This window comes from Passer domesticus, chromosome 8 (assembly GCF_036417665.1).
Source record: "Passer domesticus isolate bPasDom1 chromosome 8, bPasDom1.hap1, whole genome shotgun sequence".
NCBI lineage: Eukaryota > Metazoa > Chordata > Aves > Passeriformes > Passeridae > Passer > Passer domesticus.
This window is the reverse complement of record NC_087481.1, coordinates 31,006,867-31,078,955: the sequence shown is the minus strand read 5'-3', so window position 1 is coordinate 31,078,955 and position 72,089 is coordinate 31,006,867. Positions and strand designations below refer to the sequence as shown.

Below are 72,089 nucleotides of genomic sequence, written 5' to 3'. Positions count from 1 at the left end.
ACCTTATGATTTGCTGCTAAAACTCCAGAAGCTGTGCAATGGAGAGAACTCCAGCTGTGGTGCTGGTGCTGTGGAGATGGGGTGGACGGGGATGGGAAATGCGCCGGGAGTTTTGCCAGTGGAGTTCAAGGTAAGCTGTGAACTCCACTGGTTATGGAGACCCTGGAGAGGCTGGGCCAGTGCCACTGAAATCAGCAGGAAATGTCGATTTGGCCACAGTTATTTCAGAAACTTGTACAGAGTGAGTATCAGTGTAAACCCAGCATGGGCGGAATCAAAACAAAATGTGTGTGCAGCAGGGTGATCAATAAATGTGCTACAACAGGGCTTGACAGCTTCATTGGTAATTTTCTGGCTTCCTACTTTTGAGATTTTTTTGGGAAAAAAACCCACAAATACGTCCTTTCCCAAACTGAAAGTAGATTCAACCTTCTAGTAAAAAAAACGTGCTATTTCAACCATGTGAGCTTTCAAACAGCTTCAGGTTATGAATTTACCTTGTTCATTGCATTGCATTGCAAAATCACCTATGAGTGCTTTTGTTGTGTACTTCATGCTAAAGCAGTTGTTTAATGTGGCCGTGCAGTTGTACAGCCAAGCATTATCCAGTGAGCTAGGGTATGTCAAATAAATGCCATTTATTGCCAGCTCTTGTCATGAGCACAGGTGTGGTGTGAGTTATAAGTGCTGTCCCCAGAAATCAATCACAGGCTGTCATTAGCCTGAGACCTCCAGAAGCCATAAACCACCCCCCAGCTGTGCTTTACTCTCTTGCATCCTATATTTGCAGGGTTAAACAGACCTCACCGTGCTTTGTAGGGTGGGACTTCCTCTCAGTGGGGAGAGAGCAGAGAAGAGAATGGTTGTATCCTCAGACTGAAACTTGACACAATCCCTTCAACTTTCAACTTCTAAAGGTCATTTCTGTTCATTCCTGTTGTGAAAGCACAATTGAGCCTTTTAGAAACACTGTTTTTATAAAAAAAAAGCATTGTTATTGGAACAGTAATACTTGAAAATAAAATCTATCCACTTAATCAGAAATCAAAAGAACTTCTGAAATGTTGACATGTGCATGTAGACATCTGAAAATACTGTGCTTCTCTTTTCTGCTGCCTTCTTAGATAAAACTAAATAGTGGAAAGGAACCCAATATGCTGTTTGCTAAAGGAGAAGAATTATATTTTTTCTGATATAGATAAAAGCTACTGTGCTGATGGATTTTTTTTTTACTGCTGCTTCTGATCCAGAAAACAACATATAAAACACATGGGAGAGCTTTAGCACCTGCCAGTTTTTACCCCAGGGTTATTTGCAATAACCCTTCCTTCACCTCCCAAATTTGTCCCAGACAGGTTTTCATTTAACCAGAAATTCTAGATAAAGTCAAGCAGTAAAGGTTACACTGGAAAGAACCCAAATCACTTTTTGCAGTTTAGAAAGGTATTGTAAAGCAATGAATTAACTAGAATTTGCATAACTTGCAAACTTTCTCATAGCTGCTCAAGATGGTATTTTTCTATCTATTTTTAATTGAATGGTTTTCTGTCTTTTTTTTTTTTCCAGAAAATTCAATGAGGGGAATGCAATGAATTCAATCATCTTTGACTTTTTTGTTTGGTTGTTTTTTCTTTTTGATTTCCCATTTCATTATGTCTAAACTGGCTTGTACCATGCATTTATTGATCTAATTAATTCTCATGTTTCCCTCCTTTCCTATGTCTTTCCGAGCCACAGCTTACCTTCCCAAGCCATCCATCTTCCATTACTCTGAAGTTAAATCATTAAACAAAGATCATAAAGAATAAAAGTAACTCCCTTGATTCCCTCATTAAGAGTGCCCTCTCTCTTCCCCAAATAACTCGGTGAGGCAGGAGTGAGCCAGCACTGGAGCTCAGCCTTTCCCCAAGCCCTGGGGAAATGTATGGGGAAGGAATCCCATTCCTGGCATCTCCACACAAGCTGTGCTTTGAGCCTTCACCTCTTAGCTCAGCAGAAGGGATGGCATTCACATTCTCTGAAAAAATCCCTTCACCCAGGATTTTTCTCCTGGGAAGCTGAGAGGCCTCAGAAAAAGGAAAACAATTCTTATCTCATTTGCTTCTCCTGTGTTGTGCCCATGTGGAATGTGTTTGAAGATTGTTTACCCAAAGGTAGATTGCCCCACTGGACTCTGGTGTGAGTTGTTTTGACTCTTTGGCCAATTGGAGCCAAGCTGTGTCCAGACTCTGGAGAGAGTCACGACTTTTCATTATTATCTTTTTAGCATTAAGTACATATCTTTTCTGTATTCTTTAGTATAGTGTTCTTTAATATAATATAGTATTATAAAGTAACAAATTAGCCTTCTGAGAACATGGAGTCAGCTGCATCGTTCCTGCCTTCATTGGGTCATTCCAGCAAATACAATAGACACGTGTAAAAAAATCCCAAATAAGTTTAGCAGCAGCCCAATGGTGGTGATCACTGTCCCCTGCACAGTGAACCCTTGATGAGCACAGAAGCAACCTAATTATTGCTGCTGCTGTGGGCCCTGGAATTCAACAGGAAAACATCCTCTGGAAGTGATTTGCACAGCCTGGTGAGGTGCTATTAGAGAGAAACTCTGGCTTCAGTCCTAATCTTGCATGAAGCCTCTGTGCGTAGCACGATGTGACCAAGATATTTCCAGGAGGCTGAGCAGAGAGCAGAGTCAGATTAATTTTCAAGACCAAGGAGGGAAAAATTTCAGATCTGTATGCCCTTGATGGGTGAACTCAACTCTGTGTGGTTTGAATTTTGAGTTCTCTCTTGGTGAGGCCAGAAGTAATTTTCTTTTAGAGTACCACATGAAAATGGGATTGATGAGTAAGAGCCCACCTCCATCTCTGGCCCCTGAGCTCTGAGGAGTGCACCTGTGGTTCAGCACAGCTCCTCCTGACCTCGAGCTCCTGACCTGAACTACCCTGAGCACCCCTCCTTAGGGAAACTCCAGCAGGGAACCACTTCTGCTTTGTCCCTGGATGATAGGCTTCTAGGAAAACTGGGGTGAAAAACTTGTGCACCTCTGCAAATTTTCTCCCCAGCAGCCCAGCCTGGCTGCAGCAGCTTCTCCCTGCACAGAGGAAAGTTGCAGGATTTATCTGTGTGGTTTCTCTGTGTCCCATTGTTCTTCCCACGTACAACAGAATAATTACAACCTCCTACAAAGATTGAACAGACCAGAGCTTTTGTCCTTATCTCCTCCTGCCTCCCTCTTGTTTTTCTTCCTATTCTGTTGTGTTTGAAAAAGGGTCTTCCTTTAAACATTTCAAAAGCCTCCCCATCTTCTCCCCTCATTTTTAATCTTTTTTTTTTTTTGTTAAACATTATTTTATGAGGATCACCATAAATTAATGGGGTTTTTTTACCCCCAGAAAGATATTCAGACTCAAAAAGAGAGTCCATTCTGGAAAAAGGAAAAAATGAAATCCTCTAGTGTTTGAAATTCCTGTTCAGATTTGCTTTTGGTGCCTGCAGTTCTCTCCCAAGTCAGGACAACATTTACCCCTGAAGCAGCAATTAAAGATGGAAACCTTAAGTGGAATTCCACTTAGTTCCCAGGGAAAGTCTGACTCTCTTTGAGTAATTCCCCATACTATGGGACAAGGGATTTCACAAATGCCATTATTCTGGATTTTTGTTCACAGTGATTGTGTGGCTTTTTGTTAAAGGCACGACAGTGTAGCTCATTCAACATTCATTGGTATGGGTTTTTTTCTCTCTAAGAACCACTTTTCTCTGTCAAACATCCAGTCATTGCAGTGAGGAGGTTGGGGAATGTTTTACTGTGTGCTGTGCAAAGCAGGATGGAAACCCATCTCCAAAAAGGATCTTTCTAGCAGATGATCTGAAAGCACTTCTGGTGTCTCAGTCACTTTATAACAGAAAAATGAGTTCACTGTTGTTGTGGTTTAACCCCAGGCAGCAACCAAGTACCACGTAGCCTTTTCTGTCACATACTCCCACCAAAAGTGTCATCAGGTGTTGGGCACTGCACACTGTATGTGTGCATTAATGTATTCCTTCTTAAAGCTTACTCTAAAATTATAAGGACACAGTTTTTACAAAGAACATTGCTGTTCTGAGCTTTGTTATGTTCTTTTTCATCACTGCACTTCTTTAAATTGTGTATGCACTAAATAGAAATGTCATCTTCTAGGCTTCAAGCAGAAACAAAGCTTAGTGCAGAATATTTGGGCTTGCTTTCAGTTGAGTGGGCTAAATGAAAAGCAATCAGCATCTATATCTGACTACTGCTCCTAACCAAAAGCAAGCCTTTCAGGGGCTTCAGAGTTGTTAGGTAAAAGTCAAGAGGTGTTCTGTGGTTCTGCACACATCTAAGTTTTCTGAAACAGAAATATCAAAATTCCTTCCATGAATTCTCACCTGTGTAAAATCAGCAGCCTGAGGTTCAGCTGCTGGACAGACTGTGACACAATTTGTCTGCACACACACAGCTCTCTGCTTTCCAGAGACAAGGAGCCTGTGTGAGCTCAATAACTATCCAGAGTTTTAGATGTTTATTCAGAAAGAAGCCTTTGAAATTCATCAGCTGCTATTTGGGATATGAGAGAGACTCCTGCTCTGTAAATTATGATGCCATACAGTCAGACTTAAAAGCTTTCTTAAAAAGCAAATGCCAGAAACTTAGAAACTCCATGAGGGAAAAAGGAAACCTAGGTGGAAGTATTTTTTACATCTTTAATTGCATCCCCTGCAAGAATTTGTTCCCATAATTAAAGGGCACAGGATAATTAGCATGAAGAGCCAAACTACAAATGAAAAGTCAATGGAGTTGTGTTAAAGGGGCATATAAGTTTTTTTCAGATGCAGTTGGAAAGTCCTTTTTTGAAGCATTTATTACAGAGTTGTAAAAAATTATCCATAAAAGAATGCAATTTTTCCAGGAAAATTATGTCTTAAAAACTGTTTATCACTTTACAGTCCAATGCTTTTCTTTTGTCATGATAAAAATGCTCAGCATCTTTTGGGGTCCGTACTTATTTATCCCTTCCAATACTTAGGAAATGTCAGTAGTACTCAGAAGGAGATGGAAATGTCAGCAGTGCCATTCTCAGCAGTGATTACACATTTGAGTAAGTAATGATTTTTGGTACCTCATCATAGAGACAAACTGGTATGTAAGCCCCTGCAAATAACGTGGGGGAGATTTTTACAGTCACCAATACCAAAGTTCACACACAAATAAAATGTCTCAATTTTTGACCACTACATATAATTGAAGTCAGCCTTTTCCTTTTTTCCAAACAGATGGGAAAACACCAAAATATTAAGTACCTTCATCTTCACCACAGGGTTCTTTCAAAGGCACTAAACTTTTGGATGGCAGCCAGATTTCAGTAGGGTTTTTCTCCTTGTATTCAGGCCGTGCAGCTCTGAAGGCACGAGAAAGGAGTTCCATGCAGCTCCCCTGCCTGCTGTCTCTGCTCTTGCTTAGCAAACTTTGCTCAAAGTAGGTTAATGTTCCGATGCACAGCAGGCTTAAAAACCAAAGCTTGATTTTGACTTTTTTTTTTTGAAGGCTGTCAGCACTCATTCATCCAAGGACCTATTCCATCTCTTTGTTTACCCACCACAGGACATTTTAAAATCAAAGTCCCAGGCACTGTTTTTAGAATTCAGAGGAGTTACTTCAATCAACCATTTTGTTTTCCTGCAGTGACAATTGGGATTTATCTAATTGCTAAATAAGGCTTTGCTCGTGCGAATTTGCATGGGGAGTCATCCAAGAAAAACAGGAGGCAGTGGGACTTGCATCAGAAGGCAGGTGTATTTTTGGGTCGTTCTCCTTTAGCATCTCGCCCTCACCATTACACTTGTCTGAACTCTTCAGGCTCTGAAGGCTTTGGACTGAGCTCTGGATCAAGCCTTCTGTGAGGGAAGTGAAGGAGGGCAGGGGTCTGTTGGTGGCAAGGAGAGAGGGGAACACAGTGTGGAGGAGGCTGTTGGTGTGTTCATATAAGATGGATATGTATATATATATATGTGTGTGTGTGTGCATAAGGGTGTGTATACAGCCTTCTTGCCTCTGAAGTCAGAGATAATTAATGTCCCCTTTCCCTCCCATGTGTAAATGTGATTCAGTGCAGGCAGGTTCCCTGGCATCCTGTTGGAATCACAGAATGGAATCCTGAAATCACAGAATATCCTGGCTTGCAAGGGACCTTAAAATTACCTAGCCCCCACCCCCAGATCTGTGTAGGTTTCATTGCGTGTGTTTTCTGTTACTCACCAAAGCCACCTGGGTCCCAGAAAGTATTTGTGATGTTTAGTGGTCTCTGAGAAGTATGTATAGAAGCTAATAACTGGATTTTGGAAAGGCAGGACTGTGTCTCAGACTTATCTTTGAGGGGTGGGCTCATTTGTCAAGAAAGGGAGGAAATAACCAGTGCAAAGTGCTCTCCTCAGTGTGTCAGGAGTTAGAAATGGAAAACTATTAACGCAACTGTGTGGCCTGGAGGAATAAATATATTATATGAGCTCCTAAAGTATGATTTAAACTTTAACTTTTAACTTGGAAGTGGAAGAAGGGAGTTTATATTGCTTATGTTGCTTCAAGGTATTTGTCTGATAATGATAAGTATTTCTCTTTCTGTGTCATTGTAGTGAAGAATCACAGGAAGTTTCTTCACCTGGGATAAGAAGGGACTTGATACTTCACATTTTAATATCTCTGCACTTATGAAATATGTTACAACTTGGGATGCTTCCCTAGAAAGCAGCAGGATTGGTTTCAAAGGCAGGACGAAAGTCAAAAGTACCAGTGTTAAAATAGCAATCTGTGTAAGCTGTTTTACAGCTTCAGAGTTATGCAAAGCTGTAACTTTCCCTGGCCTCACGCCCCAGACTGCCTGTCCATAAAGCACTGCAGCCATGCCTTGACACATTTTATGGCACACTTCAGCATGCAGGGGAATCAACGAGTTGTTAAAATGCTCCTGCAATCCTGTGGTCTGTGGACAGACAGAGGGCTGGGCTGTCCTGGGAGTGCACAGTGAGAGGTCCTGAGAGCTTGCTGGGGCTGCACCATGAGGGAGAGGCACCCAACATTAGGTTGGATAGTAGGGAAAGGTTTTTCGTGTAAACAGTGATAAAATTCTGGAATGGTCTTCCCAGGGGATGTGGTGGAGTCACCATCCCTGGATGTGTTTAAAAAAAGCCTGGATGTGGCACTCAGTGCCGTGGTTTAGTTGAGGTGTCAGGGCTGGGTTGGATTCCATGATCTCGAAGGTCTCTTCCAACCTTGTGATTCTGTGAATTCAGTTGTGGTGATGTGTACACACACAGTGACCTACTGTGTCCCTCTGTGTCCCTACATCTCTGCCTGTGATGTAGCTGCCCAGGTCATTGCACGAATTTTCTGGAACTGCTGCACTGCCTGGCACATTTTCTAATCATAGCTAGCAATAGTTTTATCATAACAATGGTACCTTCAGCTTGGAAGGGGTGCTTGTTTAAAAGGAGATAATCAGTTTTAGAAGGCAAAAATGGGATCTAAATCCTATTTAGATCTCTTGTTAGGATTTTGTTTTAACAATGAATAGCTGATGCTCCACATGCTCTGTAGTTTGCAGTATCTTAATTTTGAGCCTAGACCAGGACTCATTCACACATCTGTAATTTGATGTGTACAAAAACCACCCAGGAGAACCCAGGGGTGCGGAACCCTGAAGCTGTGCAGGAGACAGGCAGCAAACCATGCTGAGTGTGATCATGTGCAGGCACTTCCCTGGGGACACCTTGTCCTGCCCACCATCCCCAGGGGTCTGCAGGTGGGAACCTCCCACTGCACTTCTGAGCTTTTATGTCTGATCCCAGATGGATCCCACATTACATGAGGAGGAGGAGGGAAAATGGAAATCTGATGAGCAGAGGGTCTCAAAAGCAAACTGCTTTTTATCTCTAAAGGGCTTGATCCACATTGCACCGACATGTTTCTTGCAATGCAAAGGAGGAGCTGATGTGTGAATTAGAGCAATTTATGCACATTTAAAGAATTTTATGGTGCTGTAATTAGATGGGCATCTCTACAGAAAGCACATGTCAGCAGCCTAAATAGAAGATATGAGAAAACTGTTGTATTTTATGTTGTTCCCTCTGTGTGCCTTTTAGGTCCAGTGCACTGTCCAGATAAATGTTTCTTGAGATTTTGCCCCTGCAAGAGGTTCTTCATCCCAGCAAGACACCTTTTTACTTTTATTTTGAGGTGTTTGTGTGCACTGGAATAATGCCTCTCTATATATAGAATGCTTTTTGCTTTGATTTAAAAATAATTTTATGCTTTTAATGAAATAGTTTTAAAATAGTTTCTTGCTTTCAAAAGAGCAAAATACAGCTGCTACTAGAATCTGATTAATGCTTGTTATTTCATGATAACTGTAATTAAATTCAGCTAATTACTGCAATATTTATGGAAAACAAGGAACAAAAAGCTGTAGTTCAACACTTACGCTGCAGAGTATTGGGGCACAGGAGTGATATAAGAAAAGCTGTGGGGCAGAGTGGTGACTCTGGGGAGACCTCAGGGAGCCCAGACCTTCCCTTTGCATCCCACTGGGTGACGTGGAGCCAGCAGAGGCACACCCTCCCTCAAAACATCTTCTTCTTCCATTTCTCTTCTCTGCTGTGAAGGATGTGTCAGCAGAGCAAACCAGTCTTGGGGCTGGGGGACAGCAAGGATTGCTCTGAGCTGTGCCTCAGCCTGCAGCTCTGTGGAGATGTCCCTCTGACTGGGCAGCACCAGGGGGATTTACAGCCACCTTTGTCTGCCTTCAGCTTAATATTTAAGGGAAGAGCAAAGAAACATCATTTCCCTGGAAACTCCTCTCTGGTGACAGCTTCTGAAACACGGAGCTCTGACAGATGGATGTGGTGGCAGTTCATGGATGTGTTAGTGGTTACAGCAGGGCCATTGCTCTCAGCTCATCACACAGACCTAAAGCAATGACAAAAATGTCTCCAAAACTGATTGAGGAGCTTTTTTGTTTGGTTTTCTTTTTTTTTTTTTTTTTTTTTTTGTTCCAATGTTGCTGTGCCTGTGCAAAATGACCACAGGAATCGCTGCAACCAGCTTAACCAGCTTTCCAAGTCATTGCCTAAACCTACCTATCTGTCCTCACAGACAACTGCTCTGCTAAAAGCAAGTTTTATATGCCTCCCAAACGGTGGCATGGTCTGCACAATGGCAGACAGGCAACCCACAGCTAATGTGGCTGGAGGAGCACAGCCCAGGAGAGGCTGACAGCAGGCAGAGGACAAAAGTGCTTGGACATCACACCTGACTGACCCTGGTTCTGCTGACAGTGCTTGTTGGACAGTGCTTTGTTGAACACCAAACACAAAGCTGGCTACCTTGAACAACAAGTCTGCTCTCTGTTGCTCAGAGAACTAATATTGCAACTATTAGGGCAGAAAACAGAGCAGTAACTTTGCAATTTGGATAAATTTAAACAGGGTCCTCTGTCCCACTGAGAGCAGCTGTGCTCAAACACCACTAATAGATTTCCCAAGCTCAGAGCTCCAGGGTTTGATTTGTGAGCAAGCCTTTGACCTGGTCTCACCCAAAATACAATTTTTATCTGTTCCATGAGTGGTGGATGGATGCTTGGCATGAAGTGGGGAAGGAAGCACATACAGCTTGAGGCACAAGCCAGAGAGCTGCTTATCCTAAAATCAAGGGTGTGCTCATAGGCACACTGAGGAGCAGCACATCCTGCTGGTTACATGCTGGGGGAATACCTTGTCCTGCATCAGCAGAGATGCCAGGGAGAGTGGTACTTGCGTTTCAGTGAGAGGGGACAGAGGACACGCAGTGTGAAGAGATGCTGAAGCAGTCTGAATTGTCGACATCTGCCAGCCACCAGCTCTTTCTCAGTGGTTCAAATGCAGCCTCAGCCTTGGAACATCTTGGATAACTTTCAGTCTTGTAGTAGATATGTGGTACCAGCTGTCCTGGTTGGTGTAGCAGTTGGTGTAGTGTGGGGATTAAATATTAAGAACATTTCACTAGGCTATTTCCTCATTGACAGAAACATCCTTTCTGGAGGAGAAAAAATAACCCTACCACCAAATATTTTTGATAAATGTGACAGGATTAGAATAGAATATTTCAATTTTTAGTTTCAGTACAAGATGCTTTTTTTCAGTGCCCTACTTTCTTAGCCTTTTTTTCTGATGTTATTTTGTGTGGCTAAGAGACAAGAGCTTTCTTGTCTTCCTCAAGTTATTTAGAGCTTTTCATTGACTAATGCCTTTTGTCACAAGTGACAGTGAAGAACCTGTTTGGTAATAGAGATCAATGGAGAGGAAGGTGACATTTCAGAGCAGAGTTTTAAACTAATGCATTGGTATTTATCTGGCCAGGGCACCCAGGAACACTGGCTCTCAGTCTAAGAGCACCACAGCACTCACTGAAACTTCTGTTCCTGCCCTCCTCCTAAAAATGCACATTTCCTCTATCTGCCTCTCTTCTCCAACCCAGATATTTTCATATTTCTTGCCTGTTTTAGAAAACTCTTTGTCAGTCTCTGGTCCCATGAAATTTTAATCAGCAGACTTCTCACTCTCTCGGTACCTGTTGGCTGAAGTGGGGCTTTGTCAGAAGTGATGGGTGACCTGTTTCCCCTGGGGAGCTGCACCCCGTGGTTTCTGCAGGGACAGAGCCTTTAGTGCTGGGCAGGTCCAAGGGCATGAAGGGTGTTACTTCCTTCTTATTCCCTCCTGAGAAAAGTGTGGTGTTGGCACTGAGCAAGTTAAGGAAGCGTGATTTCATGCTTCAGCTCTCTCTCCAATTCCAAATGCACTAAAGATGCTTGTGAGAAGTGCTAAAGTGATAGACAGTGAGGAACTTAAAGCCCCTTTTTGCTTGGAGAAGAGGTACAGTAGGAGCTAATGGTCATCCTACATTATCTACTGGAGCAATCAGCTTTGTGTGCTCAGTTCAATTCCCAAACTCATTTAGGATTTAATCCTCACTTTCTTTGCTAAGAAACCCGGGAATGGTGACAGCTTTCAATCCTGCAGTGATCTGAGATCACCATACACCCAAAGTTTCAAAGCAGTGGTCACATGAAAGCCCTACCAGTGTTGACTGGCTTTCAGTAAATAATTACTACTTTGATTCCAGCTACTCCTCTCTCCCTGCCTGTGAGCTTTGCCATCTACTGTAGCCAGAAATACTGGCTTTGGTGGCCTGTTTGCTTGACATCCTCCCACTTAAGGCTAGAATAAGAAGGTCAATTTAGATGAAGCCTAATGCAATTACGTCTCAAACACAATCTCAGTAACTTCTGTACATAAATGAAATGAAAACACATTAATAACCTCACATACATCCTGCCTGGCTGTCTCACCCACTGTCATGGCAATGCATTTAGTACAGACCAAGCAAGAGAAAGACAGATTGCTTTCCCAGAATTCGCCCAGTTAATGGAGAAAAATCCACCCTGATCTAAGCTGGCTCCAGCAGTTTCTCAGAAATATTAATGTCTCAAGCTCTCATGACCTTAATAAAGTAAAATATAATGTATTTCAATGGAAAACAAATTCCCTATTTCTTTTCTCCTGGCACTTGGTGCAGCTGATAGCTACAGTGTTGGTTTCAAGCAGAGCATGCTGAGCTAATTATATTTCTTCTAAACATTGTTGATTTCTTGATTGCTAATGTGGTATTTGAGAGTCAGTGATTCTTAAATGTCAGCTTAAGAATCCATCTTTACCAGTCTGATAACCCTAAATGCAGATCTTGTTTTACCAATATTCCCAGTAAAGAATTACTGAACTGCTTGTCTGGCAAGTGAGACAAATAAAAATTTCCAAAGGCTGTATGTTTTTTTTTGTGCACCACATTTAATTGGTGGGAGCATGGAGACACAGAAACATTTTCATTAATGCTTCATTATTAATCAGTAAAAGATGGATGCAACACTTGAGGGAAGCACTGAATGGTGAATTCCCTAATCAATTTACTGTAGCTTCCTTTGCCCTATTAGTGTGAATGTTACAACATCACACTGTGAATGTGCTCTTCCCTTAATGTGCTCTTTATGAAAAAGGAAAAAAATCCCTGTAACTGGATAAATCTAAACTGTTTGGTAAACAAACACAAATGATATTATTTTTCTTGATTTTTCCAGGGTTCTGGTAGGCACAGCATTCATACAGTTTTGGGATGATGAGTCACATAAATATTGCTTCCATATTTTTGGTAAGTTTCTCTTTTTGCTTATTTTGCTTGCATAATATTTTCTATGTTATTTCCTTTTACATGTATTGCAACATAACAGTAACTAAGCCTGGGTTTTGAATGGGGTGCAGATATATTCAGATGTCCTGCAGTGAGGGTTTCCCAGGTGAATCCTCCTGGGAGGGGAGCTTTCCTCACTGCTGTTCAGCACAGCAGTGCCTCTGTTCCCAAACTGGCACCAGGCAGGCAGCTGAGCAGAGTGCAAGGTCTCGAGCACAGTAGCTGGGACTGTAAGGTACAAAGCCATATTTCTGTGGGAAAAGGGAAAGTCCCTAATGGCTGGCATCAAAGTACTTAAAAATGTTTTGAAATCTGGCTATGCAAATTCTTATCCAGTCCTTGCTCGAAATCTGCTTATCTGGGAGTATCTCAAGATTGGCCATGGGAGCAATACATGAACTCCATTGCTCTTGTGTGCAGAACTCTTGATCTTTTGGAAACTTTTTAGAAAATAGCCTAATAATATAAAGAAGTCCTTTCCTACCAGTAGTAATGCAAAGACTAAGGAACCGTGGCTTTCTTCTCTACTGCTTTTATTGAATCAAGACCTCTAGGCAATAACACACTGATGGGATGTGATGGATGGAGCTGTCTCCATACAGTAAACCGTGGGGGTGTTACTCCTTGGGATCCTGAGGTGTCCCAAATCCTGCTGCTCTTCCCTCAGTTTCCCAGCAGCAGCCTGGGATCAGCCACAGTTTACTGGGGCCAAGCAGGCTGAGCTCTGCCTTGTCAGGAGGCCATGGCAGGGCTAGGGCTCTCCTGGAATCACCAGTGACCAAAGCAGCTCTCCAGCATCTGGCACACATTACTGAGCACAGAAGAATCTGCTCTTCAGTCTGAGTGTATCTCCATCCAGTGTGCTGAAACCTTTAACTTGTCAGCAGCTTGAGATAAACCTCTCAAACACTGCTGTCTTCCTGATGTGCTTGGTGCTGCACCTCCTCCCGTGCATCCCTGCTTGGGTGCTGTCCAACTTGCTCTGTTTTTTCTCAGCTGATGCTTGTGAGCTAATTGGTTTCCTTGTTCATTCCAACACATGGGGGAAGTATCCCATTATCCTGGTGCTGAGACAAATAATATTCAGGCATGGCACTGCAGACTTGTAGCCACTTTTAGGACCTTGGATAAAGATATCTGGGAGCAGAGAAACTAAATAAGGCAGTTAAATTGAAGATATGATACAGTATATTCTCATCCAAAATGGAGTAACATCAACTGAATGAAAAGAAAGTAACACATCTTTTTTGCTTAGCTTTCTCTCTAGTAAGATTCACTTTCTCAGCAATGCAAATCAAATCAGATACATCCATGAGATTATTTACTGCTTCCAACCAAAACTGGAAGGGCAGCAGGTAACAACTGGAATATTTATTTTCTGTTTAACCCTTAGGAGCACATTACAAATCTGGGACCTATCATGACTGAAAAAACAAGAAATTAGAAAATGACACAGAAATCAATTTTATTAAAACATCTGTGATAACATGTGCATAGTTACCAGCATTCTAATAGACCATGAGGCTAACTCCCTACACTTTAATTTGGTCACAGGAAAACCTCGAGCATTTTCAGCATTATTTCAAAAATACTTTAAACACACCCCATTACAGGGCAAGAGCTTTTGGAGAGAGATGATATTTTGCTTTGGCATAAAAGGAAATGTTTAATAAAACACTTATTGTGATGTAAAACACAAGCACAGTTTCAAGCTACCATGTCTGAGTTCTTTTTGGTTTCAGCCTTCCCCTCCCTCTCCCTCTTCACCATCGTGCCAGGCCACCAGCTCTTTTCTTTCACTCCAGTTCCTCTACTGCATTTTATTCTTTTCCACTGGCTAAAGAGGCATCAAGCCTTTGTGTTGTTATTTTGATGCTTCACCAGACATTACCCTTGCAGGTTTCTTAGTCAGCAAAGTCCCAGGCCACTGACCTTGAGCACCCTCCCATTCCTGTATCCCACGGGGTCCTGGTCTCTGGGACTGTGCTGATGTTAGCAAAGGAGTGCAGCCCAAAGGGGCAGGTCTGAAGATGACAGGACTGGCATGCAGCTGGTGGTTGAAATCCACCCTGTGCACATTTTAGGAGATTTTTCTTTGGGCAGCTTCTAGGCTGATCCTGTGGGGAGCAAGCAGAGCCCCCCTTTCAGTTTAACTTCATCTGAAAGGGGCCCAGTTTGTGTCCTGCTCACTGCTGGAAACCAGAACACAGGGATTTGCAATAGTACAAGGGCAGTGAGAGTTGTAATGTTAACGCAGCTTTCCTCTTTCCTGGCTTTGCATTTCACTCTCTGTACTTTCCATCATCCCTTTGTCTGGTCAAGGAACACTTTCTGTATCTCCCAGGATCCATTTGAACCCCATGAGTGTCTCTGTTCCCGACATGAACTTTCCTGTCTTGCCCTTCCTTCTCCTCACTGCTCAAACTCCAGGAGAAGGAGGAGAAGAGAAGATGCTCTCCCAGCCTGGCACCAGCCAGGGAAGTCCCACAGACCCAGCTCTGGAGCACTTGCCAGCATGTAGGTAATATTTTCCCAGGCACAAATCTAGGCACAGGACTGTATTGCTATTCCTTCTTCAAAATCATGACGTGTATCAAATCTCTTGATAAAGCAGTTCTTAAAAAAACAAACAAACAAAAACAGTTACAAGGAATAAGTTTATTTCCTTGATCTTAAATTTCGCCAGATTTTTAAACATTTTTTTTTTCAATATAGCCTAAAAAAGGGAAAGTTAATCTTTGTCTCTAGGAGTTCAGCCATAGAATGAGCCCTGGATGTACAATCTTGTGATAGGAAATAACAAATGTCCCCACAATTAAGTATCACTACTCTTTTCCTTGTGCTATTGCACCCTAGGAGTTCTGCAAGTGTCATAGTTTGAGATTTATTAACATTATTAAATCATTAATTTAAATTAATTTAAAATCAAACATTAATTTAAATCATTAATTTAAATCAAAAATTAAATAAATATTATTTATATTTATGCAGCAATATAAATACATGGGTTTGTTTGGCGTTTTTTATCCGCCACCAAGTCAACACATACAAATTTTCTCAGTTGTAAATCTGCCAAAAGTCCTCAGGAGACCTGGACTCACGAGGCTCTGAATCAAAGGTGCTTACAGTAAAATCTTCTTCATGAACACAACTTGAGTGACCTGCTCTCCTGATGTCCGTGAAATTAAGTGTACAAAGGGGAATACTGGAATGATTTCACACATTGGCAATCACTGTGGGCCTCTGGATAAAGCACCTTTTCTGTTAGCTTCCTTTTCTTGCAGGCCTTCCTGTGAGGGCATTCTTCTAGCACCAATCCAAAAGGATCTTTTACATATATAAAATCTCAGGTACCCATTTGAGATGTAAGCAGCAAGAGATGAAGGGTGTCATAGCTACATAAAAAATACAGAAAAAGGCATAAAACATTTACATGGGACAAAAAGAGTAAAGGATCTTTGGGAATTGCATCTTACGTGGAAGTTTACAGCATCATCATTCTTTGTGGGTGATAGTCATATTCAATTATTTTTCTTTTTGGAAGAGCTGTTGACATCTTTTGATGTATACCATGTAAAAATTCTCTTTTATATTCTTTTTCTAGTCTCATATTTTGACTTTTGTTTCCTGGGCACATATTGTACATGTGGACTGTACAGTGAAACAAAGCTCTCAAACCTTGAAAAAAAACTTCCTTTTCTTTCAATTCTTTCTTTCAATTGTGTGAATGGAAGATTTGTATGCATTGCACATTGCCTGAACAGCCATTGAATAAAATTCACCAAGTGGCACCACTATGTAAAACCTGAAAGTATTCTGTTCAATTGGCTTGCCCACATCCAAAGAAAATGAAGGGACAAATAAAGGGCAAAAACTTTAGCTAGGATCTCCTATCTAAAGAATGATTTTGCCATGAGAAAGAATTTTCTGAATCATCACTTTCCAACAGAGATGCAGCCATGAAATGGGGTGCAAACCATTGAGTTAAATAGCTTCTAACTCTCTGTGTAAACAAGAAACCAATTAGAAATATTACAATAATCAAACAAAGCCTTAAAAAAACCCACCAAAATCATTTGTTGCTCTACATACTTCTCCATTATAAATGCTGTCTCTTATCAATTCTCCTGGACAAAACCTGTGCCTCCGTACTTTAGTGAAAGACTCTTAGGAATATGTGGAATAAATATGGAAAGTTACAGGTGTCCAAGCTGCCCATTCCCTTGGTATCCCTGCTGGGCCCAGGCTCTCTGCCTCTCCACTGATATTTTCCTCTGCACACTCATATAGAAAATCAAGCAGAAGTTGGGTCTAAAGTACCTTTATTAGTGTTAAATTGGATTATTTAAACTGTTAGCCTAACATACTTAATTTGGCATTTGTGTTTTCCTAAGAGCATGGGTTTGGTTTAATTTGTTTCATTTCCTCCTGTACCCAGCTGTCTGTAATTTTACTCTCAATTTCTATACTTTTATGGTGACTTAGATAAATATTGCTAAATTATGGAGATTTTATAAAAGCCAAACAGGTAATGCCATTAACCTCAACAGTCAAAAATAATTCTATTAAATTTCCAGTCAAATTGCCTCGTAATGAATGTGCAGTGAAACTCACAAAAATTAACCATTTCACTGCAGGTCAGTAAAGCATGTACTGAATATTTTTCTTCACTCGTGGCAGTCACAGCCTATAACCAGAGCTGTCAGCAGCCAGTGGACGGTGATACAGGGATCTTCTGAGGGCTACCTTGAGCACACTGGTTTTTTTAACACCAGAACCTGTGTAAATACACAGTCACATCCTCACTGCTTGTCTCTGGCCACAGGAATGGCTTTTCCAAAAGCCTTGAAGGCCAGTGAAATACGATTTATTTTTGGCTTTTTTAGTAGGCTCAATGGACAAATGTCTTTCTATTTGCATCTTTTCTGTTCTGAAAAAATGCAAGTTTTTTGATCAAGATACACCTGCTTTTCTCAAGGCTCTGTAACGCTATAGGATTAGGAAATAGAATCAGCACAAATAATTTCCATGGGGAGATTTCTATTAATAGCCCTGCATTTTTATTAAAACAGGATAACTCTTAAAGCCTCAGGGATATTGATGGGTTGAAGGGCTGAGGGAGAAGTTGGTTGACAATTTCTGCTTTGCAGGGGTTTTTTAGGGGCTGAGCTCTGGCAGATTAACCCTGCCTGATGGCTGATCCAACTGATGCCTGTCAGAGCCTCTTGATACAATCCCCTACAATCTGGCAAGCTTTGCTCTTCAGGTCTCTCTTAGGGCTTAACATCCCTTAGCATAACTGGGAAGAACCACAGCTGATGCTCATAATGGGCATTTGTCACTCCAAAGCCCCCAGGCCCCTGGATGATAGCTCAGTGCATCAAATGACCTTCATTTCTGGATGCAAAATGTGAAATAATTAGCCTGAAGAGCAGCGCATCTGAAAAAATGTTCCAAATGCTCCAAATTCCCAAACCTGGCAATGACTGCCTGCTTGTACCAGGAGACCACTCCTGGAAAGTTCACAGTTTGTGTCTGTGGAAAGCTTTTGGATCTGGTCTGGGCCTCAGAGTGAGCTTCTCACATTCTTCCCCCTTGCCCAGTGAGTTCTCCACTCCTCCTCACCCTGGGCACTCTCCTCAGAAACAGCTGATCAGGAGCAGGTGAGAGGCTCACAATCCAGGCAGCTGTTCCTGCTCTCTTTTTTTCACCCTGTTCCTCACAAGGAACACCTCAGTCCAGAGCTTTGCAGCACTGTCTAAATCTCCAGCACCTCTGAAAAAAAGCCAAGACAGAGGAAAATACCTGGAAAAATAAATACATTGGGAATGGGAGTAAGAGAACTGCCAACAAGAAAATTAATGTACAAGAGAGGAGATGGAGAAAGAGGAATGAGAGAAGATAAAAACAGATATAAAGAATAAAGAAAGAATTAGAGGGGGGGAAAACCCACAAGTCAAGACAAACAAAAAAAAAAAAAAAGGAGAAATGGAAACATGCTGAGGTGAGGTATGAGCCACCCAGGAATTTCTTATCACTCTACTAAGGGAATTGAGCAGAGAGACAAACATGGCAAATTCTGACTCAGGACTCTCTCCTCCTCTAAGCTGTTTGTGCCACAGATAATCAATGCCCAGATTGTTTATTGCAATCTTTTCTAGCCAATACACTCTTCTTTTGCCTGAATTATACCTCAATTTAACATACCTTCTATTATTATTCTTGTGGTAAGTACTGTTAGTTGAAGACAGTGCTGTGCTCTCCTGGAGAGTGGTTTTTGTCTCTGATCCCTATTCAATATTCCAAACTGTAGCTGCTGTTACTGGTGGAGAAATGTGGGTTTTGGTTAACTGCTGGAAGCAAAGCAACAAAGTCTGCCTGACAGTTGTGTGTGCAGAATGAACACACAAAACATCTCTTTAGAAGGGAGCTACAAGGGAGAGAGCATAGTTTCAATCTATTTAAGTAGATATTACTTTCAAGGTACAATGTTATCCATTTAAAGAATACCCTCCAGCCTATTAAATAAATCCTTTCTTTTAGTACACAGGGTAAAATGTACAAAACCCCATAAAACTTTATTTTCACAACCTACAAATCATGTGCAGTATCTCTGCGTTCTACAGCTTCCATCATGCCCACAATACATACACAGCCTCTGTGTAATCATTATCCAGCACCCATCTTATCTTCACCATGATGCAAAAAATAAATCCAGAATTTATTTTATCCACAGAGGAATGAGCAGCTCCATGAAATGTCACTCTTCCTAGAAATCTTCCTGTACTTAACATGCACAGCTCTTCAGTTTTTTGAGGGCTGTATAAACATGACTGAATGAGGAACTGATGAACCTCTGCACCTAAGAAATACATTTGTTCATACCATGCAAATATAATGGAGAGGAGACACAAAGTGCTAAATGGTCAGCTGGCAAAAATCCCCATCTTTTCACTGCCTTCTGGTTTTCTATAGAAGTTCAAATTAAGTTTCACAAAGTTTCATAGGTTCCATAAAAGAATCTTACCTTTGGGTTTAGACAGAAGCATTTTGATTTAATGATTTTTCTGTTTCAGTTATTTGGCCTTAACAAACTCATTGGCCATTGCATTCCTCACCGCATGCACAGAATTGTGTACTTACTTCTCACAGATTTATGAGTATTTTGAAACTCACACATTTAGACAAGAAAATAAAATCTGTCTGTTATCTAATGCCCTGGGAACTGTCAGTGCCATGATTAAATCTTAGTTCTGATACAACTCTGCAATAATGTAAGGTCCTGGTTCCTTGTAGGAGCTCTCTGCAGCTGAGATCTGACCCAGGGAAGTGTCCAGCACAAGAAAGGGACAGCTCAACACAGTGTTCACTGGAGCTGGCCTCAGCTCAGGCACTGCCTGCTTTTTGTGCTGTTTTGCTTTCAGTACAGCTGCCAGGGTCCCTGCCTGACCTGAGGCTTCCCCTTGCTCCAAGCCCCAAGCAAACCTCCAGGCATACGTGCCTAATCTAAAGAGACAAGCTTGGGAAGGATTGCTACTACACACTTGGAAATACAAGGCAGGGGAAAGTAAATCTGCTGCTTAAGGTATTATTTGACTCTCTAGTTTTACCTGAGGTGATATATGAAGTCTAGGGCAGAGGAGAGAGATGAACCTTAACCTTCCATTCAAGTGCATTTAACCATAAAACTGTCATTTGTCATGGCATGCATGATGAATGCACAAACACAACTGCTTTCCACATTGTTCCTCGTGGAGGATTTTACAGCCATGACACTACACAGGAATCAACTGGCTTGATTTAATTCCCTACATCTGCTGTACAGCCTCCTCAGCACTGCGAGGAACCAGCCCTGAAGGCTGACATGCCTCTTCTGAGACACCATAAAAACGCATGTTTGGGTTTGGAAAGCTTTGTGGTGGGAGGATGCCAGCTCTACTGAGATAGATAAAGACCTTTAAACAGCTTTCTCAAAGCTGCATCTGTAAAGTCTTTCTTTGCAGTATTCTTAAGAGGGCATCAACACTGGCTGAAATTAAGAAATTAAATTAAAGCGTGTGCAATAGTAAAAAGTAAAGCCCAAAAAGGAAACAGATGCCCCATAAGGGAGCTGTGCCTCTAAGCTTTGTGAGTTTTAGACAGACTGGATATCACTCATACCAAAGGTTCAAAATACTTGCTGCCTCAAGCGATTAGTAGACTTCTGTCAGTAACTGTGTCACATAACTCCTGTGACACCTACAACCTTCCTGCCTTTATCCCAATACTGATGTGAATTTCTGAACTTCCTGGAGACAAAAATCTTTCACTTCCCTCACTGGGTCAGTAGCTGGTTCCTGGTGCCTATCCTCACTTGTCTTCCATGTCTACTATGTAAGGGCAGGGTGCTCCAGAGTGGGTTCTTTGAAGGATGCTGCCCATGCTGTGCAGCTGAAGCCCTGCAGCATCCCTCCTGGCTGCACCTGAGGAAGGAGGGACATGTGTCACTGTCCTGTGCCTGGCCAGCCTGGCCTTGGGCTGGGCCAGCAGTGAGGGGAACAGACCTGGTGGCTCAGGAGCATGGCCAGGAGAAAGCAGGTCTTGGATTAGCAGCTCTGGAAGGGTTGCTTTTTTCTTTGTTTTTTGGGGTTTTTTTTAGGACATAGATAGGAACCAGGATCACTGTATTAAAATGTTAAAACTTTCCAAGAAACCATAATTAAAAGAGAAAACACCATTCTACTCTTCCCTTTAGACTGGTACCACATGGTCATTTTGGATTTAATCCTGCTGGTTTATTTTGCTCTAGGGTCCTATCTCTTTTACACCCAACAGTATTTTTCTTTCAGATGCTGTAGTTTAACACCTTACCACTTCACATTATATGGTATTCAAAGCTTTTTACATTATCTTATTGTAACCTCAAAAAAGGCAAGTTATTCAGTATGTCAAAGGAAATAGCTTCCATCCACTGCTGGGGCTGAAGGCAAAGGTTTGTAATCTGTCCTCGACTTTATTAAAAAACATAAGGCATCAGCCTTCATGTAGCTCAAAAGCATTTCCTTGCGTGGTGACAAACCATGTCTGATACCGTAGAACGAACTTGATATGAATTTCTATTCAGTGCACTCAGCCTCCTGAATACTATTTAATTCTCCAGTGCTGTGTGATTGAACACACTGATCATGGAATCAGAATGCTTGCTCTGCCTTGTGCTGCTTTGCTTTGCTCTCTCTTGGGGTGTTTTGTCACGGTGTTTTTCCCTTCCCGTGTCTGGGGGTTGAACCTTACCTTCCAGAAGAGAGAAGAATTTAACTCTCAGACCTGCCCTTGCTCCCAGGATTGCACAGCCCTGCCTGGGCAATAGCTCAGCAAATGTCTCAGCAGCCATCCCATGCTCTCATAAATAGAAATATAGGAAAGCTGGAAGTCTTAATGCAGCTGAGAGCTCTGTTTTGGACTGTCTCCAGGGGCCTTCTGTGGCAGTGGCAGGAGGGCTCTTGTGTCGCTGCTTAGTCCAGGCTCTCAGTGACACCCGTGACTCAATGACACCCAAGTTCCATCCCTTGGCTCTCAGGGGTATTCACCTTGCTGGTCTTGGTATCATTAAGTTTTGACTTTGGACACGTGCATCAAGATTTAGAGCAGATACTAAAAAAAATTAAGAAAATCAGATGATTTTATGAAATTGGGGCAGATGCTGGAGAAGTATAGAGGTTAATAAGGGAAAGAGGTTTGCTCTTCAAGCACAAGGCTGTTATTCTCAAGTGAATCCAAGCTATCAGCTTTTCTACAGCAAATCTCCAGCTATGTGCATCTATTTCTGAGCTACCTGTGCCTGGTAGGTTTGGTGTTAGCAGTTACAGCTGGCCTAGGAATGTGGGACATGGGCAATTTACTGGGTATCAGCACCTCTTTCAGCTGCTGGGATTGGGGAAGCGTTTTATGTCACAGAGGATACAATTCCTGCATTCACTGCCATGCCTGGTGCAGATTAAAGGAAAGATAACCTGCCCAATCATCATTATATGCTCAAAAGCATAACTGGAAAAATCCGTGCCTATCGGTTCCGTCAGGCTCAAGGAGATCTGCAGAGGAAACAAATGACCCACAGCAAAAATGGATAATACTTCACAAAATTGGTACCTGGGAGCCATGTGGCTAAACTAGCAGTAAAAATGACCCATTCTTTTCAACATGAAATTACTTCTCTCTGGAAGTATAGAAAAGAGATTTTTATGCTGTTTTACCACCTGCTCCTCATCCCTGGGATCTGTGTATTCAGTTTTGATTTATGAGGGAAAGTGGGGGGAATCAGATGAATTTTAACTGGCATATATCAAGATCATAGTGGTTTGGGTTTTTTTTTTCTCCCAGGCTATATATTTTTTTAATCTATTTTTGTAAAATAGCACCATTTTTACTTCTTGTAAAGCCAGAGAATTTTTGGTTACTTCTCTTCTAATATTTTATCCACTGCTCCTCTGTCAAGCATCACTTTTGCTAAGGAATAAAAACAAGTTTTTTGATATATGGTGGGACTTGCCAGCAGATAATTTGATCATAGGTCAACTCAACTGTTACAATAATTTCTTTCTTATTTATGTTGGTAACTTGTATGAATGTGTACAACTGTACCCATGGGTGTATTCAATATTTCCAAAAAATGTTAATTTAACTGCTCTGGCATCAGACAGCAGTGGAGTCATTTTGCCATTACTCTTCAATGTGTGAAAGAGAGTATGCTGGACCCATTATAAGGTCATTAAAAATAGAAATGCTGGTTAAAAAAAATAAATAAAAGCAGTCTCACCCTCATGGAAAGCCATCAGCCTCGGTGTGCAATTTGCCCTCAAAAATTAACACTTAACTAACTTAGGTGAATGAACTGCACACTTCAGTCGCTGTGGAAGAATGGCATCAAAGCCTATTTGTTAATCCCTACCAGAAGGAAAAGGTAGGAGGGTTTTGGAGCCAAGGTGTTGCAAATGAGGTCCAAATTCCTCATACAGAGCAGAAAAAAATGCAGTTCTGTGTACTGTGAGTATATTTTCCTGTTTAGAAGTGAGAAATTACATGTAGAGTTTTTAGAGAGAGTCCTTACCCTTTTTGGACCCAAACTGCTGGTTAAGAGGGATAAAAATGGAGGTGGAAAAGGCAGAAGAAATAAATAGAAAACCCTGTTTCTGTGGATGTAATCAGGTTAGCTGACATCGAGTTTAATGACTGATATTTTTAGGCAATCTGGAAAATTTGAATATAATTGACATAAAGACTCAATCAGTGGTTAACACTACTGGTCTTTGGAGATAAAATTTGGTGCAGGTTCATTACAGAAAACTTTGTGAAAAAATACTATTGAAAATTCTGCTGAAATGTTTTACTTCTTCAATAATTCTTATTGTAAAGACTTTTTTTTGTTTTATAAACTCTCTGTTTATTACTGAAGCTTTCCTGTACTGTAATCTTAATTTAAAGCTTGTATTTTGAATTTTCAACTCAAATTGTATGTCAGGAGTAATTATCATTTTTAGGTCTTGTGAATAGAGATGTCTAATGAATTAGAAGAACAGAGCCTTTATAAAGACTTAGTTTTAAATACAATATAACTATGTGTTTTTCAAAAAAACCCCAATTTTTCTCACAGTAATGATGTTTTTAATGTTTCTCATTAAAAACATCCCGATGGGGAGAAATTACTCTCCCAATCAAGAGGTCAGAAAACAGAGAGAAGCAATGAAGAGTTCCTGCCCTGGAGATTCCTCTGTAGATATTAAAAATACAGCAGTCCACTGGGGTATTTTGTGACTAATATCTGCTTTTAACCTTCTTGCTGAAAGTCTTGTGTAACTCCAAACTAAATTTGTTTTGAAACTGTAACAAAGAAACTATTTTTAACAAATGTTTTTCCTCCTGTTTTTCCATATCAAGAGAATGTGGACTGCATGACAGAAATGGATGTCCAGGGTAGAAAATACATAAAATTTATAGAACAATCTTTTTAGGAGAATTGCCCCTTTTGTGTTACTCTTTTTTTTTCTTTTTTTATCTTTTTTTTTTCTTTTTGGTGAAAATTGTGATATAGACAAAGTATTTAAACAAGCACGTCAGCTGGAGAGTACTAATATCATGGATTTTTGTCTTTAAAAAGAGAAAAGCTTTAAAATGATCCAATTTCAAAATTCTACCTGTGAACAAGCTTAGTAGTCTTCCCTCTTTTATTTTTCTTTTTAATATACATGACACCTATATATATGCTATTCCTTGTAACTCTCTACAGTAAACATGATATTTTTGACATTAATCATAAATCAAAATCATTCTGGACACAGAACTTTGCACTGTTCCTCATATACACCTGAAATTACTGTTCTTTAATTATTGTAGAGAGATATTTTACTTGAAAAATGGCTAAATACAAGAGCATTAAGCTACACTAAAAATAATAAATTCCATTTAGCCTGTTTGTTTACACAGCTATGCTTCTGAATGGTTTCTTACCATGGGTCGGAGACTTCCCAAGGCATGATTTACTGCTCAGGAGGTGTGGATTTTGATCCACAGTTCTGGATGTGCTCCAAATGGTACTGTTTGATCAGAGGAACCAGCTATTATTTATAAGGGGGAGCTGAGTGTAGACAAGTTTCAGGATGAATGAAATATACTCATTTATTTCAGGGGTGTGTAGTTCTTGAGTAGCATGTGAAAAAAAAAAAAGAGTTTAAAAATAATAAATAAATAATTAAAAAAAAATAAATAACAACAACAAAAAAAAAACCCAGAACAATTTGTATTTTCACAGTTACAGCAAAGGACTCTTCCACAGTCTTTGAACAAGCAGTTGGGTTTAGCCCTGGTTGTTGGCTTGCAGAGATCTTGTCCTTGGGAGATCATTCCACACTTCAGCATCTCTTCCAGCTGGTCCTGGTCCCCCAGTCCCTGTGGTCCATCTGCATTTCTGCTTTTCCAGAGGATCCAGTGCACATTTTTTCCTGTGTACTGGATTTGTGGCTAAGAAACAGGGCAAGACGTGCAGCTGGTGTCCTTGGTTTGACTTGGAGATCCTTGTTCACACAAACCCCTGTCCTGACTTCCTCAGGCTGGCTGGAATTAGCTAAATAAGACCAAAGTCCCACAGATTCATTGCAGGACCTAATTCAAGTCTAATTTTCTCCTTTATTGATCTGTATTTGGTGTGGTTATCTTTAAGAGTCAGGTCCCTATTTTGGATATAAAAATCTCATCTTTCATAGTTTTTCTATCTTTTCTCCTGCTTCTTTACCACCATTTATCTTTATCAGTTTCTGTAGCATTATGTCCAGAATAGAGCACAACAGAGGAGCAAATCCAGGCTCTGATGAAAGAGTGAATTCCACCACACACAGATGCAAAAATTTACAACATCATTTGTCCACTCTCAGCATTTTTCACTTTTAATGCTATATTTTTAAAGCTATTGTGTTAAATCTTTATTCTAGCTTCCAGAAACAGTGTTTGCTCTATTTTGTCTCTTGGTTTTTTTTAATACAAGATGTAATGTACAAGATCCATACTGTACTTATGAGAAGAATGGTAATGCACACAGAAGGAGTTATCAATCTAAAAGCAGGATTTTTTTGTTTGCTCTGTCCAATCACCATTAACATTATGCTGTTTTAAGTGCTAATGAACAAGAACTGAAATTTCTAATTGTGATGAGAATTTCTGTAAGAGGATAGGTAAGTAGTGAATATTTAAGGGACATACAACTGAGAGGAAATGTTATGTTGCACCTGAAGTCTCCTAAGGGACTGGTTACTATCATAATTGGACATGTTATTAGACATCATCATTTATCCAGCCACATATTCTCTTTTTCTCAAATGAAAGTAAACCACCTCCTTCAATATAGGAAGAAAAGTCCCATAGGGCACCTGCTCCTCTCCTAATGCTCTTGCTGTGGGTTAAAATCAACTTCTGTGCTTCGGGGCCTCAACCAGCTGTGGCTGATGACCAGGGTAGAGTAAAGCCCCTACAACAGCTGACAAGGTTGGAGATTAATTGCAGTCCTTAAAGGAAAATTGTGACTCCTAAGTGTCCTGCAAAAGATCCTTCAAGAATTCTCACTTTTAACTCTCTCTTCTGCTTTTCTTTATCTCAGGAGATTGTTGTGGGGTTTGGTGGTTGTATTTTGGTGGAGTGACATTTTTCTCAATCCCTTTGGATCTTGAATCAGTCATGAGTCTGCTGCAGAATCCAGATTATCCCTTGAACAAATAAGCACCAAACTTGATAACATCAGGATAAAGAAACACAGCTTAGCAGGAATTTATGCATGATAATTTTCCATGGAAATCCAGGATAGTCAAACAGACTTGAAATTGAATTTTAGAGTACCCAGAAATTAGGTGCCTTGACTCTTTACTATTAATAGATCTATCAGACTTTGAAATATTCAGATGAAGGACCAGTTCTAATTGATAGCTATGTGCTGAAAGAGCAAGTATTTATTACAGCTCCTCCACTGGAGACTTTGGCAGCCTTCGAGAGAAAAAGGAAAAGTTCTATTTTTAAGGGTGGGATTGTGATGGAAGGTGGTGCATGTCCAACACAGAGGGACCCGGGCTGTGCATAGCTAATGGGAAGCTGGGACAAAGGTTCAAGCAAGAAGCCTGGGGACAGCTCAGGCTGCATTTTGGGGATTAAGACAGGAGCTGGTGTTGTGGATTAGGCAGCAAATAGCCAGGTTAACTACCAGGGCAAGAAAACAGGCTTGGTGCTGGGGCTGAAAGGGGGAGATGCTCATGGAGCTCAGGGCACAGCAGCATGTGTGGTGGCAGATCTGAGCCCCTGCTCAGGAGCACAGTGACAAAGCCAGGGCACAGCACAGCCAGCCCTTCTGCAGCCGCCCTCCCTCGTTACGCTTGCAGCTTCTAATCAACAGCCAAAGGTCCCAAAAGACAAATACCATCACTGTAATGTACATCAGCTGGCAAATTCCCCAATAACCTCCTTCACCACAGCTGAGAGGACAGAAGAGTGGATTTCAGGGGTGTTTATTTGGTGTATTCATACTTTCTTCTCCTAGGGTAGTCAATACATTTAGAAAAAAATCAGTACTCACACATCAGAAAGGCTTTTTGATGCAAAGCAGCTGTGGTAGTATGAACTAAGCATTCACTTTTTTTTTTTTTCCCCTCACAGTTTAAGCTAGAAGTCAAATATTTAAGGTCCAGAATGTTGTGTTTGTAATTGTGCAGCCCAGCTGGATGTTTCTACCAGCATAGTACACTGGCTACCAAAACCTCATGTGAAGAGACATCCAGACATCAGAATGAATTACCACCTGTGCTCACTGAGCTGATACCTGCCAGAAATGCTGCTGTCTGTAGAGGTATTCCTTGTCATTTTGTGGAAATTAAGTCTCAAGAGCAGGAGCTCAAAGCTCCTGTGTTAGTATCTCCCTTTTGAAGGGTATTGAAGAAAAACTAAAAGGGAAAAAAAAAAATCTCCTCTTATTCATGAGGGATCCAAGAAATTGAAAGAGTTTAATGGCTGGATCTGCTGTCCTTGAAATTGCTGGAACATCTCATTGTTGGTCCCACTGAGCAGGAGTCAGGTCCTGTGTGACTCATGCAGGATAATGAATGGGCCCAGTATTGCCTAAAATTGATTCTTGCACTCCTTCTTCCCTTTGCTGCTGGGGTAAAGGGATGGTTCATTTCTGACGAAATTGCCCTACTTCACAGCCTGCTCCCAACCATCCCTGGAAGCCCTGCTTCCCTTGGTGTGCTGCCATGAGCTGCACATCTAATGATTTGCAGCACTAAAAATTACAGCCTCCATGATTCACGTTCCTGGCACTCTTATATTAGTCTAATCACCGATACACACTTTACAAAAAGTTGACAAATATGTCAGGTTATTGAGGTTCATTTTAGCTTCGGCTATGGATGATTTAATACAGAAGGAAATCAGGTTAGGGAAAGCTCTGAATATGTATTTTCCAGAGGGAACAAAATAAAAAAGTTTTTCTCGCCTCCTCTCACTGCTTCTCAGTCATCAAGAGAGAAAGAAATGATGAAAATGACACATGAGCTGCTGCAAAGCCTAAAAATAAGACAGCTTTTATTTTATATTTGGAAAGGGAGATTAGTTTGTTCTGTGGCTATTTTTCTTTTTTTTTTTTTTAAATCTTTAAACAAGGTGGCATTTAAAGTAGACAATCACCACATCAAAAGAGGCAAACAAATTGATTGCATTTTATTGCTGGTGAGGTGGATAATGGGAAAAGATGTGAAAAGTGAGGGAGAGTGTGGGAAGTGGGGGCACTTACAGGGAAATGCATTTGTGTGGGTTGGGTTTAGCAGTTTGAGACAGAGAAGTACTTAGACAAATTGCTTTGCATTTACACTCAGAAATGAAGAATAGCCTTTCTCTTAAAAGGAATTACATATGAGCCATTCTTGAAGCTGGTATTAGGTAGGCAGGACCCAGGATGCTGCTGGCAGGAGACTTAATGTGCAAGTGCTAATTAAGGCCAGACCAAATGGGTAACCTTCCAGGTCAGTAATAGTGAAGGTCCTGATGTTAAAAAAAGAAGACAACTGACTTCTAAGAGAATTTATTTTTTTTCTAAACTGAAAAAACTAAGTCGTGGTCCTTACAAAGAGTTTTGACATTGGCCTCAGACACAAACTGCAGAAATAAAAAAATAAAAGCCACCGAGTTCATGCTTTGAAGTTCACTAGGATTAGCCACACAAGAGCAAATTCCAGGAAGAGAAGGTAATCAAAATGCAGGCAAGCAATTAGATCTGCATATTAAGTATGAAAATACACAGCGCTGGGTTGCATATTAAGTAAGTGCAGTAACCTTGTGCTTCTGGAGCTGCTCAATGAGGTTACTGTGCAAAGGAGCTCAGAGGACTCACCTCCTGAGGGGAAAATTGCTTTTCTTTGACTATAACCGTGGACATGGTGCTGAAAATGCATTTTGTGCTAGATCTTGTCACAGAGGGGCTGGGACAGTGGGCAGCAGGGAGCCCTGCCCAGCCTGGAGAAAGCCAGCCATGTGTGGTGGGCACCTGTGGGGCTGGGGCAGGGCCAGGAGAGGCTCAGGGGCTCAGGCCTGGGGGCTGTCAGCCAGCCAGAGAGATTCCTGAGCCAGGGCCTTGCAGGAGGTTGCAGGGCAGAAGCTCACACCACGCTTGACTCTCACACTGCTCTGAGCAGCAGGCAGAGAATTGTCAAATTTCTATTACTGTAGTGGGCTTTTGGAGTAGAAGGAGCCCATTCTAATTCTGAAAACCTTCCTGAACAAACTTCATTCAATCAAGTAATTATTATTAGGTTTTTTTCTTTCTCTCTAAAACTGAGGACTGAGATTTCCAAGAGCATGTGCATTGCATTGGGCCCTCCCTGCTGCTCCTCCCTGGGCTGGGAAAAGATCTGACCCAGCTGTTTGCTGTTCAGCACTGCCAGCACAATTCATGGGTGCCCAAGGTTGCAGTTTCTTCAATCACAAGGTTTCAGCATGGAGCTGCTGCCCTGTGCCCACCTCCTGCCCCTGGAGGTCTCTCTGTGCCCCCTCAGTAAAAGCCAGATGGGGATAACCCCCATAGGAGAGGCTTAGATCGTCTGAGGTTTCTAAATGCCTCTGCTGGGTAGGACTCAAAGGCAAGCCATCAACACCTGGCTTTGTTTCTAAAATCCTTTGGACTTCCAAGGGAGATTTTTCCTCACCTTCTCAAGGAAGTTCATTGGCCTGTAGTGAGAAAGATGAGCACAACACAAGTCTGAGGTCACCTGACAGTTTATGTGACATGGCACACATAGAATAAAATAAATGTCTGTCCTTAATTTTTATGTGTGCCTCTAATCCTTCCATTGATAAAAGTCTCTTGAAGATGAGGCAACTCATTCAAAGTGGTGAGTTTTCTTTGTTTCTTTCTTCAAGGAGCTTCATATAGTGGGAGGGCAATAAAGTAATAAGCAGATGGGGAGAATTATCACCTCCAAGGCAAGAAAATTAATATTTCAGGGGCCAGGCAAAATCATTTTGGATGAGCATCAAACATACAACACAGCCAAGATATTTTATTGTTCTCTTTCCCCCCATCTAAAATAGCACGTTTGAGAAACTGTCCCTTTAAAACTACTCTTAAGTGTCCCACTTCACCAAGCTGGAATTTGCAGTGTTTATCAGCCCTGTGTGTTGGTGTGGGTGTCAGAAATATGCAGGTGATGTCATTTTCCATTCCCTCACCCAGGGTTTAATTGACAATATCATTCCACACCCCTCCTCCCACCCTTCTTCCACCTCTTCAGTTTAAACCTTGTTCTCCCAGGCCTTTTGGGCCAACACTCTTCAAAAATGTGTTACCTTCATCATTTCAAGTTTTCTCTAAGGCAGGGAATTTTCATGACTTCATTTCTACATCGTTCCTGGTATGGAGATGAAAGAAATGTCCAATATGCATTTACCGTAGTAATCCTATCCAGCAATAACTTCTTTGGCACACAAAATAAGGAGAGAGCTCATTATTGATCATAGCATGTGGCCATTAGTATACTTTGAATTATGAAGATTTGTTGCCTTCATTTTATTATCTTTTTAATAAACAAAACATATGCCTTCTGAATTATCTCTTCTGCATAGAATTTGGTGTTGGAATATCTATTTTTATATAGCCATATTAAATAAATCATAGCAATAGGTCCTTGGGTGAAGTATTTTATGATACCTTTAATCAATTCAGCAAAGATTCCAAAGTAAACAGCAAAGGTTTTCCCTTTCTTCCCCACAGTGGGATAAATCATTACTAGAAGAAGTGCAAGTTTAGAAAAGAAGTGGTTGGAAGACATGGAAAAAAAAGGCAAGAACTTAATTGCATTGAGAGAGAAAAGGTCTCAGTGGTCTGGCTCCTCTCTTTTCAAAGGATCCTTCTGCTCCTGGCATCCGAGGAGCTCTTTGGGACAAAAGCCCCAGGAGCAGCAATGACCCATGGACTCCACATGGACAAGTGTCCTTGGGACTGTGCTGGGAACCAAAAGTCAAGCTGTGAGGCAAAGCTCTTCCTCTGCCTTCTCCTCCCGCACAGGAATGGGAACATTGATGCATTCAGCACTTGCTTCTTGTCCCCAGCTTCCTCTGACTCATACATGGGCATGCAAACAAAACCACCTCCACACTCCAGTGGAGCTGTGCCTGGGAGGGAACAGGTAATACCCAAGGCACTGGAGCAACTCGAGGCCATAAGCCTGCCCTTTCAAAAGCCAGGCTTTCAGGCTCCTGAAGCTGCCAGGCAAAGCCACAGCCCAGCCTGTTGTCCCACATCTTAGTACCTCCCTCATTATGGTTACAGGTATGTCTTGTATTACTTACTGAGTCAATTAACGAGCTAAAGTAAAAGTGTGAGTGAGAGTGTAATTCAGAGGGTGAAAGGCTATATTGAAAGACATCTGGTGATAATTAAGTTTAACTGTACAATTTTATCTGGCCAAACATAATTACTTACAACTAAATGTATGTCAGTGCAGCTGATTGACACATACACTGTATAACCATGGCAGGCAGAGGACAAGGCTTAGGTCAATTGCAGGAAAAAGTAACAAAAAGCATCCTTACAGGAAAGGAGGGAAAAGAAAAAAAAAGAAAAATTGGCAATTAACTTCACACAGAGTTTAAGACCCATTTTTCAGAAAAGGTATATCCCAACCTAGAGCTAGATTTTCCTTTATTTTCTTCTGAACTGATTCTTTTGTCAGATTAAATGCAGGTGTAATACACAGTTGTAGTGATTACAGTACAGTCCTTTATTGTGGTTAAGGCTATAAGTGGAAAGAGTTACTGAAAGAAGGCAAGAAAATGGTGGGTTCAGTGTGAGCATGACAGGAATTAATAGACGTGTCTGATGGAATCCACAGGAGCTGGTGATTTGCCAGTGTTAAACAAATGCTGAAGCTGGCTAGATTTTGTCTAGAAGTGCTACCTATATGTCCTGCTTCACAAGAAAAGTCTCCAAACAACCAAAAAACAAATCTCCTTGAAATATCATTTGAATAGACACTGAGATAAGCTCAACTGGTTTGAGCCTGGTGCTAATAATGCCAAGGTTATGGATTCAACCCCTCTATGGGACACGCACTTTAGAGCTGGACTTGCAGGTCCTTATGGGTCTCTTGCAGCTCAGAATATTCAGTGATTTTGTGAAAAATGTTTGTAACCACTGCTACTTTCATCGTCTTATTACTCCCTGTATGTACTGCTGTACTGATCTATTTCTCCAGGATGGTTTGCAGCTGTGCAGCCCTGTGTTTGTGGGTGTCTGGCACAAAGAAACCTGAAGACTTGCTCCAGAATTCATCAGGTATTGAAGAAAGGAAATTCTTAACTGAAAATTGCTTTTCACTTCATTTTTCCTTGCCAGGAAAGGCTGACTTCCCACAGGCGCCGTAATTCACCACAGGCCCTACAAGGACGCCAGTTTTACTGAAAATTCAATCTCTTTACTACAATAGAAGGCCAGCTGAGCTGCCATCCACAAGAGCATTCAACTAACCCACTGCCAATAGTGTGTGATTCATTGATTATTATCAAATGAACTTTCACTTTTAACTTCAGAAAAGAATTAGACAGAGATGAAACTCACTGTAAGGGCAGCTGAGCAGACTTAGTTGTAACGATGAAAAGGAATGATTACAACTCTCAGCTGCACCAAGAAACACTTGGGCCTGTGCTGCTTTTACTTAAATATTATTTAGGCTTCTGCAATTTTGTTTACAACATATCTCAGCATAAGGTGCCATATGGCAGTAGAGGAGTGGGTGCTAATAAGAGCACATGGGAGACAACTGTGTCTCTGTGTACCCCCTTCCCAGCCATCCCAGGAGCACTCTGAGTTGAGACTTCAGCCTGGAGGCAACTGAAGTTTGCTCAAGACTTTTCCTGGTTTCCACTCAGGTGTTTGTGTGGCCATCTGACACATTAATAAATTAATGAGCATTAAGATTATTCCCAGCCTGTGTTTTTCAGGAAGATGCATCACCAGGATGCTTTGTGGTACCGTTGATCACTGCAGAGCACCTGGAGGATTTGGGATTGTAAGGCAAGGAGGTAAGGAGGCCTGCCTACACTCAGCTCCTCAGCCCTGTTTAGGTGACACAGCCACGAAAATGGGCTGCTGGAAGTGCACCTTGGCAAGGCAGCTGAGCATGGGAAAGGCTGGGACACACTCCTGTCCCTCCCTGCAGCACAGCAGCAGCTGGGCTGACACTGCCAGCACTGGCCTTTGCTGCTGTTTGATTTCCCATTTCAGTCAGCTTAGTGCCTGTGCCCAAGCTTTGCTTTCTACTCCTCAGATCCTGCCAGGTACTGCTCACCTGTGTGTACCTGAAATACTCCACACATGAGCCAAAGGTGAGCTCTGTGATCTCTGTGTTTGCCATGGCTTGAAACCATCCATTAAAAATGTCGATCCTGCTGGAGGCTTAACTGGGTGTCTTCCACACACACACAAATGATGAAAATATTTCACCATTTTTCAAGGAAGGAAGAGTTCAAAATGGAGATAAATCAACATCCAATGGAAGGGATATTGATTCATTTCCTCACCTTTGGAATGAATACCTCCCCCCCAGCAAAAAGCTATGAAAGGGAAGACATGGTTCCTCTGAAACAAACAAGGCTCAATAAATCTTAATCCTGCTTAAAGACAGTTCTGAGAAGAGACCAGAAAAATACAGCTTAGCATTCCTGCAACCAAACATGACATTACCTTTCTCTTTTACCATTGAATTTACTACTTGGGCTATGTTTCTAGTGAAAAATTACTTAAATGTGGAACAAAATTCTCATTTCAATAGCAAAACCGTATTCATATTGTTCCATTTGTTCTATTTAACCAGGGGAGTTCCACATTAGTCTCACTGAATATCTGGCTGTGACCTATGGCAGTACCAGAAGTCAGGGAGTGCTTTAAGAGCTTCCTGCAGAGTATCTCTGGCCCAAGCAGTCTGGAAGGGCTGTAAACCACAAAGTACTGAACTTGTTCTGCTGAAGACCAAGGCCTGTCTCAGGTGCTTAGTGCTGAGGGAATGTGTCAGTAACTCCCAGGTTTGGGCCTCTAGTTCATGCTGGACATATTTCCTCTGAATATTTCATGCAGCCCTTTTAAAATGTATTCACTTTGCACAAATTCCTCTTGTATTTGCTTCCCATGAATATTTATGGAGGTGGCAGCGCTGCTGTGCAGAATCTGCATGGGAGGTATTTTAAATGACTCTCTGGGCCAGTCACACTGGCACTACACTGTCCCTCACTCCCCATCAGACCAGGGCATGAGGGGCCTGTGGGAGCACCACAGCTCGTGGGGGAGCTGGGAGCCTCCTTGGGCAGCAGAAGTTTCTTGTCAAATGCACATAAATGTTCTTAACAACTCCACGTGCCCTGGCAGACAGCACCAAGCCTGACCTTCTGCAACATCAGCATGGAATGACAAAGGAATGGCATCCAGAACCATTGCAATCAGACCTGAGCTGGGGCTGGGTGTGTTGGGAGCTGCCCCAACAAGAGCCTTAGAAGCTTTCTTCTGTAACTGCTTTAAGACAATGGCAATGCAAAACTATCTCAACACAGAAAAAGTGGTGTTCAGTAACCCACAGTAATTATCTTCTTGCTGCTACTCAGTCCATCTCATCCAGGAAACCTCCTTCCAAATGGGCAATTATGGAATGACCTGTGTGGGAAAAATTGCTTTTTATATCAAGCCAAATATCTGTAGAATATGATGGCATCTATTTTTCTATATATGTCATATATGTAAATATCTATGTGTGCGTAGGATTTGTATATTTTATAAATACAAAAATAACATGCTTTATTTGTGCATCTATTTTTGAAATATGCATTTTAGACATATAGTTCAACATCTACACTCTATAAAAATATACACACATAAAATCATATTGAGATTACATAATTTTAGCTAATATACCTATGGAGTTTCTTCTCCTTCACCTCAAATTCCTTTCTTTTTTTTCTCTCCTATATCTTTGTTACCTGTGACCAGAAAGAAGTTTGGTGTTAATTTATTAAGTCTGCATTTGATTACATTACATTAAAATTTTGTTTTATATATACAAATACATCAGAATATTCTGTGACATATGCTACATAACATATATTACAAGTAGGATTCTGTAAATTGTTATGTTATAGTGTGTAACATGTGACCTGTAATATGCATCATATAATGTGATGTTCATAATGTATAATCAGTGCAAGCTTCACAACTTCTGTTACCTACCATAATTAAATCATGTTTTATTTTTTAAAATCTTGCTAAAGAAGACCTTTCTGAGAACAAGTATGCCATTAATTACTTTGTTCAACAGGAGCTTGTTCTGTCTGATTAATCTCATCCATGACAGATACAATCATTTCACATTCTCTCCTTATGAAAGTTTTCCTACAGAACCAATCATTTTATTTCCATTTCTGCTCTTCATATTTTTGAGATGCAGCCAGCAGGACACACTATCAAGGGTGAAGGACCACTGATTTCTGAAATGACACTCTGAACTTTTTCTATTAATCTGTATTCCCTGTTTTAGCTGTTATTGCTCTGGTTGCTGTCCCACCACCCTTGTGCACTGAGTAAAATTGTTTATGACTCCAGGCTCACTTCCTCAGTGGTCACAGATAATTGAGATACAAACAGGAGATGGCCACAGAAGTGTTTCCTGGCTGGTGTTGCTCAGGATGAAGCACTGAATATCTGATTGCCCAATACACTGGGGTTATATTTTTTTATTGTTCATTTCAGCCTGCTTAAGTGGCAATTGATTTGAAATAAAGAGGGTTGGGGTTTTTTTTTTTGTGCTGCATATTTCATAAGCTTTTGTGTGATATGCTGTTTCCAAATTTGATCAAACACCAGTAACCTCAATAAGATACTTCTGCCCCTCTCTGTGGATTCCATCAAGGTTTAGGTGAAAATTCCATCTTGTTCCTCCCATCCAGTGAGGTGCCAAGACCACCAAGGTCTCAGGTGGGAGGGACAGACCCTGTGTGCCTCTGGCACAGAGGCACTGAGAGGTTTCTCTCCCCAGCTCCCAGGCAGAGGCCAAGGGACCTGACAGCACTTGAAATTTCCTATTACTGGCACACAGGGGGCAAAGGAAGCAATGGCAACAGCTCCAAAGCTGCATTTGCTGACCACAATGGCGCAATGAAGCCACTGCTTCTTAGTGAGGTTAGTGCTGAAGTAACAATATTCAAGTAAGGGACCTCAGCATTTACCTTCCCTGCAACTGATGCCAAAAACCGTGTTTAGCAGTGCCAGGGACAGGCTTTACCCATCTTGCTCATAAATGGACCTACAGAGTGTTTTCATGAAGGAAATCTGCTCATTTGGTTCAGTTGCCCACTTCAGTCTCACAGCACCTCACTTTGGCTGTATGACTCAAGGACCCATCCCTCTGTGTTGTGGGGGTTATTTCTCTGCAAATGGGGTGTTGTGTATAAATCTATATGCTGCAAAGAGAGAAAAAATCAAATAATGGTTAAAAAGCAAAAAACAAGGAAAAAGACCCCTCAGTCAATCAATCAAGTGCTAGACTTATTTACATTCCTCAGTGATGCCTAGCAGGGAAGTTGTCTGTGGTTTGAAACTAAAAGATCTTTCAAAAAATCACAGGCACATTGTAAGGCCTTGATTCCAGCCCCGTTCTTAGCTTTTTAAGGTACAGCAAATGTTTTGGTATTCAGTGCTGAGGAGGAGCTAAGGCACCCCTTCAGTCAGGGTGAGTATTCTAAATAAACCACTGCGTCTTTACACAGCTCCATCCTGCTGGCCACCTGCTGGGGGCCACAGGTGGCAAAAAACAAACTTCCATTTTCTGCACTTCAGGCTGGCACACTTTATGTTATTGTTCATTTTAGAGAGGCCATTTTTATTGTGGGTGTGTGTTTCTTTGGGGTTTTTTTTTGGTTTTGGTTTTTGGGTTTTTCTTTTTGTTGACCTTTACATTACTGTCAGTTGGAATACTAATGGACATGAACATAAACATCATCTCCAGGGCTGTTCAATGAAACTAAGGCAGATTGTCTTGAAATTAGCTTGAGTCATATCTGAAAATTGCCAGTGATTAGCTGATTATGGTTTGAATTGAAGTCAGATTGCTACAAAAAGCCACAAAAAGTCATCCGCAGATATAGTCTAGTAAATGATGCCTCGGATGCCTCAGTTGTTGCCAGTGCTTGCATTAGGGATGAAGGTCTATTACTACATCACATTTATGGTAGTCATTTTAAAATGTGGATTCTGCCTGAGGAGAATCAGTCTCCTGGGGAAAATTCTGTCTTTTTACTTTTTAACCTACTCACTAAGAATAATAAAAAAATAAAAAAGAAAAAATTAAAAAAAGGAGATGTCACAAACAGCAGAACAAATTAAAATATTCTCCCTATGAGAGAAGCTTGTTCCTCTGTAAATACAATTATTATAATTATAGAGTGATTCAATCCTGGTGTCTTACTAGAAATCATTTCTTCTGTACTGAGAGTATGTGACATTTAAAATAATTTTCAATAAATCAAAGGCCTAGTGTTAACAATGCTGATAGATGCCAGGTTTATTAAGGAAAACAGAAGGTATTATTTTGCCATAATTATGAAGTTCAATGAGCACTTCTGGTTTGATTAAATTCTCCACGTTTTAGGACTTTGATGCAAAAAAGATCGGACCTTGTCAGTTTTCCTGTCCAAAACTACTAAGATATTAATTTATCACATATGTGTCCGCAGTCCTCAGATTTGAAATAAATACAATTCCCTTTCATGAAAATAAGCAAGTCCTTTATTTCAAAAGTTTTGAGCTGTGTCTCTGCATGGTTTATAGGCTGTTCTGCCCTTCAGCACCTCATATTTTTTTAGTTCCCAGAGAAAATTCCCTTACAATCTTTACCTGTGAAAATATATTTGAGCTCCAGTCCGTGTTGCATTACCAAGCATATTGCACAGGGAAATACTCAAATAGTATCTACAAGGCAGGAGTCATATTTAATTCCCATAAAAGTGGGCAACGGGATACTGCTGTGCCATTTCTAGCAGGTTTTTGATTTAAAATACTCAAAATCGGTTCTCATTTCTTTTTAGTGCATATTTGACTTCCCACCAGAAAAATAAATTCTTACTTGGTATCTCTGATGATGTGCGAGAATGATAATGAGGTTCTGTGCTGGAAGCACTAACCTGGGGTGGGGATTGGGGAAATAACAAAGACAGTGTCACAGCTGTCAGTGGTGGAAGCCATGGTGGGACCAACAGCTGCACGCCAATGGCTCCGATCCAGAGGAAAAGGGAAAGAGCCTCAGCAGCCAGCCCTGCCCCAAACCCTGCCCTGTGCCTGGCAGCACTGGGGACACAGCAGGTGGCTCAGTGGCTGTCACCCACCGCAGCAGCGGGGTGTCTGCACACCTGCCATGTGCACAGCTGACACTGCCCAGGAAACAGAAACTGGAATGTCCCAAACTGGAAAATGCCAGGCTCCGTGTCAGGCTGAACTCTTACCAGTTCCAGGCCAGATCGTGAAGAACAGGCTCAAAGGGAGGGGGTGACAACTGCTCGTGTCACTAAATGCTGTTCTCAAAGGGCAGGGGCGCATGTTCAGGACCACAGAGAGAACCACAGACTTGGTGACTCCTAAACAATTAAAAGACAATTATTTTTCAAATATAAAAGAGAATGGCTGAGGAAACTCAGTGGCAGAAACGAACATGGGAAATTCTTAACCTAAGCCCCCAGACATCTTTTCCCATGAAAAGGCTGCCTCTGTAACCTCTGTAATGACCAGGAAAAGCCATACCTTGGAGCCAGCTTTAGGGCAGCTTCAGCACAGGGCTAAGAGTCAAACAACAACAGAATAAAGGAAAACTGACATGAGCAATCCTGTGCTGAGCACAGAGCACAAAGACAAGCAATCATTAGGAAATACATAAATCTCTGCTTCACTTACATTAAGATTGCCACTTGCTGCGCTGCTTTTCTCCTTCTTTACCATCTCACAAAAGGGTGTAAAGAAGCAAAACATGGTTCAAAGGATGAGCAGTTATCAACCAGCTTCTCCTTGATGGACTGAGTTAACAAGACCACTCGTGGCTGAACAGGACTTGGAACAGGATGATAAAATCTGGGCCTTGGGCAAGGTGTGTGTCAGGATCAGTCATCCCTATCTCTAGAGCAGTGGTTAAGAAAAAAATAGAAGAATATAAGCAAATGATTGCCAGTTTCAAAACAAACAAAAGTAAGTATTTCTTCTCCTGGTGTGGTGAATTTACACTGAGAAAAAGCTCTGCTTTTCAAAGGCTGCAGATAAAAGGCTACAGAGAGTCAAAAGCAAACAAGACACAGCCATGGGGAAAAACAAAAACTATGGAGGACATAGAAGCCAAAAGATTGCAGGTGTGGCTCAGAAATTAGCTGCCATAAATCCTTAAAGGATGGTAGAGTACTCTGGGGACGTCAGTCTGTCCTCGCCTTGTTCCTGAGCTCATACTCAGGTGTCTGCTGGAGATCTGATGAGGGGTATGGGCTAATGCAGCCTGGCCAGCAAATGAAAGGGCTTGAAAATTATTCAGGTTGTTCTTACTACTAAAGTCTGCTAGCATGGAATCTATGCTTGATGATACAAGATTTGAGAAGAAATATGTGATGTCTGTGCTGTTAAAAGCACAAGGTGGACTTCTTAAAAAAATGTAATAAATGTGTTCATGCTACTTAATATCTAAAACAGAATTCTAACCTTAGTTATGCAGTATGTATTGCCTCTCTGTCTGCTTGCAAACAAGAGTGACTAATTATTTAGGCTTTATGAATAATTAAAATTATTAGAATCTCTCACATTATATTCATGAAAATGTGACTGTCCTGCAGAAGAGATTATTTCTAAAATAATTGGTTTTTTTCTTCATGCTCTCAAAAGTTTTAAGGTGCATGTAAGAGACACCCCAAAAAACCCAAATCAGAAAATCTGTATCTAGAATGTAGGCATCTGTCTTTTGAAAAGCCAAAGGCTTGCAACAAACACGAATCTGACATTCCCAGCCCTTTCTGTTCAGCACCACAGTGGCAATAAACTGGTACTCAATTTTATTAGTTCTTCATTTAAAATTTAAGTTCTTGCATGCAGGGTACCCTTAGCGCCTCAGGACTTGGAAATTACCCACACAACCCCCCCCTATAATTAGAAGAACAGATGCATAAAATTTACACCTAGCTCCATGCAAATCAGAGAAGGGATCCATTACTTTGGTTGACTCTCTTTCCCTAGTGAGTTTCCTTCATTATCTTATTAGAGAAGCAAAAGACTGAGAAATCTCAGGTAATGTAGAATGCATATTAATTTTTATGGTGTTTCTAGAGGTGGTAGCTGGCCCCAGACACTCCTCTGCCCAGCCAGGACACTGCAAATCCATCTCCATGGAAATCCCTTGCCTGTGCAGTACTGGGGTGCTGAACTAGCCCTCACAGTGCTGGCAGCACCAAGAAAACAGTGAGGAGTTGAGAACCCCTCAAAACCAGCATCCAACTCAGCTCTTCTGTCAGTACCAATCACCTTTACCTCACTAAACCAGGATGGCAGCCATTTAGAAAGCTTAAATATTTAATTTAGGAACAATAGTAGGTCATTTAAATAATTAAATTCAAAGGCACACTGAGATAAGCCCACAAGACCAGAAGGGTTTCATTCTGTCTGACATCACTGTACACTTTCACTACAGGAGCACCTGCAGTTGTTAGCTCAAGTCACTTCTCCCCACACTTACACACACAAAAATACACTCAGACTCAAATAACTAGCAGTCAACAAATGGATTTGATATGAACATTGTTGATGCCAGTTTAAAAGTTTTACATTAACATACACTACTTCTATATCTTAACTATTTCAATATGCCTAATTATTATTTGTTAAAGAAATACTACCAAGTAGGTAAATAATATTTAGGATCATGATCACTTAGCTTTTGTGAAGCAAAACGCCCCAGGTTACATTGGCTGTGCAGAATTTTGAACCTCTGGTGTGACATGGGCACAGAGCTGTCACTTTAGCTACCTGCAGCCTGAAGGAAAGCTTTTGTGCCCCCATTTGAAATATTGGCTTTTGGATCAAATGTCACAACAAAAGCACAACAGTGAGGCAAAGCCTTGACCTCCAAAGCTAAGTTATCTAATACATTAAGAGATACTGCACCTTTGATAAAAATCCTACATTAATCTAACGTTCTTGCATAAACTTGATTTTATAAGCTAAAAATATTAACTTTCAGTAGTCAAAACAGTGTTGTTGGCAGTCTTGATCTCGTTTACTTCATTTACACCTGTTTGATTAGGGAAATTGACCTCTATTATCTATGCTGGTTCATACATTCCTCACCTTGCTGTAAAGCAGTCAGGACTCCCAGGAGGCCTCTCTGGGGCTCCAGGTTGCTCAGATGTGCACCAAGCTCAGCGTTTCCCTGCCTGCTGGGGGCTGGGGCTCTCTGTTCCAGCGAGTGCAACCCCATGTCCTGCCCCTGGAAATGTGCAGACTGCAATCAATGGAGAGGGGAAGGGGGCTGCTTCTTTCCCTGTTGCTATGGACAGCTCATGAACACTGCACCCCAAGCAGCAGTCCTGTCCCCAGACACTTGGCAAAGCTGTCTCAAGAATTGTTTCTATGCTCTTCCCCCAAGGAATAACCCTTTGTCCTATCAGCTTGTTAGCAATTGGATATTTGACTTTACATTCAGTTAAGTTCTCAGAGAAGGAACAAGTGATGAAAGTGCCTTTTGGAGGAACATCAAATGCATTTCTTGATGAATTGCAAACTGGTAAACTACTTGGAAGCTTTTGAAATGTGAAATATATTATGCCTTTCAATAAAACAATTCTGTAACATGCTGTACTTTTTTTGCCCTCCAAAGATGGCAAATATAAAAGATCACCTGTTACTGACTGGAGCTTGAGTTTCTCAGTGGGTGTTTGTGTTTTGAATTCTATTTCATATAGGATCTCAAGCCACCAATTAAACACAGCCCAACAAACTCACCAGTGCACATCCAAGTAACTGCTAATAAACTGTTTTCTCTCTGACATGAGTCCATGGACCCATTTTCCTGGGATCCCTCGACAAAGAGATCACTCATCCTGCAGTCCATTCCCTAATGCAGGAATCGGCCACAGCCCTGGTGGCAACTGCAGTGCAGTCCCTGGACTATAAATACTTGTTACAATTCAAATATTGTTTGCTATCACCTTTAAATAAACATAAATATGTCTAAGCCTAGTTTAGCTGGAAGATGTAACCTTATCAAGACTAAATGGCTATAAAAAAATTATAAGCAATTTTCTGTAGTAGATAGAGAAATTATACTTTGTCACTTTTCAGTTTCTGTTGTGAAAAAAATTCAGCCTGATATGGAAACAAACTAAGTAAGAGATTAGAACCATCTCTAACAACTTTTCCCCAAAGGATAATGACAAATGTTCTTAACCTTACACTCAACAAGGTCTTTACACACAATTAGAAGATTTTTTTTCCAAAGCACCCGCAAAATTAACCACATACTAATGTTGGCTTCTCCAGCATGAAGTGTTAAAAAACCCCCCCAAACATAATTTCTGAGTTTCCCTGCAGTGCCTGTGACTATACTGAAGAATGGGAAAAGATGTCCAATCCTTGGAACATATTTCTGAAACTTCTTTCCTAAAAGACCTTTTTTTTTTTTAATCATGCAAGAAGCACACTTGAAATCCATTTTCTCATTTACTGTGCTCTGACATGGCTTGGGAAGGGATGTTTTAAAACTTCTTTTTATTTCTTTTTAAAGGCCATTGACTTTAAACTGAATAAACACAGGAACTGATAAACAGTTCCTGATAGGGGCATTACCCACTGAGTTGTAGAGCTCCCCTGTGCTCTCCATGCATTATTGACCTTAGTTCTGCTCTTCAGAGAAACTTGAGTCAAGACAAATTTCAGTCATAATCTCTCCCAGATTTGGCTGCTTTCAGGCTTGTGTGCCAAGCATTAATCTTCCCAGGTAGCATTCCCATTTTCCCTAAACATATGGCTGGACTGCATACCAGCAGGAAAGAACATTTCAAGTGTGTCCCTAAACTGCTGGTTTTGAAGAAGGTGAGGTTTCCACGTGCATTGGCACCAATAGCAATAACCATCCTTGTGCACAGAAAACTATGAGGAGTTTGCTGTACAAACCTTTCTTCTGACCAGGTCAAATACTTTCAATTCACATTTGAAACCCCCTGTCCAGAGGTTCCAAGCTGCAATGGCCATAGGTTAAAAAAAAAATGTATAATGCAGGCAAGGCTTATAGGTCTCTGGAGAAGTTCCCCCAACACATTATGGCTCAAAGGAAAAGAAATTATATACATTTGGGTAAGCCTCAAACAATAAAAGAAATAAAGTCATAACAAAATCAAGTCATTTTGCAGCTAATTGTGTGAGAATATTGCCCAGAAGAATGGTGTTCTGAACGCAGTTGCTTTATGGTCAACATTAACATCATCAAACAGCATTTTAATTTTTATTCTGCTTGTATACCCAAACAGTCAAGTAAAAATGGTAGAAAAATCAAAACACCTGTAATATTGTTGGGGTTTTTTTTTTGTGTATGTGCAGATTTATATCTTTTTCTCCTCAAAGTACCGTAAATTATTTGCCATGAGCTAGAGAAGACACACATCCATCTATAGACCCTAAGTAGAATCCAGAGATTAAATCACTACAAGATCTTCTCTTTGAAGTGGCTGGGTTGTGATTCCCCTGGAGACTCCAGAGAAGGTTTTTAGCTCAAACAAAGAGGCACAGAATGTCACCACGTCATTTTTGCAACACTTGATCTAAAGTGTCCTAGATCAACCAGACAGTTATGGGAGGATTGGGCAAACAACCAAACAAAACCTGAAAAAATGCCACAAGTCATATGCTAAGGCAGGACAAACCAATTAAGACCTTTTGAAAGCAATTTCAGTTTACACCAATAAAACTTGCAGAATCCACAAAATAACAGAGCACAAGGAATCTTCGGAAGAGGACTCAGTTCTCACTTTTTCTGATGACCAGGGAGAAAAAGAGGAGGAATATTGTGGCAATGTGCACTAGGAAAGAGATGAAAATACATGTTCATTGGCATAAACTTTCTACTCAATCTTACTCTGAATTGCCTGCAGAGCTCCAAGTCTAAAGTAATATTAAAAAAAAAAAAGGGGGGGGGGGAAGATCATGAAAACATGCAACCACTAAGCAATAGACACCTTTTCACCTGTTTGCTGTTTATTTAGTTTCCTCAAAAGGAATATTTTCACAAAGAAGAAACTTCTTAGTGAAATGCTACTGTTTACTGAAACCTCAAAGCAGCAAAGAGGGAGTACAAATAAACTCTGGAGAGAATTTCCTACTCAACATGTCAGAAGCAGAGATCAATACACTGGGCTAGGCAGCAGAGCCTCTGAATCTCTCTGTCAAATGGGAAGGAAAAGCCTTTCTGACTACAGTTCTTGTATTACTGGCTTTTTGGGCCCATTAATAAAAAACTGTGTATAACCCCACATAGGGTGTGGGAGATGGCAAAGAAGGAAGCTGCCGTTAAAAAACCTTCTCAGAAGTTTATAGAAGTGGGTAGAAAACTGGCATTAAAGGCTATTTAATTGCTACAGTACCTTCTATTATTTATAATTATTGATTTTTTTTGTTTCTGTATATACTGATGCTCTGTTCTCTCACATACTGTTTTCTCCTGCTTTCACTAGGAAGAAATACACCCAGATGAGCACACCCTGATAGGTTTTGCTAAACATCTAAAACCTCTTCAGCTGAGTTCATTTGAAATTGTTAAGTAGAGTCACACCCACCAGGGCATGCTTATGCTTTCAGCTTTTCCATACAGGCTTGTTCATGAGGTCTCTGCTAATAATGTTCAAGCCCAAGACATAATTTAATTCTGAGTTAAAATAAATACTACACCCAGGAACACAATCACATCTATGACTCTGTATGATTGAAATAGTTATTTATTCATTATATAATATTATGTTAGTTATTTAGCCATTGATGGAATAATATAGATGATACTGACTAGAGTGGGCATAAGCTCAGATGCATGATGTATGCAATAAAATATCTTGAAATATATTGACAGAAAGTGACAGTTTTCTTCCTGAAAAAAGAGAAAAGATCCCAAAATGAAGATTCAGCAGACCCCCCCATCTCACGTATGCCATCATGACACACAGAGTCATTTTATTGTGAAAAACCATTTTCAGCTTAAAGCTATTTTGAAATATTGCATTATTTTAAAGATCACGGATCACTTTGTGTAAAAAAAAAGTTCAATTAGATGTTTCGTAGGAGCACCCAGCATATCCCCCAAGTTAACAACTTCTGCAGGCATACTTGAAAAACACTGATTTAAATCAAGCATCACATTTTTTGGATGCAAACTCAGATTGTCAATGTTGAGGCTTAAATCAATATGAGTAATAATCATTATTATCATAACACTGAAGGAGTGATGTGGAAGTTTTGTGCAAGAATTTTACATCAGCTCTTAATTACCAGTTTTGTCAATATAGACATGAACTTCTCTTACAGTTAAGTGTTTTTGAGAAGTGTGTGTGAAATACTAAAAAAAAAAAAATACAAAATAGCTGTTCCCAGCTAGCTCTAGCTGTACTGTAAGAGAATACTTTAAGGAATTTTGTAGAAAGATAAATTTAAAAAAATAAAGTAAAAAAGAATACGTTCTCTTTGTTTTATCTGCTGTGTCTTGATGAACAAATTTGCAAAGAGCAGGAAGAGGCAACATTGGTCTCTGGAGTCACAGAACACACCAGGGCTCAGGGAGCCTTCTCCATCGTGGTGATACCACCTGAAAAACACTTCAAAGGAGGAGAGGAGCTTGCCAACACTGGGATCCCAAAGCCAGCTTCAGAGGCGTGGTGGAAAAGCCAAAACTTTTCAAAAGGCTTTGGACTAGGTATATGGTGGAAAGTCCTCCAAATGGGCTGGAAGAAGAGCTCCTGACTCTGCAGCTAGAATTGTTCACATGGTGCTCAGAAGAGAACTGGTTTTCAGGCATTCTATTTAGTTCATCTCAACCATGAATCCAATTTAGAGAGCGGTGTTATTCTAATTTGTTCTGTGATCTTACCAAAACCATAGCTCTAAAGATGAGAAAGTGCTTGATAAAGGGCCCATTGCAGTCCTACTCTTCCAATGAGCTTGAATTTCTGTAGTGTAGAGGGCTGACAATTATAAATCATTTTATAGGAACTGATCATTAAAAGAGAGCACTTAAAAAAGCTCAATTTATTTTAGAGGTTAAAGTGTGACTGGTTGTTTTAATTTGATTGGTAATCTTCAAAGAAGCAACATTTTAATTTAAGGGTCAACTTATTCTGAGAGGCTAACCAATCATGTAATCTAGATAAGTCTCAGTCTAAAGAGGGTAAAGATGGCTATGCATGATTAAAGTATTCAAAGGCACCTTTGTCAGTTCACTGCAAGCTTTTGGAATGCCTTGAACCATACTAAAGGAACACTCATTGAAGCAAACAGTTTGAGAGATCTATCATATTGGTATGGGTAGTGAATCCTGCTTTATACCAAGAAGTAATTTTAATATAATCATCCTTATGTGATGAGAATTTGAAAACAGATTAGCAAGGTCTGATTATCTCTACTTCAGAAAACTTGAAATGTTCCGTATTAAATTTGCAAGTAACTATTAGCTTCTTACAACTTTTTTTCTTGTACTTCCCATAGTTCCTTTTCTACTAATGTTACTTAATAAAGCATAACTATTCACATAGTTCTGCCTTTAACTAAACACCACAAAATCTCATATGCCAGTGAAGAATGTTTTATAAGTTTCCTTTCATTTGCTTTTCATTACAAAGTCTTCTTAGGTACTTTGCATATAAGTACCCTACTGTAATGTACTGTAATCCTTTCTCCTTGTTACTTTTTAGTCAGAAAGCAAGAATTGTCTTGGAACAAAAAAAATTTAAAAATCATAGAAATTACAGGGTCCCAAAAATAGAACTTGATTTTCATCTTCACACCCATAAACCATCACTGGCAGCACAACTATTTAACCAACACCTAAATGAGCACCTATTTTGTCCTTCATCTGTAAGCAGCTTTTGTGCCCAGTGCCCTGTTTCATATGCAGTGTGCCTCATTTCTGTAGGAAGTAATGGAACAACAGTTTCTTCCTATTTTCAGAAACTAATTAAGAAACTTGATCTCAGCCCTCTGGCTGAAAGTGAGATAGAATAAACACATGTGGTGGACGCTTGCTGGCTTGCACAATTACAGCAGTCTGAATCAGACCTCTTGACCAATTAATCTAAGTCCTGGAGCCTCAAAAACTAATTCCAAATCTGCCTCTCTCTCACGAACACAGCAGCAAAAGTGTTTGCCAGCCCTGGAACAAACAGCTGCTGTGGCACCCAGAGCAGGATCTGTCTGATGCCATGAATGAGGCTGGTGACCAAAGAGGGAAGGAAGGTTTATCTCTGAACAGAAAACACACGTAAAATACCAGAACGAGGTCACAGTTAGCAGGGCAATAACCTGGAGATTACCTGAAATCTTCCCTGTCATTCCCTGGGTTTTGTTTTCAGAAAAAGAGATGGATAATTTTTCCAGACAACATGCTTTATATTTGTGGTTAGTTCCCCAGCAAGCTCATTGTAGAGGCCTGCTAAGACAAAATACCAACACTCAACCCCTGATCCCCCAGCATGGTTCTCAGTTTCCCTCTGTGAAATCACAAAACTTTCAGCTCTTTCACAAGACAGTGGAGATATAAAGCAAGCTTTCCATAAATCAGAATATAGTTCTGTATTTGCACATTATGCTCACAAACAACACAGTACCAGAGCCACTTAAATTCAAACAAAACATTGACCACCTCATCTCTTTGCTACCCTCTTCCTCCTGGTCTGGCTCTATGGTTCAGAAAGAGAGAGGTCACCACTGTTCTGAAAACTCTAGTAGTGCAGGCAGAATAAACACGACCCCTTATGAAGTGCTGACCAGAGATGTGCTCAAGATAATTTTATACTTAGCTAATTAATTTAACTTGAATGAGCAGGATATATGGAAGCCAGGCTCACAATGGAAGGTGGTAGCTCTTACTAGGCCAACTCATATCATCTGAAAGCACAGAAAAACCTACAGAGGTCCTTTTTCATGTCCAAAAGCTCTTTTTGAGGTCAAGTGAAGTCCAGACCAGGCTGTGACTCCAAACTAATTGTGCTTTATATGGCTCCTTGTTGTGTTTGATGCTGAACCTAATTACTGATCCATCTGATATGGTTCACTGTAAATGAAAGGAATGCAGACTATGAGGTACCAGATACAAATTAAATAGTGCAGTAATACAGACTCTTTTCCCTAGTGGTCATTTTGGGGATCTCCACGCTCAGTTGATAGAGCAAAATCTGATACAGTGAACAGTTCATATTAATTAATTCATATTACTTTCATTGATGTAAAAATAACTACAGTTGTATAACTGAGCTCTTTATGTTAGCAAGATTTATTGTGAGAATTATTAACTCTAACAGGTATTTTATCTAAAGCAATGTCCATGAAATAGGATGACCTTTTATCTATTACCTGTTGGGTTTGCAGCACCTATGAGTTCCAGATTAATGAGTTTCCTACTCAGACTGATTTCATTACATGTTCTATTTATATCACCTTTTTATTTTCCCCCTCGACTGACAGGAGAGAAAAAAACCAAAACACCACACCAAAAAATGCCACCCAAAGCAGACCTGTTCATGGCATAAAAATTTGATCAGCTAACTGATCATCATTGATTATCAAATGAACAGTGCCTCTGGGCTCTTGGACGGAGGAGACAAAGCTCTGAACCTCCCAACCCAACAGGTTCACAGTGTTAAATATTGCCTTATTTGTCATAATGCATTCATTTAATGCATGAGGAGATAAGCCTCCATTGGTCAAGACATCACAGGGACGCCTGTAGCTTGAAAAGTAATAGAAAACTTTAGTTTATAAGACTACAGCCAGGGAAAATGGCCTAAGCAAGCACTGAAACTTTCAAAATGCTTCCTGACTTGCAAAGATGTCACAGCCTAGGAGTGGCACAAGGCTATCTTCATCAAAACAAAGACCACCTCTTATTTTGGGCCCTCAAGAAACAGCTGGAATTTCAAATGCTCAGCACCAGGTAGATCCAAAGGGTACCACAGTCCCATGGTAATCAATCTGAGCCAGATAAAAGGAAAATAACAAGAAAGTATTATTTTAAATTATATGATGACTGCTAAATTACCTGGCAGCTGCTAGAGCAGAGACAAACTGTATCCACTTTGCCATGTTCTCCCCTCAGAATATTGCTCAGGGGCTTTCAAACCTGGTCTCACAACACTTCTCAAAGTCCACATAAATTATAGAACACAGCAGTCATACTGTGGTGGAATTGTTTTAAATAAAATCAACCATTAAAATTATCCAGTCTCCTAGAATATCTTTATTTCCCCTCTGAGCTTTACAAATCACACCTCTCTCTGCTTTCCTCTCAGGCTTTCTACTGAAGTACAAAAATCTTTTGGTGGATTATTATTTGATCCTTTATAGCCCTGAAATTAACTTTTGTTGACTGGCCTCTTAAAAGGCTTCAAATCACAGAAACATTTCTAGACATGTGTATGAAATAATTAATAGTGCTGAAATTTGCAACATCTTCAATAAACCTCAGGGTTAACAGCTGGATGAGATAACTGAGCATTTTTTGTAATTTCTGTAAGATTAATTATTTCAGACTTTCTGTAGGGGAGGACACATCAGGCTGAATCCCTCTGCAGGTGGAGAAGTAGCCTCATGATAAATGCAACCAGAATTTCTTTTCCTTCTTCATAATGTTTTGCTAAACAGTGAAAAATTATGAAAAAAGCCCACCCAGCATAGAAAAAAGTTGAAGAAAATAAAAAAGTCAAGTATTTGTAGAGAATTTGAGCAACACACATAGAGTGGCATACAGATAGAGCTGAGGTACTCAATGACTTTTCTGCCTGAGTCTGCACCAGAAGATGCTCCAGCCAAGAGAAGTCCTGGATGCCCCTTCCCTGGAAGTGTTGGAGGCCAGAGGGAGCTCTGAGCATCCCAGTCTGGAGAAAGGAGTCCCTGCCCATGGCTGGGGGGTGGGATCTTGATGGTCTTTAAGGTGCCTTCCAACCATTCTAAGGTCTTTAAGGTCCCTTCCAACCCGAACCACTCTAAGACTCTGAAGCAACTTGGGAATTTCTAGATCACCCATTCAGCCACCTGCTCTGAAAAAAACACCTTCTGACACAGTTTCTCTTCTTTGTTATAAGACTGCTGTCAGGGAAACTGTTTCTTGTATAATCTGCAGCAAAAGCATCTGGCAATTCTAGCCCCAACAATTGGATTTAATGTCAGTATTATTTTCAGGTACAACACCCCAGTGTGGATAGAGCCTGTTGTTTCACACACACCCCCCTGTATTTAGTCTGCTGTGTCTTTATTTAAGAGCTTAAATTAATGGCTTCATATCCAGAAGTTCTGATTAGCTGGCAGTAGCTCACACTGGCTTTTAACTCACTTTAACTTTGTGAAGGCCTTTATTTCCATGCTATTTCTTTTCTTTCTAAGCAGCAAACACTAATTTTTACCATCCACACTAGTAGTTATAATTTTATGCGTTGATGAGAGCCTGCTTTGTTTTAAATCATACCACTGCTCTGTGAGTATAAAACCATAGAACTTTTGGGATAACTGATTACTTCTCCTGAAGGGCATCACAGCTTCAGAGATTTCTCTCTTCCTAGGAGATGAGCAGAATCTGCATAATTTGTACTTCATGACAAAACAACAGCTCACACTCTGAATTAGTAGTGTTATACTCTGATGCATGTCAGCAATAGCAGTGAAGTGCTGGCTGGTTATTTAACAAAGATAAATTAATTTGTAGCTGTCAGTCATGTTTTCCAGATTTGCTTAGATTCTGAAATTTATTGACAAGCTATAATAACTGACATTTAAATTGTCTGTTCTTGTAGAAGCAAACATGAGGCATGGACCTAAAATATGACATTTAGTTCTAATCCCTGTTGCAAATAGGGAAGAGAGATCATTTGCTGCTTCTGTAATTCTTCTACTTAAAATGAGTATTCTCAAATGGTCCAGCGTCCTTTTAAAGCATCATTTGAAGATCTGAAATTTACTTCTTCCTGAAATATTTATATCTTTCTCAAATTCCTTGAATGCAGTTGATTTTATTCTGTCAGACAAGTGCAAAAGGGTGCATTCATCCCTCTCTGTTCCTATACCACTGGCTCCTCCAAATCCTAATTAACAGGCAGTGTGACAGTGGTGGCGGGGACCTGGCTGCATCCTGTTTGCTGTTCCTCATGGGAACAGGACTTCCAGCTTCCTGTGTGTCCCTTTCCCTCTGTGCATGACTGCCCTGGTGCTCACACACTCACAGAGATGGGCAGAAAAGGCACAAAACTTCCAGCTCCCTGCACTGCTCCAGCAAGGTGCTTGAGGTCAGGGAGGGGCAGCTTTATTCCATGGTAATGGATCATAGCTCAGCCCCAAGGGGACATCAGGGGCACCTGCACTGTTAAACCTGCAGTGATGCTGTAGGGGTATTATACCACAAATCTTTAACAGGAAAAAAAAAAACAAAAAACAAGCCCAACAAAAAAGTCAAGCACCAGACCAAACCCTACAAATTACAAACCTTTTTTCTTCCTCTTGATGCCAAAACTTCCCCTTAAGAGGAGCTTGATGAGCTGTCCACTGTCTTGTGTGCTCACCTCAGGCCATTGCCTGCTTTCAGAAATGTCACAACCAAAAGGGAAAAGTATGTTTCTTTGCTATTTTAAAAGAAATTATTCACTAACTAAGCCAGTAGTCTCCATCAGAAGTCCATCCTTCCATACTGATTCAGCTACAAATAATCAGACTCGAACATATCCAACCAGTGTGAAGGGTTTGGCATCAAGTTTGGCCTGGACAGGCTCAGAAACTCCTTTGCACAACAGGACTTGAGCCCCAGAACAAAGTACTCCGACAAGGCTGAGAAAGCAAATGAAAACAACCACAGGAATGGAATGTTCTTCTTGGATTTTGAACACTGGGATTTTATCCCAACCTCAGACTGTACACACAAAACAAAGGGGGGAAAGTCAGACTAAATTACCCAGAAAAAGAAAAAAAAAACAGCCCTGAAATTAGAACTGGGAGGTGGGGGAAGGCTGATGCCTGACCTGCACAATACCTCCCCTCCACCTGTCTGAAAAGCCTTTTTGATGGCTCACCCCTTCAATCCCTCTGATTGCAACTGCCAGCACGTAAAATCAGCCACTTGTGTAAATCACTTTTAGCTGATTATTTTAAAGAGGCTCCACTTCAAATAAGGGGTTAAATCCTCTGTTACATGATAATGTTTTTCTTCAAGGGGTTTGATTGGCCTTGTGCTCACATGTTCAATCTGTGGAGAAGGACTAGGGCAGTGATTGCAAAAATGACACCCAGCACAGCCCCGGTAAATCTGCTATTGTGTGAGAACACAAAGAACAAAACTAGCTCCTGGTTGCCTTAAAACCTACAAGTAATATTTTCTTTCTTTTATTAGTGGACACATTTTTGAAAAGCAGCAACAGCTGAAGCTTTAAGTCCTTCACTGGTCCCCTAATGATGACCAACCAGAACAGTAGAGCATCCTTGGCTTCCCTTCAGGCCCTTTAACTACTCCAGCTGGCCACTAACTGCTCTCTGAAAAGGCCTCTGTGTGACACATTTGTACTCAATATGGATCCTGCAGGTTTCCCAGCCCCACGGTACCAGTTAGGCAAGAGTTCCCTTCATGTACTGGCTGTGTCCTGCCTTACAGGCATGTATCTAGATTTTTTTTCCCCTTTTTGCCAGCTTCTCCGAATTCTATTTTTAATATTCAGCTAACTTTGTAGAAAGTAATTATATTCTGCTCATTCTACACCAGCTGGTATTTACTTCATCCTCCATCAGGCATCAACAGAGCATGGGGCTGCAAGACAGAAACATTACTCTGGCAAGCATAAATATTTCATTTTTCACACCACAAATGCGTTGATGATTTATTAATTAGCCTAAAGGCCTGCTGCTTCTGCATAGCTGAGTAGCAAAATAACTCAGCTATGACGACTGAGGAAGCCTGTGGCTCACATCCCATTGGAAAGCTTTGACCAGCAGCACGCCTGAAGGCTAAAAAACACTTCCAGTGGGCCGAGACTAAAATCACCAAGATAAATCTTGGACATCACAACCTTTGGAGCAGCTTTGGAGAGATGCCTTGTCCACTTCCAAGCAGTGGCAGCTCTGACGCCAGTTCTGCAGAGGGAACCTGTCTGGCTGCTGTCAAACACATTCTCAGCAGAACTGATACTCTACAGCAGCCATAACACTCAAGTAAGCCAATAAAAAGCAGGAAACTGAGCAACAGTGTATTATTTTTTGGTGTTCATAATTTCAGATCCAGGCTGGCAACTGCATCTTTTTCTTGAATAAAAAAAAATAATATATATAGGTCTTGAAATTCTCCTTTAAAAATTCAAATAATCATTCCTATGTCTTAATTTTACTTTCAGAACAGCCAAGAGAGTGCCTGCTTAATATTGTTTAAAAATTCAATAATTCAGAAGTTGATTCTAGCAATCTCTGAATTTTAAATGAAAAGCAGAGAAAGGAAAGATGACTATATCAAAAAAAGGTTTACACCAGGTTTAAAGCACACTGAAACACCATTTCAGTTCTGGAAAACATACCAGTGTTCCCATTTCTATTCTGTTTGCCTTCACTTTTAATTAAATTAGAAAGAATAATTCCTTATAACCACTGTAATGATTAATTGTCTTTGGGTATGATTTAAAGTCTGGATGGTGATGAAATGTTTGGGTGGGCAGTTGTTCAAACCAGTGGCATCCTAAGGAATCAATACAGGGAGCACCTCCAGCAGGGACCAGATAACTGGGAAAAAACCCAGGGGAGCCTCAAGGAGCTGAGCAAAGGCAAAGGCACCCTCACTCTGGGCAGCTTTAGCGGGGGAGCAGCCAGCAGGCTGGAAATTAATTATTCCCTAACACTGGGCATCAGGAAGGTTAAATCACATGTGCAGTGCCCAAAATCCTGTCCCAGGAGAGGAGTGTTGATCCCCCCATGAGGAGGACGGAGCACAGCTCAGGAGCTGGGCTTGCTCAGCCTCCAGGAGAGGAGAAGGGGGACCTGCCACAGCCTTCAACCACCCGGAGAATGATCCGGAGAAGATGGAGCCTGACCTTTCTCAGCAGTGGTCAGCAAAAGATTGAAGAAACATTCATAAATCACAGCTGGGTATAAGGCAAGAAGGGAAAAGAGCCAAAAGAGAACAGCATGAAAAGATTAAGCACTACAGAGGTTGTCCAAAATGTCTGTGGAGCCTCCATCACAAAGGTGGGCAGGGCTGTGTGAGCCCCTCATCAACCCCCACCAATAGTCCCTGCTAAAATAAATTATTCAATGATTTAATGAGTGAAAGAACTTAGTGGCAATTGTTATTTATACAGCCTACTTAATAATGGATGTTATTTGATGTTTATATCATAGAGCCTTGACCCTGTTCCAAAAAGATTTTTGTTTTGTTTCCCTGCAAGGAAGTATCTTGTATATTCTGAAAAACTATCTGACAGAGGAAAAACTAGAAACATTTCAGTTCTAAGGTGCTCAAAATGCAGCCTTTGTCCATTTTGGGTTTAAGGCACATTTTAAAAGATCAGAAATTTCGATGGAGTTAAGTTCTGCCTGACAACTCCTGAGCATGCACACACACCACTTTGACTCTTGCTAAAATAAAGCCTGTGCTTTTCACTGTCTACCCCTCTTGCCTTTTGTTAAGGCTTTTCAGTAGGATATTTTGAAAAAAAAAACTGAGATTAGTCCAATTAGCAATTTCCCTTTAGTTTTATTATTTATCTTTTGCATGCAGCCAGGAGACCCCAGCAGAGACTTGGCAGGTGGTGTAGAATTGTGCAGCAAAGAGCAGAGAATTGATGCCCAAGAGGGGTGGTGTACAACAAGCCACATACACAGTGGAAGGTTCGGAAAAGGATAAGGAGAGGTACCAAAAACATCAGAGCTGGGAATACAGTCTGTGTCTCTGGGTCTCAGAACAGTGCTACCTGTTAGAAAAAAAGCTGGTATGAGGGGAAAAAAAAACATTTCTAAGTCTCTTGCTGACACAGTCTGCCTGAGGTTAAAGACAGAACAAAGGCAGAGTTAGACTTCTTCCCAAGAGTTATTTTTAAGGTTACTCCTGCTCACCAGATAAACATCAGGAGCTGACACAGGGGAAAAGGCAGGGGAGACACAGCTGACTGCTTCCTCCTGTGCTGGCAGCTCGTGGCTGGGACAGTGGCAGCAGCAGCATTGTCACCCTGGGGCACCGTGGTACTCCCTGCCAGGCAGAGGTGCCAGGCACAGCAGCACCTGGCAGCGGGGCTGGCACAGCTGAGAGCCAGCTCAGCACCAAAAAAGGGCTGGGAAATTCAACCTCGAAAAACAGGGATGAGAGGACTTGGCAAGTGTGACACAAACCAGACACAAACCTCTCCTCCTGGAGGATACCCTGAGTGGGTTATGCCTGCAGGGGAGTCACCACTGCCAGAAAATTCCATGTCCACCACAAGTGGACACTCAACCCTTCCTCTAAATGTGCCTAGGGCAGCTCCAGGCCAGTGCTCCCATTCAGCTGCCAGCAGGGTGGGCAGCCCACCACAGAGCATGGAGCTTGGTGTCCAGCCAAGCACCAGGAGAACTGCCGGGCTGTGCTTCAGTTCCATTAACTTGTGAGAACTGGATCTTTAAGACCATGCTTATTTCCCAATTTTATAGTCTATATTTTGAAGTTAAAACAATATAAAATTGGGCAACATATTTTGCTCCGGCATGTTGTTAGCATTAATACTCATTCAGAAAGACCCCTCACAGCTGTGTTTTAACATAGCAAGAATTGATTTACACCTGGACTCATTTCTTTTTGACACCTTCTAGAAGTTTCTGTAAAATTCTGCTTTATGTTTCTATTTTTTGCACTTTATTCTGCATTAATAATGTATGCTTTGTTATTAACAACCTTTGTATTCACTGAATAAATGTGGCTTTACTACATTTTTCATTAGCACTACACTGAATGTGCATGTTCCTATACCTGCAATTTAAGATAATTTTAGATGGACAGCTGTCCTAATGGACAGCAGCCTACACTTTTGAAACAAGAATAGCACCATCTCAAAAACTTTCCCAGAGCACTAAAGATCCAATTCTCAAGACAGAAGTTTTGCTTTCCTTTTTTTTTTTCTTATTTTTAAAATAATCCTGGGTGTTCTATGCAAAACAAGTGCAGAATGTAACTTGTTATGGTAAGGAAAGAGGTAATGGAAAGTTTCTTTGAGTTTTTTCCTATTTGAAAAATTCCAGATTTTTTCATTTCAAATTGCTACACAAAAACATCTGAGATCTCACACACATTAAGGACATCATCATTCTTCCTGCCAATATTTACTCAGAAGACAGAAGGAAACCAGCATAGGAAATAGGTTTGTTTATTTGCTTTTAACTAAAAGCGTCAATAAAATATGATAGTCTATATCTGAGAAAACTGCTTTTCTACTCACTTCTAGTAGAAGTGAGTAGAAAATCCCTCATCCCATAATGCATTCTCAAGAGGAAGGTAGCATAAGGTAGCAGTAATTACCTCCTGAGCCCTTTTGCCAGTACTGTCAACCCTTTGGTTGCCTTACACCCTTTGTTTGAGTAAGGAATTCAAAATTATCAATTTCCAGTGTGCTGACTTTTCTGGGCTGCCTCGAGCACATGTCACTTATTACAATATATAAGGCACTGCAGCTGTGAGATGGAGCACCATAGCAACAAGGGCATGTAGGAGAGGGCTGTTAACCAGAGGAGTAGGTGTGACTGAAGGCCTGGGGTTTGTCAATAATTCACACTTTATGGCAAGAGGAAATTGATAAAATGCATTTAAAAAGAGTTAAATCTGTTCTGTTTCTGTGATCACATAATACATCCCTCATCAAGATGTGAACTAACACCTCTAATGAAAGGCAAAGGACACACAATTCAGTGGCTGGTCCCTTCAATCCCATTTCCATGCTGTTCCACACAAATCAAAATTAAATGCTCTCCTTGAAGGAAAGACACTAAGTTCCCAGGAAAAGAAGGGACAACAGCCAGCATGGAAGGGACAATAACATTCAGCACTCCTGCTCTGACCCTGCCTGATTGTCTCAATGCCACCCTCACAACTCATGCAAGGGCTTGGTCTCAGAGCTGAGGGGCTGGGAGTGCCAAGGCCGTGTGAGCAGTGACTAAATCCTGAAAACCTTTGCCTCTGACATGGCAGGACTTTAAGTTACATTGCTCTGCAGTTGGACGAGGGAGAATCTAGGAAAAAACCTTACGGGGGAAGGAAAGGTCACTTATCCAAACACTAAACTTGCATCGCAAAACCAAGAATATGAACAACTGGTGTAAATCAAAGGAATTTTACTCAAGTGTAGCACTATCAGCTCTATCATCTAAACTTCCCTTTTGGCTTTGATATTTGTTCTGTTTTAAAGCCTTTGGTGCACACTCTGAATATTTTTTCAAGTAATAAAAGCTAATACTTGATAATTAATTACTATTAAAATATTGTTTTAATCTAGTGCTCCAATCTGGAATAAAAATAATTTATGTCTTTATTATAACCTGCATATTCAAACAGCTCCAAACTTTTTAATCTGAGCACTATCTCCTAACTTACATTGGAGCAGCACCACTATTACCATGGGCGAAGATAAGGACCAAAACCCACTCAGAAATGCAAGCAGCTTGGATAAATACTTATTTATCCTCAGATTAGATTGTGAGAACTTTCACCCTCCAAAATTCATACCACTGCATGTTAAAACCCCTAAATGGAGCCTGCTTTGTCCCCTCACACAGGGGTTAAATACAGAGGTGTATTTCCAGGTGTCATGAAAGCTTCTGGAAAGCAGCTCTTGAGGCACACTGTAACTCCCAGTTATTAATGAGTCCAAAGTTGGAAAATAGTCCCTTTAAGGTCCACAATAGACAAAGGCTTGTGCTTTTGCAAAGTGCTGGCCTGGGACTGACAAGGTACAGGGGCTCTGCACAGGATCCCAGAGTTCATTTCTGAGATGCAGCTCACCTGGCACACAGGACACTCAGATGCACCCAAACTGCAAATCCTCAAATTACTGCTGAGCCCACTTGCTATCCATGCAGGAGCAGGAAAAAGGCAGGGGATGTTGTTGGTACAGGAGCCACACAATGATGCTACATGAACCATGCCCATATTTCCTGCCTCTCAAAGGTCAGGAATTCACTTTTTACAGAAATAGGGAGTTAAAGAGCAAAGACTGGCACTTTACAAAACCCAGATGATGGAAAACAGCTGCAGCTGTTTTCTGCAGGTGAATCCTGCCAAACACTCAGTGTGGGGAAAAGGGGAAAAGCTTCAAGGGGAAAAAGCTTAGAAATCATTTTGGTGTGTGCAGAGTCAGCAAAACACTCCATCCAGAACTGAGTTTCAAAATGCATTGACCCAAGTGACACCAGTCAAGAAGAAAGCAGTTTCATTAGTTGTGCTTGCTCAGGAGTTCCCTCTGGCATCAGGGGAGACACATTCCTCTGGAATAACCCAGGGTCTCCAGCACAGGCAGGTGAGCAGACACCTGCAGCACCATCCAGCCTGCATGAGCACAGCAGAGCACACAGCTTTAACACACACATTCTGTGGGTTCCTTTTCAAAGTTCTGAATGAATTCACACACAGGTGAGTCCTGTTCTGCACACCAGCCATGCAGACTTTTAGGAGCAGCATGCTGGAACACTCTCTGCTGCTAAAAGCTGCCTGCTGTTTCAAGTATCTTCTTAGTGCCTTGCTTTGCTCCTCTGATCTTAATGGCAAATACACATTTCTTGTTCCTATCATAATGGCCAAAAAGTTCTCCTGACAAGGGTTTTGAGAAAGCCTAAAGTTGCAGGCACTCCTGAGAGGAGTAATCCATGTTTCATTCTTAGTTTTTTTATTATTTACTGTTTTAAAAGCTACAGAAAATTACCTTGAAAGTCTTCCCTGAAGAATCAAGAGAGCTTATTATAATATGTTCTGACAAAATGGAGTACAATTGTCTCCTTCTTTGCAATTTTTTTTCCAAAATAAATGTATTTTCTTCCATTTCCTCTTCTACATGCATTTACGATATTTTTCTATACTATTTCATGTTCAGCAAGACTGATAACTTTCTTGCTATTTTTTGTGGCCTGCTTTTATTCACTGACAAATTTACATTTAGATTATGCATTTTTACCTTTTTATTGGAAGAAATGGCAATAAAAGCACATTTGATATAGTGTTTACATCCAAATATAAATAAGCACCAGTAACTGGTCATGAATTTCTCAAGACCTACAGCATGAAATGAAAATGCTGCATTGTTTCACCTAGCTGGTTCAGTCTGTAGAGGGGAGCAAATGGAGACAACAGGTACACAGCAGTATGCTGAGGTGCTGGGATGTAAAAATCCTCACAAAAATTCCTTGTTATGAGCTTGACTTCATCCCACAGAACTGCCCTGCCTTTGGGGGAGCAAACCATTCCTTAGCAACCTCAGCAGCTCCTCCAAAGCCAAACATCACCAGTTTCAGCAGGAGCACAAGCCTTCCTTGTCACAGGGCTCTTGGGAGAGCTGAAATCCTCTTTTCCTCCATGGGTAATGTGTAGTGGACACCTTTGGCTCAGACCTTCAGCTGCTGAATGACTCAGCAAACAATAAAATGCCTCCTATCCAACAACATATGAAATTAATTCCTGCCCAAGGTAAAAAGGCAGCTCTGGAAAACAAGAATCCCAGCCTGCTGGTTGTTACTGATTCTTGGTAACCTCTGACCTCGAACTAAGTGCAGTGAGTTTGCAATCTGTGGAATAGGAATAGAGTTTAACAATTCCAGAAGCAGCTATAAGCCAAATTCTGCCTGATCACCTTTATGGTATTCACAAGAATACTCAAACTGTTTCCTTGCTGATCATCCAAATGCTGGTGCTGGGGAACACTGAATTCTCAGTTATATCTTTAACAGCAAATTTCTTTAACAGCTCATTTCTTCAATAGTTTTTTTTTAATACACACCCCTCCCACTCCCCCCACCAGAAAATACCATAGCAGAGAGCTTAAAAACCTACACTTTCAAGTTTTCAGTGCATGTAATAGAATCATTCATGCTTTTTCTCTTTTTTTTTTACCTTTAGTAATCTCACTTTTGAAAAGGATAACCAAAAAATGTAAACTTTCCAAAAGCTGAAAAAGATCTCTTCATCTGAATGTCCTTTTTTGCTACAGAAAGGGAGAAGGGTTAGGAAAGCTGCAATGTAGCAACAGAGAATGAAAATGGGTAAGTGGATAAAAATAAGCAATGAGGAAGCATAGATATCACTTACTGCACACAACATCAAAATAGAAAATGTGTATATTTGTGCCTGTGCCTTGCCAAGGTTTCCTGCAAGGAAAGCATTCAATATTGAAGCACCTCAAGATATAATTTCAAATACGTTGAGAAAATCACACCAAAAAAAAGGGGCTGGGGAGAAAGCACCCAAAAGAATAAACACAAGAATAATCTAATTCAAATACCTAAAGATGGTAACAGCCTCGAGCACCTGGGGGGAAGATGAGCAGGGCACAGAAGTGTCACCACTTGTGGAAGGAGCTTGGGGTGGGTACGTGCTGTTCCCAGAAGCCAAATCAAGGTGGTTGGTTTGCCTTCTCCTCCAAAGGCAGGGAAGGAGACGGGCACAGCTCTGCTGGCCTCCAAATCCATTCCAGCACTGCCACATACTCTGCTCCATGTGCCACCTGAAAGCTAACCACACACAAAATTTTTCTAGCAATAGTAGAGTGAAGAAACCACCTTTTCACTGAAGCTGATCCTGCACAGGTCTATTAACTTTAGTAAAGAGAAGACACAGCTGTTTAAAATAACACAGCAGCTTTTCTGTCTGTTGTGCTCCAACAGCAGTGGGAATTCCCCTCCATGCCTCACCTTGCAGAGCTCTGGCTGTGTGATGCTCCTAGAGCAATGTGTTGTAGCTTGGGAATTTGGAAATACTATTCTACTCTTTGAAGGCTGGGGAAAAAAAGGGGATATCATAAAGAAAGAGACAAATAATGGCAGGGAATGGGCCATTTTCACAAAGTTTATCTGCAACAGATAATTTTCAAATGTAAACCCCATACAGTAAGAGAAAAAAATCAAACAGAAATACACTGTAGAACATATTCCCTGGTCTCTCCTCAAGACAAGGAGAGAAAGTGTATTAGATCTGATTGAAAAATCTGTAAAAAATGCCATGGCTCACATGCTATACCTGTGCTCTGTGTGTGTGGCCAATGTACACTGGTTCTTTCAACTGTTTGTTCATTATTCAGAACACATTTGCCAAACCACTCGTGTGCACATCCAGCCCTCAAATAGGAAATATGCTCCCAATACTACTGCATACTTGCAATTTAGGAAAAATACTTGTGCAATGCAGGTATTTTTCGTGGCATGCACAGGTTGCTCAAAGAAAAGCTCATGGAGAAAATGACCATGGTTTGTCCCAAGCTGTCATTCAGTGAATAAGGTGGCTGAGACCTGCCTGCTGAGAAGGGAAAATGAAGCAGGACAGTTTGAGGGAGCCTGGCACCACCCAGCCAGGCCCTGAGCTCCCAGGCCTCAAGCAAGTGCTCTTGAGTGCAGGGTGACTTCACACAGCTTTGCAGTTAACCTCACAGTTAAAAAAAAAACCACAAAATGACTGGCTTGAACTCAGCATACCCACTCTGCAGGGCTTTTCTCTAGGAGTATCAGATAAAGTACCTCCCATAGCCACCACTCTGCTATTTTTCACTATTTGCTCCCCCTTTCTGACCTTCAGTGAGTAAATTAGAGTTATTTTTCTCCCCACTATTGCATTTAAAGTCCAAGCATGCCACAGAGCTAACACATTTATGGGAACTTTCTGGGCTGGAATTTCTCCATGCCTACAGTGAGTTCAGAGGGAATGTGAATAACTCAGAGCCCACAACACATCAGAGCCCAGACCCCAGTGGACTGGACATCACCCCCATTGCTACAGGCAAGGCAGATGGAATGGGGTTAGCTTTAAGGGAATCCACTTCAAGGACTCTGGGATGTGCCTGCAGTGTATGAGAAGAAATAGAGCCCAAGCAGGCTGGATTTCCTAACAGGAATAAGTACACCTCCAGGAAACTGCAATTTGGTCTATGACCACCAGATTTTTGTCATTTTGTTCAGTCATCTACCACTCACTCCATGAGGTTGCTCAAAGCCTCATCCAGACCGGCCCTGAATACTTCCAGGGATGGGGCATGCACAGTTTTTGTGGGAAAAGGTTAGCCCAAAGATGCCACAACTGCAGAGGAGGGCTTCATTCTGCTCCCTATCCAAGCCTGCATCCAGCTTCATGGATATATAACAAGCTGCTTTTTTACTAGACAATATGGGTTTGCTAGAGAAAAATCTTGGAGTGATTTATTCAGTTTGAATAAAAAAAAAAAGTAGAAGGCAAAGCTCTGTTGGATGAAAGAGATAGATGCCATACTGTTTGAGTAAAACTGCTGGGATGCACAGGAAAATTGCTCAAATGCACATTTCATTCAGTCCCTGATTTATTGCTGTTTGTTTACATTTCTTCAGCAACTCAAAATGTACTTAAGTAGGAAAAATGTTTGAGAAGATTTCCTCTATTCTGCTACAGCAGGCTTTCACAAACCATGAGCATTACTCTAAGTCAATTATTTTTTGCTGCATTGTCTTTGACTGGGTTGGACTTCTCTGCTCAGTCAATGAAAGCTGTTACAGAGCTGACAAGAAATTTCCCAGCTGAAAAACAAACTGAGTGCCAGTCGAAACTCTGAGTGAGTTTGTTTCACCAGGAAGCCACCATCACAGTGGAGATGAGAGTCTGAGCCATGAGGTCTCCAACAGGCCCACCTTTGCCTTGTTCTCAAACCACATTTGCCTGCTTTTAAGGCATCTTGCCCTAAGTACCAACCATAATTCAAATGAGCTGTCTTTTCTGGGTTGTTGAAATGTGTTCTTTTTTTGTGTGTGTGAAATGAGAACACCTGGCTCATTTACTACAGGAAGAAAGCACAAATCATCATCAGCAATCCCCTGCAAACTGAGATTCCAAGCAGGAAGCCCACAAAGGTGACCCATTCATTGAAGGTACACATCGAGGAACAGTAGAGTTGGACAGCCATTGGCTGCAAGACAGGCTCTCAAAACCCTCCCCAAGGAAATTAAATACCTCAGAGCTCTTAACTTTCCAAAATTTTCCTTGGGGATATAACCTGTCAAGCAATTTGCAGAGTAGAGACATCCCTATGAGTCTTCATAATTGAGAAATTATGTACATGAAATACACGCAACTTCCCACTGAAGGTTCCAGGCATGCAAGCAGATCAAAGCTGGGTATGAAGCAGGATTGGGAGAGTCCCCTTTTCTGTCTGTTCATCCCTGTGGCTTCAAGCCTTGACACGTAAATGCCACCTGTGCCCTGCTGATTGAAATGAATATATCCATAAATTCCTTCCAGCTCTATGGCTGATCTGTAGACTTTACTGAGCCATGCCTCTTGAACATCTGATGGGTTTTGCCTACACATTTCCCAGTCTCCATTTGTCCAAATTTGGCTTGGACAGAACCACTTCTCTGTACAAGTTAAAAAAAGTGGAGTTCCTATGCCCTAAGGTCAGAGTTTTGTCAAAGCACAGATTTTTGACATAACTTTTTAAGGCTATAAAACATTCAAGAGACTGACAGCTCCAGACTGTCATTTGTTTCAGGAGAATAACTCCCAGAAAAGTTACTAAGGTTGCTTTTAGGCATCTAGTTTATATTCTGAACTTGATTTACCCCTGAATGGTCCTTTGTAAGCCATTTATGTTTCCCATTTAAAATAGAGCAGCTACAAATTCTTCTGTTATCTAAGCATGTCAGAAATGAAAATTAGATTGTTTTTTGCATTCCTTTTATCACACCAGCTCGATTGCACGCCACACATGAAAGCTTGGTCTCTGCTTTCTTCCAGCCAGAAGCATTTAATCCTCTTAATGGGTGACTCACCCGACTTACTTAGTCTGGTCAGATAGGAAATCATCTGCACAGCCAAAGAATTACAAGTATGGAACAACACTGCATGAAATTACCTCAAGGATTTCCATATGGATCTTGCTGTCTACAAGACTATCCTACCTAATAAGCCCAGGGGATTCAGATAATATATTTACAAACCCTACTTTCATTGATTTTTTTTTTTTTACTCTTTTCCCCTCCTCATTAAACAAGACAGATACCCAATTTGAAATCACTGGTTAACAGCTAAAAGCAACTTTTGTAGGCTTTGTAGCAAGTAGGAGTGACAAAAACACCTCTTCTCTCACTTCCTGTAGGTCAATAAAATATAACATGATGAACCATCTGCTGCTTGTATAATGGGTAAAGGCTGGAATAACACATCAGAACTAATCTAGTCTTTTCAGGGTTATCTTCATGGGTTTTAAATGTAACCTCCCACTGGCTAGATGAAAGAGCTGACTTAGCTCTGGAATAGCTGAAGTCACTCTCTGTGCTAGCAATCTTATCTGCCTCCATCCTCACCGTAACTAACCCATGAGGCAGTGAAAATACCAATTAAATTACCAAAATTACCTTTAGACGTTTCTCACAAGCCCCCAAAATAGGCTAGCATTTTAACAACACAGCCAAAGAAGTAAAACCAGGGAGGATGTAGCATGAAGGGTCACACCTTGCAGTTGGGATTGCCCACATCTGGGAGAACCTCTGAGGAGAACAAGTCAGGGGATTTATCTGCTGCACAGAGGCAGATGGGGGTGGATGGTGGGCTGCTGTGACAACAAGGGTGGGCTGAAGGGCCCTGGGCTGTGCTGCAGGGAGCTGCAAGGCCTTGGCAGGTGCACACTGGAGCAGGTAAGGGAAATCCCAGCCTCCCATCCGGCCAGCTGGACATGGGGGATAACACAGATGCTAACACCCACCCCAGACATCATTTAACCTGGTGAATCTGGGAGCAGCCCAGCACCCTGCTGTGAAAACAATCACCTTTTGAGAACCTGGCCCTGCCCAGCCCGGGGCAAGCTCCCACCAGCTGCTAGGTGTGATTATTCCTTGCCTCTCCTCACACCATGAGGCTCTGCAGAGAATGCAAAGCCTGTAGGGATTTTCCATGAGGCTTTGTAACAATGGTCTGTGCCTTTCAGCTGATGCAAAAGCAAAAACACAGGAGATTAAACTCCCACTGTTCAAATCTTATGAAGGATAAGGGAGAGGGTTTAAAAAACAGAGCTGTGATGCAAAACGATGTATTCAGATGTATTCCAGCTTACTCAGTAGTAGAAATTAAATTTAATTAATAATAACCATATTCAAGTAGCATTAACTTTAAACCAACTAAATACATGAAATATCTTCAGCTAAATTTCCAAATACTATTATTTAATTACTCTATCTATTCTGATATTAATTTAAGCAGAAAATTTAGTCTCTTGAGGCATATTGAACAAAGGCTCAAACATTAGCATCAGTATCTCCTTGTTGTTTCCACAATTATCTTTCTTAATACTAATCACATTTTTGATGTGGTATTTTCTTTAGGTCTTGCTTTGAATTTTTCACTTCAACAAAAATAACAAAAATACACAAGGAGTATTAGTCCAATGAAACAAAACTAACATAATTTGCAATCTCCCACCTATTTGCAAACTAACAAACCAACTATGCTGAAAAGGAAGTGAAAACGCTGCACATGTAAATGTTGTAAGTCACAGATTTGTTGTTGTGGGTCTCTCTTCTATATTTCATCCCCTGCACAACAGCGGTTACACACTTCAGCTGGAGGCAGCCTGGTAAACACTCAAAGTGTGGCTTGCTAAAAGGAGAAATTCTCAGACTGCTCTTTCAGGGACGTTTCTTCATCTGCTCCCTCATTTTGGTAGCTAAACATACAGTAAGAATATTTTAAATATGTGTTTGTGGTTTTAGTATTAAAAACTATTGTCTGAGGTCTTCTAGGGCTGCTTGGAACTGAAACAGAGGACAACTTTTAGATATTTCAGAGCTTTATGAACTGTCAAAAATGCTAAGTGATAAATGCAGCTTTTTTAACTCTTCATTTTTCAGAGCTCACACATCCCAGAAAACAGACATTAACAGGAAAGTTTGTACAATAAATCATGGCCAAGGTTGATAAATACAAAATAACTCAAAACCCATCAGTGAGCTCTTCAGAACACTGATGCCAACATAATACAGTTCAGTTGCTGAATGGAATTTGCCTAAGCTCAGATGGAGTTATCTCATGTGCATGTAGATTAACAACGCCGTGGCAGTGACACTGTAACTTTGCATCTCCAAATGTAAAGAGCCACACACATCTGGCAGCAGTCCCACTGCAGGAAAAAAATTAATATTTTTTCCATTTTAACAGCAGATTATGGCCCTTACAAAAAGCAGGCCTGACCTATGAAAAAGCATCAAGCCAATACAAAAATCAAAAGCACTGGCAAGCTGATGTCCCTGTGTCACCTTGCAGCAGCCAGAGCTGACATGATCCTGTGCTTGGAGCACACTGAACATGGCTGTGGCTTTGGACTAAATTTTGCATACCAAGGGAAGGATGTCTTCTCCTCGCTGTCACTTTCACATTAGATCCTGTCTTTAAGATATTTAATCCACCCAGCTAAGGGACATTGATCTGGTGTCTCATGCTGACCTCCACATTTTCTCAGCATCCTCTGTGCTTGCCTGCAACTAGGTATTTCCCATCCCACTGCAATCCAGAACACCTGGAATCCAGAACATCCTTCTGCCTTGTGTGGGGCTCTCACACATTTCTCATGAGCCCACTGTGCCCTAAGGCATTGTCTCACCTTCCCATCCCAAGGAACTGGAGGGTGTCAGGAGGGTTCTGCCCTCAAAGCATGGACAAATTTTTCAGCAAGAACAGTCCCTCACTATTACTGTCATGAAAAACATTTAAATATTCTGCAAGAGAGTGATCTGTTGTCCATAGATCATTGTATGTTTTCCCTTGGAGATTACAGAGTGGTTCAAAGAACACCAAAGCGCAGTTGTGTACGAAGGCTTAGAATAGCCAAATCCCAACATTTTCCTAACTACCCACACTGACATCAGAAGCTTCTTCCCAGATCACAGTTGGAGTTTTAGATAAGTATTCCAGCACTTTATTATTGATGACTATTATGTATCCTCACAATGGAGGTACGTGGCAATAAATCAGGAGCAATGTGTAATCCAAAGATTTCTGTTCCTGAAGTGAAATGTCACAGAAATTGGCACCTCAAGGCCTCCCAGGTTTAGCATGTGCATCAGCCTCAGCAGAGTCTGAAGTTTGCTACAGCTCACTCATCCATACACATGGAAATGTGCACCTACCTCATCTGCCACAACTGGCCTGAGATCACAGCCACAACATCCCACCTCCACCCAGACAGGGCAGCAACTGAAGAGATTTGTTTCAAAGCTGAAGGAAACAGAGAAGACCACCACCACATGGTATTTCTTTCCAGGTGTAAGCTCTTTCTTTTACCAGTTAGTTTTGCAGAATTCTGTTCTCATGTTTGTTCCCAAAGCTGCTTTACCCCACTTGGCAAAAATATCCTCTCACTGTACAACCGACTGCTTCTCCTGGGCAGTTTAAACCAGCTTAGCTTTTCTCCTGTCCCTCAGCTGCAACATCACTCATGTATATCCATGCCTAAGCCACATAATTCAGGATTAATCATTCCATTCTGATAAATGTCACCGACTTTTGCTCATCTCTTCAACACATTTTTACTCAAGGAGCAAGCAAATGGTACCAGCCAAGGATAGCTTTATCTGGCAGATAAAGGGCACTCTGCAACTCCAAGGATATTACACAAAAGCTCCAATGGAATTGAAGACAACAAACCAATTGCCATACATTTATTTCTAACTTCAACAGTTACATCCCATCCTCCATTAATTATTTCTTATTTTTTACAACCTCGTAAAGAAAAATAACACAACTTGTCTTTCTAAACACAGCAACAAACCACTTGAAACACTCCCTGGGCAAAGTTTGTGCTTTCCAGAACTGGCAGGTGCAGGCAGTGAAGGTGACACAAAGCACAGGTTTTGGAACCTGCCAGCCAAAACTGCCTCCATCCATCCTCAGCATCACTGCCCTTCCTCTTGGGCAGCTCCACACTGCCTGCACTGTCCTGACCCCTCTGCAGTTTGCTTTTGGCTCACAGCCATGCCTGTGCACTAAAGGCACAGCAGCAGGCAGAGGATCTGCCATCAGGAAATGCAAACCATGCTTTAAATGAGTTGCTTCAGGCTCAAGGCTGCACTTTCCCAGAAAGTTTGAGCAGCAGAGTGAAGCTGGCTCTGCTGGCTGAGCCTTGGTGCTGAGCCAGCCCAGGGAATAGAGCAGAAGCAACAGGTGAGGGAAATGGGCAACCTGTGCTGAGGGAAGGGAGCTGCTCTGAGAACAAGCAGCCTGAGGGACAGGGGGTGGCTGAGCTGGGGCTTAGCCCTAGGGGGAATGGTGTGATGGTCATTATGGTTTTCTATCACGTTCAAAGTAAATTAAACAGGGGTTTTCTCTTTCCAGCAAAGCTTGAATAACCACATCTCAAAAGAGAGACGAGTTTTCCCAATAAAAGCTTGGGTGAGGACAGCACATCACCACTCACAAAAGGCCAGGTTTCTGACTGACAGGGACCCCTTCACAGCACCTTTAAGGAATAAAGCTTAAATATTCTCACCATTTTCCTTGAGCTACTCACTCCTAACCCCAACTACAAAGCTATCTACTAGAAAAAGAAGCCTACAGATATTGCCATATAAAACCAGAAAATTTGCTCACACTCTTGAGTGGGACAGACATTTCAGAGACACACAGCTATGGGAGCAGCTAAAACACATACAAGGGTTTCAGCAGGAGCTGGTAATAAAGCACTGGGAAATGCTACATGCTCTCAGAATATTGAACATGGCTTCAATGGAAACTGGACACTCAGACCTCTTCAGAGCTCTTATCCAGTCAAAGATCAAATTGAGAATTTTTTATACATGCTTTGAAGAAGAAATAGTAAAATATTGCAGGAGACTACTTTCTTTGCATTAAAAAGACCTCTCACACACATTTGCCTGATTTAATATGTGATTCTACAATAACTGGTCAAGAAATTTCAACAGATCAAAACAGCAAGGAAACAAGGCAATTGCTTAAAAATAAAGTCTCTGCTCTTCTCTTAAGGGAGTAACATTTTTTGTTACAGAATTCACAAAAGCTTATTTTTTAACACAATCTCCTGCCCTCCTACAAAAAAAATAAAAGGCCTATTTGGGGATTATATTAAACTGGCTAGTTATCTACAGTGGTTGTCTTTCTCCTTTCCCTCTATCTCCCCAAAAAATAAAACAAAGAGAAATTTCACTCTTATTTAACCTGAACTATTTCTATTCTGAGCAAACTCTGAAAAAAACAACCCAACCCCACCACCCTCAAATGTCTACTTACATCCATATATTTCATAAACCAAATGAGACAATACCTTTTCTGGCTCGCTCTGGGGAGAAACAACCTTCCTTGCAGCAAAGAGAGGAGTCCCAACACAGCAAACCAGAGCACCTGCAGGCTCAGGCATTTATGTCCCTCCTGCCCTCACACCTTGTTACCTCGTTAGGGCTGATTGGTGCTCTGCAGCTGAGCCTAATTAGGGCTCACAAGGCCCAGGTGTGAGGGCAGCTCCTGTCCCTGTCACCGCGCCAGGAGTGTGTGCTCCCATGCTGGATGTTGGGTGATGGGTGTTGCCCTCTCAGAGCAAGTTTTGAGCCTTCTCTTACACACAGACAGGGGTGGCCTCCTGAAAATGAGGCAGAAAATCAGAAAATCCATACAGCTCTTACAGCTGTATGGAATTATATTCAGGCCTTACATTCCAAAAGCAATGCAATTACCTTTCCTTGGGTAGTACAAAACCTGGAGATGACCAGGCCTCTTAAAAATTTATTTTGTTTTCACGTCTTTTTCCTTTCTCCATAATTAGTAATCATCTTAACATGTGGTTCTGTTTAGAGTCTGACACTCCTGTAAAGTTGATGGGTGTGCATTGAAAACACCAAAAGAAAAGCAACAAGAAAGGAAAACGAAGAAAACTCATATTATTTGGCTTCCCCACCTAGAGTGCAGTGTGCCTATGAGTTCACTGGTATTTTACTTGTTTCTATTCAATATGCAAATTCTACATTTTAGATAAAACACCAAAAAAAAAGTAATTTATTTTGTTTGGAGCTCTTTTGTTTGGCATTCTTTTTTATAAATGCTTCTGATTTTTTTAAACTGAAAAATGTGACTTATATATCTGAGTGGAAATGCCTCAGCATTAAAAACACAAAGGGAATGATTTTAAAGCTTATAATTTCCATAAACCATTTTAAATCTAAATGAGCTGCTGATGAGAGCTGTTTTTTGTGTCATGTGACAGCAAAATCCCGAGATCCTTGTTCAACCATGACTCTCACTGAAATTTAGGAAAAGATTATCTGAGCCAAGACAGCAGGATTCAGTCTCAGAGATTTCTCTGCAAGGCCCTAGGGCCGAATTCATTCTTGATTTAAATCAGACCAGCAGAACTGCAGTCGATAAAATGCCACTGATTTATATCAGCTCATATTTATTGCTATAGCACCCATGCTCACTTCCATGCCCCCACTGTAATCATTTTCCACCGTTCATTAGGTGCATATATAAAAGCTGACAGAAAGCACAAGCCAACTGACTGCTCTTTGCAGAGCTCCAAATGTCCCATTTCCCTCATTTGCAAACAAGGTCTGGGTCTTACTAATGCTGGTAGAAATAAGGATTCCTACAACTCAGCCCCATGCTGCTCCACTGGGATAAATGAGATAAAAATCAAGAACTGGAACACAGAGCTACTGTGAGCATTACTGTTTGCATTGCTTTGAGGTGTGACATGCAGGGAATTTTAGGGCTGGCTCTTTTTGTGTTATCTCGCTGGCAATTCCAGTTCTATTTAATAAGGTGAAACCTCTTAGTGATATTTCTAGACAGATTCCCTGTTATTTCCCATTCACTTGCTTTATTTCTTTTCCTTTTATCATTGTTCTGCAGAGATGCTCAAAACTAATTTGCCTCCAAATGCCCTATTATGTCATTATTTATAGAAAATTACAAATCCCTACAGTGTCCGAAGGCAGCTGGGGCATGCCTGGCTGCATTCAGACAAGTGGTTTGCTGACAACCAGTGGGGCAGCTGTGAAGTGAAAGCCCTGACAGGCCTTTGGTTCAGCTCTAGGAGTGCCTTGATGCTCCCAGGGTAGATTCCTTGTGGCTCTGTGCCACCCACAGTCACACAGCCCAGGAGGCCCTGTCGCCTCACCAAGGCTCTCTCCGTACATCCCTAATGCTTCTTTCTTGCACAAAGCTTCAAACCATAAACCTTACAGGCATTTATGCTCCAGGACTAGATTATCTTTCCATTTCCCCCAAGAAATGAAAAAACAACCTCAGTAGGTGGCAGCTCTGCATAAATTGTTTAGGTCAAACAACGCTCTCCTCTGAAATTGAATTCCTGC

At 41.1% G+C, this 72,089-nt stretch overlaps 1 long non-coding RNA gene across 4 annotated transcripts; it reads right to left on the bottom strand.

The window, feature by feature from the left end:
* Positions 1–34,109: 34,109 nt before the first annotated feature.
* On the bottom strand, positions 34,110–70,145 carry LOC135306363 (uncharacterized). Of its 4 annotated transcripts, none has more exons than XR_010367157.1 (6): positions 70,046–70,140; positions 39,264–39,482; positions 39,114–39,148; positions 38,819–38,950; positions 35,241–35,305; positions 34,110–34,982 (listed from the first exon to the last, which is right to left on the bottom strand). It is a non-coding gene; the product is annotated as an uncharacterized LOC135306363 (long non-coding RNA). The 4 variants fall into 4 exon arrangements; XR_010367158.1 differs by lacking the exon at positions 39,114–39,148 and adding an exon at positions 36,548–36,781; XR_010367155.1 differs by lacking the exon at positions 39,114–39,148.
* Between the last annotated feature and the right edge of the window lie 1,944 nt (positions 70,146–72,089).